At 41.2% G+C, this 72,089-nt stretch overlaps 2 pseudogenes; both read right to left on the bottom strand.

Annotated features, from left to right (window-relative positions):
• Window positions 1-1,561: 1,561 nt before the first annotated feature.
• Window positions 1,562-1,702, bottom strand: LOC147034520 (signal recognition particle RNA; annotated as a pseudogene).
• Window positions 1,703-40,628: 38,926 nt separating this feature from the next.
• Window positions 40,629-42,366, bottom strand: LOC147034519 (uncharacterized; annotated as a pseudogene).
• Between the last annotated feature and the right edge of the window lie 29,723 nt (window positions 42,367-72,089).

Below are 72,089 nucleotides of genomic sequence, written 5' to 3'. Positions count from 1 at the left end.
GTCGAGTCGGTTGGGAGTTCGCGGAGCCAGTGAAGAGTTGGGACGACTCAAGAGAGGAGACGGAGAGGGCGATTGGACGGAACTGCGGAGAGGTGGCGGCGGCGAAGGCGGTCGAGGGGGTGCTCGCGTCGGAGTCGGGGAGCTGTGGAGGGAGAGTCCGGCGGCGCGACGGAGGCCGTGGTGGAGACGCTCGTCGCGGGACCCGAGACAGGGAGGTATCCTCCTTCCCCCGAGCATCAACAACCCCCCCTCCTGTTTCCCCCCACGCTGAGATAGTGCGACAAGGGGGCCCCTTTCCCACCCCCTACCAGACACTGTCCGCGAGGCCCGCGGAGTTGGGGCGCCACCGCCACTTTGCGTCTCATCATCAGACGGGTAGGCCCGACACGGTCTCGGCCCCAGGCCCGCCTACCCCCCTCATCCTGGAGGGTGGTTCTTTTTCTTTTGCTTTGGGTATATGTGTTGTCGGCGCCGTCTGTGAAGTAAAACTGTATAAGTGTTGCCGTGTGCTCGGTAGTCGGATAGCTCTGCATTGTCTTCTTCTTTTACATGTGCTTTTGGTGTAATTGTATATGTGTGCTTTCCGTTCACCGTGAAATAAATGTGATTATTGTTGAACTGTTTTCCTGTTTCGCTTCGTCTTTTCCTTTATTGAATCTCCATCTTACTTCACGTAAAGGGTTGGTAGTGGGCTGAATACGCCCGATAATTAATCGAACCGTCGAGGCCGACGATAACACCGCTCGGTTATCCCGATAGTACGGAACGGGTCGCTTAAAGTGGCCCGTGTCCGAAGTCGACCTGCGGCGAGGTGCGATAGCCCGGTCTACCCTCCGTGTGGGTACTTAGGTAGGTCGAATTTGGCGAGCAACCCTATCCCACGCGGGGGGCCGATTGGCACGATCGTGGTGAGGCCGAAAGGTCCACCCGTGACTGGTTCCCGGCGTTAGTCCGAGAGGGTCACGACTGGATTGTCCGTCCGGTGGGCGACGTGCCGCGATTCGAGTTACGTGGCCGTTCACACGCCGGCGGGCGCGAATCCGCAACAATATATATATATATATATATATATATATATATATATATATATATATATATATATATATATATATATATACACATATACATATAAATAAACATATATATGTATATATATATATATATCTTCTTCTTCTTCTTCTTTCGGCTGCTCCCGTTCGGGGTCGCCACAGCGGATCATCCGTATGATCCGCATCGTGATTTGGCACATGTTTTACGCCGGATGCCCTTCCTGACGCAACCCTGGTCGCCTCTTATGACACAGGGATATGGTATACCTATTTTAACCTGCGTATATATATATATATATATATATATATATATATATATATATATATATATATATATATATATATATATATATATATATATATATATATATATGTTGTTGTTCGTCTTTCGGCTGCTCCCGTTCGGGGTCGCCACAGCGGATCATCCGTATGATCCGCATCGTGATTTTGCACATGTTTTACGCCGGATGCCCTTCCTGACGCAACCCTGGTCACCTCTTACGACACAGGGATAAGGATTGGGTTTCGCCATGATTCCGGGCTGCCCTACACCCTCTGATAGCGCGGCCCAGTGCAGAGCTCCCGTCCTCAAGCGATCCTCCAACCCAAGCCTCCGAGTAGCCGGATTACAGGCGCACGCCACTACGCCCGGTGGATATATATATATATATATATATATATATATATATATATATATATATATATATATATATATATATAATTCCAGCAGTGTGTGTGTGTGTGTGTGTGTGTGTGTGTGTGTGTGTGTGTGTGTGTGTGTGTGTGTGTGTGTGTGTGTGTGTGTGTGTGTGTGTGTGTGTGTGTGTGTGTGTGTGTGTGTGTGTGTGTGTGTGTGTGTGTGTGAGTGTGACCCCTGTTTCTCGACAACTTCTGCAATAAATTGCAAATAATCGTAACTGTGAATAATATCGAACTTCCAGGTCACGCACGTACGGGCACGTGAGAGCGAAGAAACGGCCTGTGTGGTTTATTTATTTTTTATTATTATTATTATTATTATTTTTTTTTTTTTTTTTTTTTTTTTTTACGGAACGTACCAGGATATATAAATGAGGGTCACTCCAAAGGTAATGTCCCACAGTTTTTTTACAACACTTTATTCGACAGCAATGACACTTGTACAGTGAAGAGGTAATTCGCTCTTAACCTGGGTGGGGTGTAAGCAATTTCCAAAGGGGGCACGAGCCCGGAGAAAATACTGGGAATTTCCCTAATTATAAATTTTTGGAATACTCTTCACAAGTGTTTGCATAATGTCGTGATGAACATTTAAAAACCAAAAGTATCGCCTTTAATAATTTTCGTTTTCTATTCACTACAAGGCCGACCATTTTCTGTTTTGAAATTAATTAAAATTAATTATTAAAATTTATGTTATTATAATTTTAATATTAAAAAAATATATTTTACAGATTTGCAGTACCCATTTCAAACTAAATCATTTGCAATGAGTGCGAAAATGTGGAAATATCTTGACGAATATATTCGATTTGGATTTGTGTCTCTCCAAAAGGGTGACACAGAGGTACCCCAGTGCGTGATATGCTACAAGACTCTGAGCAATGAGGGCATGCGGCCCACATGCTTGGAACGCCACTTGAAAACAATGCATCCTGCTCTGGCTGCCAAACACAAGGCATTCTTTGAAAAGAAAAGGCAGTCCTTGAAGCAAGCTAAGATGGACAGCAGTGGAGCATTTAGTCAACAGACTTAAAAGATTGTTGAGGCTTCCTATGAGATCGCCATGTTGATTGCAAAGAGCAAAAAGAGCCATAATATCAGAGAGACTCTCATAAAACCAAGTGTACTGCATGCAGCAGAGCTCGTTCTGGGGAAGGATAGTGCAAACAAGCTTTCCAAATCTCTCTATCAAACGATACCGTCAAGGGAAGTATCGATGAAATGTCTCAAGACATCAAAGATCAAGTTCTCGACCAACTAAGAGCTTCTCCTGTATTTTCCATCCAGTTGGACAAAACGACTGATCTTGCTCAGTGTTCTCAGCTACTGATGTATGCTCGTTTTGTGTCAGGCAATAGTGTCAAAGACGAAATGCTCTTCTGCCATCCCATGGAGAGTTATACAATAGCAATAGATATTTTTCAAATGGAATCAAACTTCTTCCAGGAAAATCAACTTTTGTGGGACTCGCTGGAAGGAGTGTGTACTGCTGGAGCTCCGGTCATGATTGGTTTGCAATCTGGTTTCATAACAATAGTGAAAGAATAAAGTCCATCTGCTATAGGTACGCACTGCATCCTTCATCGTGAAGCCTTAGCATCCAGAACTCTACCTGCTGAAATGAGGGATGTCATGAACCTGGCTATCAAGGTAGTCAACTTCTTCAAAGCTGGAGCCTTAAACAGTCGTCTCTTCAAACAGCCGTGTGTGGATATGGGTTCTGAACATCAAGCCTCACTTTTCCCATAAAACGTACGATGGCTTTCAAAGGGAAACATGCTTGGACGGTTTTATGAACTACGACAAGAAGTGGCAACATTTCTAGATTCACAGCAGAAAGCAGATCTCCATGACAAGTTCCAGTCTGAAGGATTTTTGCTCTCTCCAGCTTACCTGGTGGACATCTTTGAAGCGCTGAATGCCATCAACCTCAAACTCCAAGGGAAAAATATCAACATAATCACGCACCATGACGTCATTCGAGCCTTCATGGCCAAACTCGACCTCTGTAAATGTCGAATTCAGGATGGAAATACAGCCAGTTTTGCTAACTTGGATTCTGCTCTCATTCACAGTTACCTTGATTTTGAGTTGAAGAAACAAATAATTACTCATCTGACTAAATTGAAAGCAAAATTCATCAGATACTTTCCGGATATAGATGAGAAGTGCGAAGCCTGGAAATTCATTAGGAACCCATTTCAATGTGAAGTAGCTGATATTTCAGACGAGGTGCAAGAGGAGTTTCTTGAGTTAAAGTTCAACTCCTCGGCTGAAGAAGACTTAAAAAAACTGGATCTTGAGACGTTTTGGGTCACATACCTTCCTGTTTACCCTTTGATCTCACATCAAGCTCTTCGGATTCTGACAATGTTTGAATCAACGTATCTTTGTGAAGCTCCATTTTCCACGCTCGTTGCTGTCAGGACCAAGTACAGAAACAAACAAGGTGAACGTTGAAGGGAACTTGCGTTGTGCTATCTCTGGCATTCGACCACGCATTCAAGATCTGGGATCTAAGAAGCAATGTCAAGTATCTCATTAAATGTCATCTCATGAGATATGCTGTGTATATGAGTGTTACTTATGCATAATTATTTGTTCAATAAAAAGACTAAAAACACTAATTTTTCCTTTTTGCCTTTTAATTCAGGAGGGATTTTTAATCATTTACTTGAAGATGTGAGTGGGGGGGGGGGGGTGTAGAGGCAAGGACCAACTACTAGAGGGGGCGTGGTGGTAAAACAGTTAAGAACCACTGGTATAGGTACATCCTTCTCACTTCATAATATGATAACTACAGTTTTCCCACATGTAGCGTTGCTGCAGCTGTGGTCAAACATGGCTGCCCACATGGATGTCCATCAGAAGCAATGTGCTGTAAATTGAATCATTGGTCTGTGAGAAGGAGACTATTAGAAACATCTACAAACAACTACAGAAGGCGTTTGTGGATGATCCTGTCGACTGCAGCAAAGTTGGCCAATGGGCTAAGTGGATAACATCTGCAAAAGATATTTTCCTCAAGGTTCTTGGAGTGACAGATGCTGAGGAGTCGCTCCACCTCCAGAGTGGGCTCCAGTCCAATAACGAGAGGGGAGAGGCGAAGCACGTCAGGGCTATGGGTAGGGGCCAGAAACCTTAAAAGCCCAAGCAGCATGGGGGTGTATTGGAGTTTCCAAGACAAATTGCTATGGAAAGCTGTGGCATACTTGTCAGGATTTCCTGCTGCACCACACCCCCATTCAGCCATCCACGCCTCCCCCTTCACCTGTCTGTGTTCTCAAGTGCCCAGGACCTGTGCAGGTACACGATCTGCATCCTTACCAGTTGTCATGCCGGGCACGGCTTGGGTACTTCCTGTCTTGTCTGACTGTATCTGATGTCTATCGCTTGTAGCATGACTGATCGGCCCAGGTAAGGCATAGTTTAATAAAGGAATCCTGTTTGTTCCTTTGATACCGAGGGTGCGTATGCGCAGTAGTGGGTATGGGGATTGTTTATTTATTACGTACTGATAATAAAGGTTGATTGCTTCATATATTTTTGTACATTCCTTCTTTTGTAAATTCCTCCTTGTGCCATTTCTTTTAAATACACATATAAACTTAACTGCCTCCTTGGTGAATTCTGGTGGTTGTGGTTCTCTTCAGGTGGTCAATTAACACCCACCTCGAGGGTAATTGGTTGTGGAAATCTTTGCTGCACCCCCGGATTGTGTTGCGCATCAGGATCGCTCGGCCTCATAGGTGTGACCATAGGTGGATTCGGATTTCCAAATTGTGTGGCAATAGCACATTACCCGTAGGATGATTGTGTCACTCCCCCACAACCCCCCCCCCCCAACCAGTGACACAAAAACACAGACACAATTACATTTTTACTGTGAGTAAACTCACAAATGCAATTCTGAAAACTCCTCAACAAAAGAGCCTCACCCTTCCCCTCCATACCCTAAGGCACTGATCCCCTCCACGCACTCAAGCCTTAAATACTCTCATCCTCCTCCCGCTCATAAATGCAAAAAGGCATTCCCACGTCAAAACAGCAGAATATGTAAAGTTTTATGCTCCCCTATTATGCTATCACCGACTTCACAGAAACCCGTCTGACAATTGTCTGTTCAACTCACAATTTGAGAAAATAGTCTGAAAAAATAACAAACCTGCATGATCTCCACAGTAAAAGTGCCGCTTGAGAGAAAATGTAATTCTAAAGTGTTCTAAAGAGTAATTCTTAGGGGTTCCTAAATTGACAGCGTTGGTATAGAAATTGTGGATGGAGTCAGGAAAACTGTCCAACCAATGGGTGGAACTCACATGCATGCGCACACGGATGGACACATGCACAGCTCTTTTTATAGTATAAGTCGTGGCTTTTAGACAAATGATCCAGCGAGGAAGACCCCAAAGCGATCGAGTGTCAGGGATGCGTTGATTATGACTCGTCACGCTTGTGCTGAGCAACCGGAGTGTCCAACAACCATTGCAATATATACCCCCCTCCCGCCAATCACCCTCACCCCTCACCTCTACCACAATGCTGGCTGCTCAGGACTTGTTCTTTTCTTGTTCATAAAAAAGACAGATTCGGTAGAGTGGACAGGTTGTGTGTGTGAGTGATAGAATGGCACTCGGGAGAACATATACCTCAGTCAGGCTGAACAGTTTGTGTTTTGTATTCCACTGATAAGCCGGATCTAGATCCAGATTTGAACCAAAATTTAATCAGCTTGTTCTTGTCACCTCACCAACTCATCCACCAAGTGTTGTCACAACTGGTCTTGAACTTTTTGAAATATCATGCAATGTATCGTTTTGGCCCCATCGCTCAATGGTGAAGAATCAGGTTCCTCCTGATGACTGCATCTTTGCTCTTTACTTCTTTGGGTTCTTTCTGATGACTCCAATGCAGTATTTGGTTTTCCGTTTGATTAATTTAATTCTCATGAACGTATCCGGATTTGCATCGTCACCAAAATCAAATCAATTCATCATTGTCACACACTCAACCTGTCCACCATGATTCATTTAAATCCATCCATAACTTTTTGATGCATCATGTTATATATTGGTTTTAGCCCTCCCTATCACTCGATGGTGAAGAATCACTAAAAAAATATATTTAAAAAAATTCTCATATCTGGTTCGAGATTCAAATCTTTACCAAAATCGAATCAATTAATCATCGTCACACACCAACCTGTACATCATGCTTCATTAGAATCCGTCCATAACATTTTGAGATGTGTTATATTTCGGTTTTAGCCATATCTCTCAATGGTGAGGAATCACCGAAAAATAATAGTGTCCAGATCCAGATCCAAATCCGAATCTTCAGCAAAATCTAATCAATTTGTCGTCACAGACACAACCTGTCCACTAAATTTCGTCAAAATCCGTCCATAATGTTTTGAGATAACCTGCTCAAAGACAAACACACAAACGAACAAGAATATGTCGTGCAGAGCACAATACTTGCAAAATCCACCCTCCCCTCTCCAAATGTTGCCATGGATACATCAAATTGTCCATTTCCTTCAGATTAAAATTGATTATTTTTCAGATTGAAATTGATGATTTTAGAAGTTTGATCTTGAGTTGACCTCTTGACCTTAAAAATAGTTGCTTCCCAATTCAATGATGCAATATATGAATATTGTTCAAATTTCAAGTCGATCGGATGAAAAATGACAATCTTAGAAATTCAACCTCAAGATGATCTTTGATCTCAAAATCAATAGGCCTCTCAGTTGAGACTACCTCTACAACTTGGTGAAGTTTCTTGAAGATTAGTTTTAATTTGTGACTTGTCGGTAGTTGACAGACAGAATAACAAAATCGACCAACCAATATACTTGAAAAATCTTCGATTTTGCAAGTAACAAATAGACAGACAGACAGACAGACAGGTGTGAAAACATAACTTCTGTCCACCTTTGGTTGTGGAGGGAGAGAGCATCTGCAAATATCAAGTGACATCTTCTGCTACTTTTCAAGTATAAAGTAATATTACCATTAAATCATTTTCACTTTGGAGGGCTCATTGATTAATGACAACATATGTATGAAAAGACAGACAATTTGGAAAAAAAAATAATTCCCTTTGATTAACGACATGAATCACTGCTCCAAGAATGTTATCAAAGAAAAACATGAAAACATTTTAACAGCACTCGGTGGAGAACATACCTCTGCCAGGGTGACCAGTTTTTGTTTTGTAGTCCACTGATAGGCCGGGTCTGCATCCATTCCCTAATCAAAATATAATCAATTCGTCCTTCTCAAACACCAAGCATATCCACTAATTTTCGTCAGAATCCGTGCATAACCTTTTGAGATATCCTGCTCATAAGCAAACAAACAGAGACAAACAGCAGTGAAAACATAACCTGTGTTACGGTGGCAGAGGTAATAACAAGACAAACAACGAGAGGAGGAGCACTCGGTAGAGTGCAAAACCTCCGCCGCCAATACTGCTCGGTCACTCAAGTGAACCTGATATCCTATTCATTCAATTTGACGTCAACAGTGCTCACAGAGTTATAGTTTGCAACTTTCCCTTTTACTTTTAACTTTTACGTACTCAATTCATTCGTCATAACGAGATTTCTTGAGACAGAAATTGATTTTACGTGGGTATATCCACCTGAAGTTCCAAAATCAGCCGCAATTATAATTTTGGCATGTTTTTTGTTGGAAATCACTTATAACATGTAGAAATGCAAAAAAAAAAAATCGAAATTTTGTTGAAAAAAAAGTTGTAAAAAATTTTTTTTCTCTAACAATTTTTTTTTGGGGGGGGGGGGTTGGAAATCACTTAAAATATGTAGAAATGTGCAAAAAAACAAAAATTCAAATATTTTTTCAAAATGGCCGCCATAGCCGCCTAAATCCAAAATCTAATGGCATGATCCTTGGACCAGACCGAATCCCCCCACCAAGTTTCGTCGAAATCCGTCGAGGAGTTTTTCCATAATACTGTTCACAAACAAACAAACAAACAGAAAGGGGTGAAAACAGTAACCTCCGATCTTCGATGGCGGAGGTTAAAAATACACTGGGACTGGCAGAACATCCAACAGGGACGTGCACTCGTTTACATGCTGCATCGCACAGCTTCAAATCCCAAGCAAGCTAAAAGCTGTCACCCTCATGTCTATTTTTTTCTTCTTCTTCTTTTTCCTTCTTCTCTCTAAATATCTATACATATCTCTACATATCTCTACATATCTCTACATATCTCTACATATCTCCACATATCTCTACATATCTCCACATATCTCTACATATCTCCACATATCTCTACATATCTCCACATATCTCTACATATCTCTACATATCTCCACATATCTCCACATATCTCTACATATCTCTACATATCTCTACATATCTCCACATATCTCTACATATCTCCACATATCTCTACATATCTCTACATATCTCTACATATCTCCACATATCTCTACATATCTCTACATATCTCCACATATCTCTACATATCTCCACATATCTCTACATATCTCTACACTAATCCACATATCTCTACATATCTCTACATATCTCTACATATCTCCACATATCTCTACATATCTCTACACTAATCCACATATCTCTACATATCTCTACATATCTCTACATCTCCACATATCTCTACATATCTCCACATATCTCCACATATCTCCACATATCTCTACATATCTCCACATATCTCTACATATCTCTACATATTTCCACATATCTCTACATATCTCCACATATCTCTACATATCTCTACATATCTCTACATATCTCTAAATATGTCTACATATCTCTACATATCTCCACATATCTCTACATATCTCTACATATCTCTACATATCTCAACATATCTCTACATATCTCAACATATCTCTACATCCACATATCTCTACATATTTCCACATATCTCTACATATCTCTACATATCTCTACATATCTCCACATATCTCGAAATATCTCCACATATCTCTATATATCTCTACATATCTCCACATATCTCCACATATCTCTATATATCTCAACATATCTCCACATATCTCTATATATCTCCACATATCTCCACATATCTCTATATATCTCTTCATATCTCTACATATCTCTACATATCTCTACGTATCTCTACGTATCTCCACGTTTCTCCACATATCTCCACATATCTCTACATATTTCCACATATCTCCGCATATCTCGACATATCTCTACATATCTCCACATATCTCAACATATTTCCACATATCTCCACCTTTCTCCACATATCTCTACATATCTCCACATATCTCTACGTTTCTCCACATATCTCCACATATCTCTACATATCTCCACATATTTCCACAAATCTCCACATATCTCCACATATCTCCACATATCTCCACATATCTCCGCATATCTCTACATATCTCCACATATCTCCACAAATCTCCACATATCTCGAAATATCTCCACATATCTCTATATATCTCTACATACCTCCACATATCTCCACATATCTCCACATATCTCTATATATCTCTACATACCTCCACATATCTCCACATATCTCTATCTATCTCCACATATCTCCACATATCTCTACATATCTCCACATATCTCTTCATATCTCCACGTATCTCCACGTTTCTCCACATATCTCTACATATTTCCACATATCTCCGCATATCTCGACATATCTCTACATATCTCTACATATTTCCACATATCTCCGCATATCTCGACATATCTCTACATATCTCTACATATCTCCACATATCTCCACATATCTCAACATATTTCCACATATTTCTACATATCTCCACATATCTCCACCTTTCTCCACATATCTCCACATATCTCCACATATCTCCACGTTTCTCCACATATCTCCACATATCTCTACATATCTCCACATATTTCCACATATCTCTACATATCTCCACATATCTCCACGTTTCTCCACATATCTCCACATATCTCCACATATCTCTACATATCTCCACATATCTCCACATATCTCCACAAATCTCCACATATCTCCACATATCTCCACATATATCTTCATATCCCTATATATCTCTACATATCTCCACATCTCCACATATCTCTACATATCTCCACATATCTCCACATATTTCCACATATCTCTACATATCTCTACATATCTCCACATATCTCTACATATCTCTACATATCTCTACATATCTCCACAAATCTCCACATATCTCGAAATATCTCCACATATCTCTATATATCTCTTCATATCTCTACATATCTCGACATATCTCTACATATCTCTACGTATCTCCACATATCTCCACGTTTCTCCACATATCTCCACATATCTCCGCATATCTCGACATATCTCTACATATCTCTACATATCTCCACATATCTCCACATATCTCCACATATCTCAACATATTTCCACATATTTCTACATATCTCCAACTTTCTCCACATATCTCCACATATCTCTACATATCTCCACATATCTCCACGTTTCTCCACATATCTCCACAAATCTCCACATATCTCGAAATATCTCCACATATCTCTATATATCTCTACATATCTCCACATATCTCCACATATCTCTATATATCTCAACATATCTCCACATATCTCCATATATCTCCACATATCTCCACATATCTCTACATATCTCTACATATCTCTACATATCTCCACATATCTCTATATATCTCCACATATCTCCACATATCTCTACATATCTCTACATATCTCGACATATCTCTATATATCTCCACATATCTCCACATATCTCCACATATCTCTACATATCGCCACATATGTCCACATATCTCTATATATCTCTACATATCTCCACGTATCTCTATATATCTCTACATATCTCTACATATCTCTACATATCTCCACGTATCTCCACATATCTCCACATATCTCCACATATCTCCACATATCTCTACATATCTCCACATATCTCGAAATATCTCCACATATCTCTATATATCTCTACATATCTCCACATATCTCCACATATCTCTATATATCTCAACATATCTCCACATATCTCTATATATCTCCACATATCTCCACATATCTCTATATATCTCTTCATATCTCTACATATCTCTACATATCTCTACGTATCTCTACGTATCTCCACGTTTCTCCACATATCTCCACATATCTCTACATATTTCCACATATCTCCGCATATCTCGACATATCTCTACATATCTCCACATATCTCAACATATTTCCACATATCTCCACCTTTCTCCACATATCTCTACATATCTCCACATATCTCTACGTTTCTCCACATATCTCCACATATCTCTACATATCTCCACATATTTCCACATATCTCCACATATCTCCACATATCTCCACATATCTCCACATATCTCCGCATATCTCGACATATCTCTACATATCTCCACATATCTCCACAAATCTCCACATATCTCTAAAAATCTCTACATACCTCCACATATCTCCACATATCTCCACATATCTCTATATATCTCTACATACCTCCACATATCTCCACATATCTCTATCTATCTCCACATATCTCCACATATCTCTACATATCTCCATATATCTCTTCATATCTCTACATATCTCTACATATCTCTACATATCTCCACGTATCTCCACGTTTCTCCACATATCTCTACATATTTCCACATATCTCCGCATATCTCGACATATCTCTACATATCTCTACATATCTCCACATATCTCCACATATCTCAACATATTTCCACATATTTCTACATATCTCCACATATCTCCACCTTTCTCCACATATCTCCACATATCTCCACATATCTCCACGTTTCTCCACATATCTCCACATATCTCTACATATCTCCACATATTTCCACATATCTCTACATATCTCCACATATCTCCACGTTTCTCCACATATCTCCACATATCTCCACATATCTCCACATATCTCCACATATCTCCACAAATCTCCACATATCTCCACATATCTCCACATATATCTTCATATCCCTATATATCTCTACATATCTCTACATCTCCACATATCTCTACATATCTCCACATATCTCCACATATTTCCACATATCTCTACATATCTCTACATATTTCCACATATCTCTACATATCTCCACATATCTCTACATATCTCCACATATCTCTACATATCTCTACATATCTCTACATATCTCTAAATATGTCTACATATCTCTACATATCTCCACATATCTCTACATATCTCTACATATCTCTACATATCTCAACATATCTCTACATATCTCAACATATCTCTACATCCACATATCTCTACATATTTCCACATATCTCTACATATCTCTACATATCTCTACGTATCTCCACATATCTCGAAATATCTCCACATATCTCTATATATCTCTACATATCTCCACATATCTCCACATATCTCTATATATCTCAACATATCTCCACATATCTCTATATATCTCCACATATCTCAATATATCTCTTCATATCTCTACATATCTCTACATATCTCTACGTATCTCTACGTATCTCCACGTTTCTCCACATATCTCCACATATCTCTACATATTTCCACATATCTCCGCATATCTCGACATATCTCTACATATCTCCACATATCTCAACATATTTCCACATATCTCCACCTTTCTCCACATATCTCTACATATCTCCACATATCTCTACGTTTCTCCACATATCTCCACATATCTCTACATATCTCCACATATTTCCACATATCTCCACATATCTCCACATATCTCCACATATCTCCACATATCTCCGCATATCTCTACATATCTCCACATATCTCCACAAATCTCCACATATCTCGAAATATCTCCACATATCTCTATATATCTCTACATACCTCCACATATCTCCACATATCTCCACATATCTCTATATATCTCTACATACCTCCACATATCTCCACATATCTCTATATATCTCCACATATCTCCACATATCTCTACATATCTCCACATATCTCTTCATATCTCCACGTATCTCCACGTTTCTCCACATATCTCTACATATTTCCACATATCTCCGCATATCTCGACATATCTCTACATATCTCTACATATTTCCACATATCTCCGCATATCTCGACATATCTCTACATATCTCTACATATCTCCACATATCTCCACATATCTCAACATATTTCCACATATTTCTACATATCTCCACATATCTCCACCTTTCTCCACATATCTCCACATATCTCCACATATCTCCACGTTTCTCCACATATCTCCACATATCTCTACATATCTCCACATATTTCCACATATCTCTACATATCTCCACATATCTCCACGTTTCTCCACATATCTCCACATATCTCCACATATCTCCACATATCTCCACATATCTCCACAAATCTCCACATATCTCCACATATCTCCACATATATCTTCATATCCCTATATATCTCTACATATCTCGACATCTCCACATATCTCTACATATCTCCACATATCTCCACATATTTCCACATATCTCTACATATCTCTACATATCTCCACATATCTCCACATATCTCTACATATCTCTACATATCTCTACATATCTCTACATATCTCCACAAATCTCCACATATCTCGAAATATCTCCACATATCTCTATATATCTCTTCATATCTCTACATATCTCGACATATCTCTACATATCTCCACGTATCTCCACGTTTCTCCACATATCTCTACATATTTCCACATATCTCCGCATATCTCGACATATCTCTACATATCTCTACATATCTCCACATATCTCCACATATCTCAACATATTTCCACATATTTCTACATATCTCCACATATCTCCACCTTTCTCCACATATCTCCACATATCTCCACATATCTCCACGTTTCTCCACATATCTCCACATATCTCTACATATCTCCACATATTTCCACATATCTCTACATATCTCCACATATCTCCACGTTTCTCCACATATCTCCACATATCTCCACATATCTCCACATATCTCCACATATCTCCACAAATCTCCACATATCTCCACATATCTCCACATATATCTTCATATCCCTATATATCTCTACATATCTCTACATGTCCACATATCTCTACATATCTCCACATATCTCCACATATTTCCACATATCTCTACATATCTCTACATATTTCCACATATCTCTACATATCTCCACATATCTCTACATATCTCCACATATCTCTACATATCTCTACATATCTCTACATATCTCTAAATATGTCTACATATCTCTACATATCTCCACATATCTCTACATATCTCTACATATCTCAACATATCTCTACATATCTCAACATATCTCTACATCCACATATCTCTACATATTTCCACATATCTCTACATATCTCTACATATCTCTACGTATCTCCACATATCTCGAAATATCTCCACATATCTCTATATATCTCGACATATCTCCACATATCTCCACATATCTCTATATATCTCAACATATCTCCACATATCTCTATATATCTCCACATATCTCAATATATCTCTTCATATCTCTACATATCTCTACATATCTCTACGTATCTCTACGTATCTCCACGTTTCTCCACATATCTCCACATATCTCTACATATTTCCACATATCTCCGCATATCTCGACATATCTCTACATATCTCCACATATCTCAACATATTTCCACATATCTCCACCTTTCTCCACATATCTCTACATATCTCCACATATCTCTACGTTTCTCCACATATCTCCACATATCTCTACATATCTCCACATATTTCCACAAATCTCCACATATCTCCACATATCTCCACATATCTCCACATATCTCCGCATATCTCTACATATCTCCACATATCTCCACAAATCTCCACATATCTCTATATATCTCTACATACCTCCACATATCTCCACATATCTCCACATATCTCTATATATCTCTACATACCTCCACATATCTCCACATATCTCTATCTATCTCCACATATCTCCACATATCTCTACATATCTCCACATATCTCTTCATATCTCTATATATCTCTTCATATCTCTACATATCTCTACATATCTCTACATATCTCCACGTATCTCCACGTTTCTCCACATATCTCTACATATTTCCACATATCTCCGCATATCTCGACATATCTCGACATATCTCTACATATCTCCACATATCTCCACATATCTCAACATATTTCCACATATTTCTACATATCTCCACATATCTCCACCTTTCTCCACATATCTCCACATATCTCCACATATCTCCACATATCTCCACGTTTCTCCACATATCTCCACATATCTCTACATATCTCTACATATCTCCACATATTTCCACATATCTCTACATATCTCCACATATCTCCACGTTTCTCCACATATCTCCACATATCTCTACATATCTCCACATATCTCCACATATCTCCACAAATCTCCACATATCTCCACATATCTCCACATATCTCCACATATATCTTCATATCCCTATATATCTCTACATATCTCTACATATCCACATATCTCTACATATCTCCACATATCTCCACATATTTCCACATATCTCTACATATCTCTACATATTTCCACATATCTCTACATATCTCCACATATCTCTACATATCTCCACATATCTCTACATATCTCTACATACCTCTACATATCTCTAAATATGTCTACATATCTCTACATATCTCTACATATCTCTACATATCTCTACATATCTCAACATATCTCTACATATCTCAACATATCTCTACATCCACATATCTCTACATATTTCCACATATCTCTACATATTTCCACATATCTCTACATATCTCCACATATCTCTATATATCTCCACATATCTCCACATATCTCTACATATCTCTACATATCTCGACATATCTCTATATATCTCCACATATCTCTATATATCTCCACATATCTCCACATATCTCAATATATCTCTTCATATCTCTACATATCTCTACATATCTCTACGTATCTCTACGTATCTCCACGTTTCTCCACATATCTCCACATATCTCTACATATTTCCACATATCTCCGCATATCTCGACATATCTCTACATATCTCCACATATCTCAACATATTTCCACATATCTCCACCTTTCTCCACATATCTCTACATATCTCCACATATCTCTACGTTTCTCCACATATCTCCACATATCTCTACATATCTCCACATATTTCCACATATCTCCACATATCTCCACATATCTCCACATATCTCCACATATCTCCGCATATCTCTACATATCTCCACATATCTCCACAAATCTCCACATATCTCGAAATATCTCCACATATCTCTATATATCTCTACATACCTCCACATATCTCCACATATCTCCACATATCTCTATATATCTCTACATACCTCCACATATCTCCACATATCTCTATCTATCTCCACATATCTCCACATATCTCTACATATCTCCACATATCTCTTCATATCTCTATATATCTCTTCATATCTCTACATATCTCTACATATCTCTACATATCTCCACGTATCTCCACGTTTCTCCACATATCTCTACATATTTCCACATATCTCCGCATATCTCGACATATCTCTACATATCTCTACATATCTCCACATATCTCCACATATCTCAACATATTTCCACATATTTCTACATATCTCCACATATCTCCACCTTTCTCCACATATCTCCACATATCTCCACATATCTCCACATATCTCCACGTTTCTCCACATATCTCCACATATCTCTACATATCTCCACATATTTCCACATATCTCTACATATCTCCACATATCTCCACGTTTCTCCACATATCTCCACATATCTCCACATATCTCTACATATCTCCACATATCTCCACATATCTCCACAAATCTCCACATATCTCCACATATCTCCACATATATCTTCATATCCCTATATATCTCTACATATCTCTACATCTCCACATATCTCTACATATCTCCACATATCTCCACATATTTCCACATATCTCTACATATCTCTACATATCTCCACATATCTCTACATATCTCTACATATCTCTACATATCTCTACATATCTCCACAAATCTCCACATATCTCGAAATATCTCCACATATCTCTATATATCTCTTCATATCTCTACATATCTCGACATATCTCTACATATCTCTACGTATCTCCACATATCTCCACGTTTCTCCACATATCTCCACATATCTCTACATATCTCCACATATCTCCGCATATCTCGACATATCTCTACATATCTCTACATATCTCCACATATCTCCACATATCTCAACATATTTCCACATATTTCTACATATCTCCAACTTTCTCCACATATCTCCACATATCTCTACATATCTCCACATATCTCCACGTTTCTCCACATATCTCCACAAATCTCCACATATCTCGAAATATCTCCACATATCTCTATATATCTCTACATATCTCCACATATCTCCACATATCTCTATATATCTCAACATATCTCCACATATCTCTATATATCTCCACATATCTCCACATATCTCTACATATCTCTACATATCTCCACATATCTCTACATATCTCTACATATCTCCACATATCTCTACATATCTCCACATATCTCTACATATCTCTACATATTTCCACATATCTCCACATATCTCTACATATCTCCACATATCTCCACATATCTCTACATATCTCCACATATCTCTACATATTTCCACATATCTCTACATATCTCTACATATCTCCACATATCTCTACATATCTCCACATATCTCTACATATCTCCACATATCTCCACATATCTCCACATATCTCCACATATCTCCATATATCTCCACATATCTCCACATATCTCTACATATCTCCACATATCTCCACATATCTCTACATATCTCCATATATCTCCACATATCTCCACATATCTCTACATATCTCTACATATCTCTACATATCTCTACATATCTCCACATATCTCTACATATCTCCACATATCTCTACATATCTCTACATATCTCTATATATCTCAACATATCTCCACATATCTCCACATATCTCTACATATCTCCACATATCTCTACATATCTCCATATATCTCCACATATCTCCACATATCTCTACATATCTCTACATATCTCTACATATCTCTACATATCTCCACATATCTCCACATATCTCTATATATCTCTAAATATCTCCACATATCTCCACAAATCTCCACATATCTCTATATATCTCCACATATCTCTATATATCTCGACATATCTCCACATATCTCCACATATCTCTAAATATCTCTACATATCTCCACATATCTCCACATATCTCTATATATCTCAACATATCTCAACATATTTCCACATATCTCCACATATCTCCACATATCTCCACATATCTCTACATATCTCCATGTTTCTCCACATATCTCCACATATTTCCACATATCTCTACATATCTCCACACATCTCCACGTTTCTCCACATATCTCTACATATCTCCACATATTTCCACATATCTCTACATATCTCTAAATATGTCTACATATCTCTACATATCTCTACATATCTCTACATATCTCCACATATCTCTACATATCTCTACATATCTCTACATGTCTCTACATATCTCCACATATCTCTACATATCTCCACATATCTCCACATATCTCCACATATCTCCACATATCTCTACATATCTCTACATATCTCTATATATCTCAACATATCTCCACATATCTCCATATATCTCCACATATCTCCACATATCTCTACATATCTCCACATATCTCCACATATCTCTACATATCTCCATATATCTCCACATATCTCGACATCCACATATCTCTACATATCTCCACATATCTCCACATATCTCTACATATCTCTATATATCTCTACATATCTCCACATATCTCCACAAATCTCCACATATCTCTATATATCTCCACATATCTCTATATATCTCTACATATCTCCACATATCTCCACATATCTCCATATATCTCTACATATCTCCACATATCTCCACATATCTCTATATATCTCAACATATCTCAATATATTTCCACATATTTCTACATATCTCCACATATCTCCACCTTTCTCCACATATCTCTATATCTCTACGTATCTCCACATATCTCCACATATCTCCACATATCTCTACATATCTCTATATATCTCAACATATCTCCACATATCTCCATATATCTCCACATATCTCCACATATCTCTACATATCTCCACATATCTCTACATATCTCTACATATCTCCACATATCTCTACATATCTCCACATATCTCTACATATCTCTACATATCTCTACATATCTCCACATATCTCCACATATCTCTACATATCTCCACATATCTCCACATATCTCTACATATCTCTACATATCTCCACATATCTCTACATATTTCCACATATCTCTACATATCTCTACATATCTCCACATATCTCTACATATCTCCACATATCTCTACATATCTCCACATATCTCCACATATCTCCACATATCTCCACATATCTCCACATATCTCCATATATCTCCACATATCTCCACATATCTCTACATATCTCCACATATCTCCACATATCTCTACATATCTCCATATATCTCCACATATCTCCACATATCTCTACATATCTCTACATATCTCTGCATATCTCTACATATCTCCACATATCTCTACATATCTCCACATATCTCCACATATCTCTACATATCTCTACATATCTCTATATATCTCAACATATCTCCACATATCTCCACATATCTCCACATATCTCTACATATCTCCACATATCTCTACATATCTCCATATATCTCCACATATCTCCACATATCTCTACATATCTCTACATATCTCTACATATCTCTACATATCTCCACATATCTCTACATATCTCCACATATCTCTATATATCTCTATATCTCTACGTATCTCCACATATCTCTACATATCTCTATATATCTCTACATATCTCCACATATCTCCACAAATCTCCACATATCTCTATATATCTCCACATATCTCTATATATCTCGACATATCTCCACATATCTCCACATATCTCTATATATCTCTACATATCTCCACATATCTCCACATATCTCTATATATCTCAACATATCTCAACATATTTCCACATATCTCCACATATCTCCACATATCTCTACATATCTCCATATATCTCTTCATAGCTCCACATATCTCCACATATCTCTACATATCTCTACATATCTCTACGTATCTCCACATATCTCACCATATCTCCACATATCTCCACATATCTCTACATATTTCCACATATCTCCGCATATCTCGACATATCTCTACATATCTCTACATATCTCCACATATCTCAACATATTTCCACATATCTCCACATATCTCCACCTTTCTCCACATATCTCCACATATCTCTACATATCTCCACATATCTCCACGTTTCTCCACATATTTCCACATATCTCTACATATCTCCACATATTTCCACATATCTCCACATATCTCCACATATCTCTACATATCTCCATGTTTCTCCACATATCTCCACATATTTCCACATATCTCTACATATCTCCACACATCTCCACGTTTCTCCACATATCTCTACATATCTCCACATATTTCCACATATCTCTACATATCTCTAAATATGTCTACATATCTCTACATATCTCTACATATCTCTACATATCTCCACATATCTCTACATATCTCTACATATCTCTACATGTCTCTACATATCTCCACATATCTCTACATATCTCCACATATCTCCACATATCTCCACATATCTCCACATATCTCTACATATCTCTACATATCTCTATATATCTCAACATATCTCCACATATCTCCATATATCTCCACATATCTCCACATATCTCTACATATCTCCACATATCTCCACATATCTCTACATATCTCCATATATCTCCACATATCTCGACATCCACATATCTCTACATATCTCCACATATCTCCACATATCTCTACATATCTCTATATATCTCTACATATCTCCACATATCTCCACAAATCTCCACATATCTCTATATATCTCCACATATCTCTATATATCTCTACATATCTCCACATATCTCCACATATCTCCATATATCTCTACATATCTCCACATATCTCCACATATCTCTATATATCTCAACATATCTCAATATATTTCCACATATTTCTACATATCTCCACATATCTCCACCTTTCTCCACATATCTCTATATCTCTACATATCTCCACATATCTCCACATATCTCCACATATCTCTACATATCTCTATATATCTCAACATATCTCCACATATCTCCATATATCTCCACATATCTCCACATATCTCTACATATCTCCACATATCTCTACATATCTCTACATATCTCCACATATCTCTACATATCTCCACATATCTCTACATATCTCTACATATCTCTACATATCTCCACATATCTCCACATATCTCTACATATCTCCACATATCTCCACATATCTCTACATATCTCTACATATCTCCACATATCTCTACATATTTCCACATATCTCTACATATCTCTACATATCTCCACATATCTCTACATATCTCCACATATCTCTACATATCTCCACATATCTCCACATATCTCCACATATCTCCACATATCTCCACATATCTCCATATATCTCCACATATCTCCACATATCTCTACATATCTCCACATATCTCCACATATCTCTACATATCTCCATATATCTCCACATATCTCCACATATCTCTACATATCTCTACATATCTCTACATATCTCTACATATCTCCACATATCTCTACATATCTCCACATATCTCCACATATCTCTACATATCTCTACATATCTCTATATATCTCAACATATCTCCACATATCTCCACATATCTCCACATATCTCTACATATCTCCACATATCTCTACATATCTCCATATATCTCCACATATCTCCACATATCTCTACATATCTCTACATATCTCTACATATCTCTACATATCTCCACATATCTCTACATATCTCCACATATCTCTATATATCTCTATATCTCTACGTATCTCCACATATCTCTACATATCTCTATATATCTCTACATATCTCCACATATCTCCACAAATCTCCACATATCTCTATATATCTCCACATATCTCTATATATCTCGACATATCTCCACATATCTCCACATATCTCTATATATCTCTACATATCTCCACATATCTCCACATATCTCTATATATCTCAACATATCTCAACATATTTCCACATATCTCCACATATCTCCACATATCTCTACATATCTCCATATATCTCTTCATAGCTCCACATATCTCCACATATCTCTACATATCTCTACATATCTCTACGTATCTCCACATATCTCACCATATCTCCACATATCTCCACATATCTCTACATATTTCCACATATCTCCGCATATCTCGACATATCTCTACATATCTCTACATATCTCCACATATCTCAACATATTTCCACATATCTCCACATATCTCCACCTTTCTCCACATATCTCCACATATCTCTACATATCTCCACATATCTCCACGTTTCTCCACATATTTCCACATATCTCTACATATCTCCACATATTTCCACATATCTCTACATATCTCCACATATCTCCACGTTTCTCCACATATTTCCACATATCTCTACATATCTCCACATATTTCCACATATCTCTACATATCTCCACGTTTCTCCACATATCTCCACATATCTCCATATATCTCCACATATCTCCACATATCTCTACATATCTCTACATATCTCCACATATCTCCACATATCTCTACATATCTCTACATATCTCCATATATCTCTTCATATCTCCACATATCTCCACATATCTCTACATATCTCTACATATCTCTACATATCTCTACATATCTCCACATATCTCTACATATCTCCACATATCTCTATATATCTCTACATATCTCTACATATCTCTACATATCTCCACGTATCTCCACATATCTCCACATATCTCCACATATCTCTACATATCTCTATATATCTCTACATATCTCCACATATCTCCACAAATCTCCACATATCTCTATATATCTCCACATATCTCTATATATCTCTACATATCTCCACATATCTCCACATATCTCTATATATCTCTACATATCTCCACATATCTCCACATATCTCTATATATCTCAACATATCTCAACATATTTCCACATATTTCTACATATCTCCACATATCTCCACCTTTCTCCACATATCTCCACATATCTCCACATATCTCTATATATCTCAACATATCTCAACATATTTCCACATATTTCTACATATCTCCACATATCTCCACCTTTCTCCACATATCTCCACATATCTCTACATATCTCCATGTTTCTCCACATATTTCCACATATCTCTACATATCTCCACACATCTCCACGTTTCTCCACATATCTCTACATGTCTCCACATATTTCCACATATCTCTACATATCTCTACATATCTCTAAATATGTCTACATATCTCTACATATCTCTACATATCTCTACATATCTCTACATATCTCAACATATCTCCACATATCTCCAGATATCTCCACATATCTCCACATATCTCTACATATCTCCACATATCTCCACATATCTCCACATATCTCTACATATCTCCATATATCTCTTCATAGCTCCACATATCTCCACATATCTCTACATATCTCTACATATCTCTACGTATCTCCACATATCTCACAATATCTCCACATATCTCCACATATCTCTACATATTTCCACATATCTCCGCATATCTCGACATATCTCTACATATCTCTACATATCTCCACATATCTCAACATATTTCCACATATCTCCACATATCTCCACCTTTCTCCACATATCTCCACATATCTCTACATATCTCCACATATCTCCACGTTTCTCCACATATTTCCACATATCTCTACATATCTCCACATATTTCCACATATCTCTACATATCTCCACATATCTCCACGTTTCTCCACATATCTCTACATATCTCCACATATTTCCACATATCTCTACATATCTCCACGTTTCTCCACATATCTCCATATATCTCCACATATCTCCACATTTCTCCACATATCTCCACATATCTCCACATATCTCTACATATCTCTAAATATGTCTACATATCTCTACATATCTCTACATATCTCTACATATCTCCACATATCTCTACATATCTCCACATATCTCCACATATCTCAACATATTTCCACATATTTCTACATATCTCCACATATCTCCACCTTTCTCCACATATCTCCACATATCTCTACATATCTCCACATATCTCCACGTTTCTCCACATATCTCCACATATCTCAACATATTTCCACATATCTCTACATATCTCCACATATTTCCACATATCTCTACATATCTCCACATATCTCCACGTTTCTCCACATATCTCTACATATCTCTACATATCTCTAAATATGTCTACATATCTCTACATATCTCTACATATCTCCACATATCTCTACATATCTCCACATATCTCCAGATATCTCCACATATCTCCACATATCTCCACATATCTCTACATATCTCCACATATCTCCACATATCTCTTCATGTCTCCACATATCTCCACATATATCTTCATATCTCTATATATCTCTACATATCTCTATATCTCCACATATCTCCACATATCTCTACATATCTCTACATATCTCCACATATCTCCACATATCTCCACATATCTCCACATATCTCTACATATCTCTACATATCTCTACATATCTCTACATATCTCCACATATCTCCACATATCTCCACATATCTCCACATATCTCCACATATCTCCACATATCTCCACATATCTCCACATATATCTTCATATCTCTATATATCTCTACATCTCCACATATCTCTACATATCTCGACATATCTCTATATCTCCACATATCCCTACATATCTCCACATATCTCCACATATCTCTACATATCTCCACATAGCTCTGCATATCTCTACATATCTCCACATATCTCTACATATCTCCACATATCTCTACATGTCTCCACATATCTCCAGATATCTCCACATATCTCCACATATCTCTACATATCTCCACATATCTCCACATATCTCTTCATGTCTCCACATATCTCCACATATATCTTCATATCTCTATATATCTCTACATATCTCCATATCTCTACATATCTCCACATATCTCCACATATCTCCACATATCTCCACATATCTCCACATATCTCAACATATTTCCACATATCTCCACATATCTCCACCTTTCTCCACATATCTCCACGTTTCTCCACATATTTCCACATATCTCTACATATCTCCACATATTTCCACATATCTCTACATATCTCCACATATCTCCACATATTTCCACATATCTCCACGTTTCTCCACATATCTCTACATATCTCTACATATCTCTAAATATGTCTACATATCTCTACATATCTCTACATATCTCCACATATCTCGACATATCTCCACATATCTCTACATATCTCCACATATATCTTCATATCTCTATATATCTCTACATCTCCACATATCTCTACATATCTCTACATATCTCCACATATCTCGACATATCTCCACATATATCTTCATATCTCTATATATCTCTACATCTCCACATATCTCTACATATCTCTACATATCTCCACATATCTCTACATATTTCCACATATCTCTACATATCTCCACATATCTCTACATATCTCCACATATCTCTACATATCTCTACATATTTCCACATATCTCTACATATCTCCACATATCTCTACATATCTCAACATATTTCCACATTTCTCTACATATTTCCACATATCTCCACTTATCTCTACATATTTCCACATATCTCTACATATCTTCACATATCTCTACATATTTCCACATATCTCTACATATCTCCACATATCTCTACATATTTCCACATATCTCTACATATCTCCACATATCTCCACATATCTCTATATATCTCTACATATCTCCACATATCTCCACATATCTCTATATATCTCAACATATCTCAACATATTTCCACATATTTCTACATATCTCCACATATCTCCACCTTTCTCCACATATCTCCACATATCTCCACATATCTCTATATATCTCAACATATCTCAACATATTTCCACATATTTCTACATATCTCCACACATCTCCACGTTTCTCCACATATCTCTACATGTCTCCACATATTTCCACATATCTCTACATATCTCTACATATCTCTAAATATGTCTACATATCTCTACATATCTCTACATATCTCTACATATCTCTACATATCTCTACATATCTCTACATATCTCCACATATCTCCACATATCTCTACATATCTCTATATATCTCAACATATCTCCACATATCTCCAGATATCTCCACATATCTCCACATATCTCTACATATCTCCACATATCTCCACATATCTCCACATATCTCTACATATCTCCATATATCTCTTCATAGCTCCACATATCTCCACATATCTCTACATATCTCTACATATCTCTACGTATCTCCACATATCTCACCATATCTCCACATATCTCCACATATCTCTACATATTTCCACATATCTCCGCATATCTCGACATATCTCTACATATCTCTACATATCTCCACATATCTCAACATATTTCCACATATCTCCACATATCTCCACCTTTCTCCACATATCTCCACATATCTCCACATATCTCCACATATCTCCACGTTTCTCCACATATTTCCACATATCTCTACATATCTCCACATATTTCCACATATCTCAACATATCTCCACATATCTCCACGTTTCTCCACATATCTCTACATATCTCCACATATTTCCACATATCTCTACATATCTCCACGTTTCTCCACATATCTCCACGTTTCTCCACATATCTCCACATATCTCCACATATCTCCACGTTTCTCCACATATCTCCACATATCTCCACATATCTCCACATATCTCTAAATATGTCTACATATCTCTACATATCTCTACATATCTCTACATATCTCCACATATCTCTACATATCTCCACATATCTCAACATATTTCCACATATTTCTACATATCTCCACATATCTCCACCTTTCTCCACATATCTCCACATATCTCTACATATCTCCACATATCTCCACGTTTCTCCACATATCTCCACATATTTCCACATATCTCTACATATCTCCACATATTTCCACATATCTCTACATATCTCCACATATCTCCACGTTTCTCCACATATCTCTACATATCTCTACATATCTCTAAATATGTCTACATATCTCTACATATCTCTACATATCTCCACATATCTCTACATATCTCCACATATCTCCAGATATCTCCACATATCTCCACATATCTCCACATATCTCTACATATCTCCACATATCTCCACATATCTCTTCATGTCTCCACATATCTCCACATATATCTTCATATCTCTATATATCTCTACATATCTCTATATCTCCACATATCTCCACATATCTCTACATATCTCCACATATCTCCACATATCTCCACATATCTCCACATATCTCCACATATCTCTACATATCTCTACATATCTCTACATATCTCTACATATCTCTACATATCTCCACATATCTCCACATATCTCCACATATCTCCACATATCTCCACATATCTCCACATATCTCCACATATCTCTACATATCTCCACATATATCTTCATATCTCTATATATCTCTACATCTCCACATATCTCTACATATCTCGACATATCTCTATATCTCCACATATCCCTACATATCTCCACATATCTCCACATATCTCTACATATCTCCACATAGCTCTGCATATCTCTACATATCTCCACATATCTCTACATGTCTCCACATATCTCCAGATATCTCCACATATCTCCACATATCTCTACATATCTCCACATATCTCCACATATCTCTTCATGTCTCCACATATCTCCACATATATCTTCATATCTCTATATATCTCTACATATCTCCATATCTCTACATATCTCCACATATCTCCACATATCTCCACATATCTCCACATATCTCCACATATCTCAACATATTTCCACATATCTCCACATATCTCCACCTTTCTCCACATATCTCCACGTTTCTCCACATATTTCCACATATCTCTACATATCTCCACATATTTCCACATATCTCTACATATCTCCACATATCTCCACATATTTCCACATATCTCTACATATCTCCACGTTTCTCCACATATCTCCACGTTTCTCCACATATCTCCACATATCTCCACATATCTCCACGTTTCTCCACATATCTCCACATATCTCCACATATCTCTAAATATGTCTACATATCTCTACATATCTCTACATATCTCTACATATCTCCACATATCTCTACATATCTCCACATATCTCCACATATCTCAACATATTTCCACATATTTCTACATATCTCCACATATCTCTACGTATCTCCACATATCTCCACGTTTCTCCACATATCTCCACATATTTCCACATATCTCTACATATCTCCACATATTTCCACATATCTCCACGTTTCTCCACATATCTCTACATATCTCTACATATCTCTAAATATGTCTACATATCTCTACATATCTCCACATATCTCTACATGTCTCCACATATCTCCACATATCTCTACATATCTCCACATATTTCCACATATCTCCACGTTTCTCCACATATCTCTACATATCTCTACATATCTCTAAATATGTCTACATATCTCTACATATCTCTACATATCTCCACATATCTCGACATATCTCCACATATCTCCACATATCTCTACATATCTCCACATATATCTTCATATCTCTATATATCTCTACATCTCCACATATCTCTACATATCTCTACATATCTCCACATATCTCGACATATCTCCACATATATCTTCATATCTCTATATATCTCTACATCTCCACATATCTCTACATATCTCTACATATCTCCACATATCTCTACATATTTCCACATATCTCTACATATCTCCACATATCTCTACATATCTCCACATATCTCTACATATCTCTACATATTTCCACATATCTCTACATATCTCCACATATCTCTACATATCTCAACATATTTCCACATTTCTCTACATATTTCCACATATCTCCACTTATCTCTACATATTTCCACATATCTCTACATATCTTCACATATCTCTACATATTTCCACATATCTCTACATATCTCCACATATCTCTACATATTTCCACATATCTCTACATATCTCCACATATCTCTACATATCTCCACATATCTCTACATATTTCCACATATCTCTACATATTTCCACATATCTCCACATATCTCTACATATCTCTACATATCTCTACGTATCTCCACATATCTCCACGTTTCTCCACATATCTCCACATATCTCTACATATTTCCACATATCTCCGCATATCTCGACATATCTCTACATATCTCTACTTATCTCCACATATCTCCACGTTTCTCCACATATTTCCACATATCTCTACATATCTCCACATATTTCCACATATCTCTAAATATCTCCACATATCTCTACATATCTCCACATATTTCCACATATCTCTACATATCTCCACGTTTCTCCACATATCTCCACATATCTCCACATATCTCCACGTTTCTCCACATATCTCCACATATCTCCACATATCTCTACATATCTCTAAATATGTCTACATATCTCTACATATCTCTACATATCTCTACATATCTCTACATATCTCCACATATCTCCACATATCTCAACATATTTCCACATATTTCTACATATCTCCACATATCTCCACCTTTCTCCACATATCTCCACATATCTCTACATATCTCCACATATCTCCACGTTTCTCCACATATCTCCACATATTTCCACATATCTCTACATATTTCCACATATCTCTACATATCTCCACATATCTCTACATATCTCCACATATCTCCAGATATCTCCACATATCTCTACATATCTCCACATATCTCCACATATCTCTTCATGTCTCCACATATCTCCACATATATCTACATATCTCTACATATCTCCACATATCTCCACATATCTCCACATATCTCCACATATCTCTACATATCTCTACATATCTCCACATATCTCCACATATCTCCACATATCTCCACATATCTCCACATATCTCCACATATATCTTCATATCTCTATATATCTCAACATCTCCACATATCTCTACATATCTCTACATATCTCTATATCTCCACATATCCCTACATATCTCCACATATCTCCACATATCTCTACATATCTCCACATATCTCCACATATCTCCACATATATCTACATATCTCCACATATATCTACATATCTCCACATATCTCGACATATCTCCACATATCTCCACATATCTCTACATATTTCCACATATCTCTACATATCTCCACATATCTCCACATATCTCTACATATTTCCACATATCTCTACATATCTCCACATATCTCCACATATCTCTACATATTTCCACATATCTCTACATATCTCCACATATCTCCACATATCTCTACATATCTCCACATATCTCCACATATCTCCACATATATCTTCATATCTCTATATATCTCCACATATCTCCACATATCTCTACATATCTCCACATATATCTTCATATCTCTATATATCTCTACATCTCCACATATCTCTACATATCTCTACATATCTCTATATCTCCACATATCCCTACATATCTCCACATATCTCCACATATCTCTACATATCTCCACATATCTCTACATATCTCTACATATCTCCACATATCTCTACATATCTCCACATATCTCCACATATCTCCACATATCTCCACATATCTCCACATATATCTTCATATCTCTACATATCTCCACATATCTCCACATATCTCTACATATTTCCACATATCTCCACATATCTCTACATATCTCTACATATCTCTACATATCTCTACATATCTCTACATATCTCCACATATCTCTACATATTTCCACATATCTCCACATATCTCCACATATCTCCACATATCTCCACATATATCTTCATATCTCTACATATCTCCACATATCTCCACATATCTCTACATATCTCCACATATATCTTCATATCTCTATATATCTCTACATCTCCACATATCTCTACATATCTCTACATATCTCTATATCTCCACATATCCCTACATATCTCCACATATCTCCACATATCTCTACATATCTCCACATATCTCTACATATCTCTACATATCTCCACATATCTCTACATATCTCCACATATCTCTACATATCTCTACATATCTCTACATATTTCCACATATCTCTACATATTTCCACATATCTCTACATATCTCCACATATCTCCACATACCTCTACATATTTCCACATATCTCTACATATCTCCACATATCTCTACATATCTCTACATATCTCCACATATCTCCACATATCTCTACATATTTCCACATATCTCTACATATTTCCACATATCTCTACATATCTCTATATATCTCTACATATCACTACATATCTCCACATATCTCTACATATCTCCACATATCTCCACATATCTCCACATATCTCTACATATCTCCACATATCTCCACATATCTCCACATATCTCCACATATCTCTACATATCTCCACATATCTCAACATATTTCCACATATCTCCACATATCTCCACCTTTCTCCACATATCTCCACATATCTCCACATATCTCCACATATCTCCACGTTTCTCCACATATTTCCACATATCTCTACATATCTCCACATATTTCCACATATCTCTACATATCTCCACATATCTCCACGTTTCTCCACATATCTCTACATATCTCCGCATATTTCCACATATCTCTACATATCTCCACGTTTCTCCACATATCTCCACGTTTCTCCACATATCTCCACATATCTCCACATATCTCCATGTTTCTCCACATATCTCCACATATCTCCACATATCTCTAAATATGTCTACATATCTCTACATATCTCTACATATCTCTACATATCTCCACATATCTCCACATATCTCAACATATTTCCACATATTTCTACATATCTCCACATATCTCCACCTTTCTCCACATATCTCCACATATCTCTTCATATCTCCACATATCTCCACGTTTCTCCACATATCTCCACATATTTCCACATATCTCTACATATCTCCACATATTTCCACATATCTCCACGTTTCTCCACATATCTCTACATATCTCTACATATCTCCACATATCTCCAGATATCTCCACATATCTCCACATATCTCTACATATCTCCACATATCTCCACATATCTCTTCATGTCTCCACATATCTCCACATATATCTTCATATCTCTACATATCTCCACATATATCTTCATATCTCTATATATCTCTACATCTCCACATATCTCTACATATTTCCACATATCTCTACATATCTCCACATATCTCTACATATTTCCACATATCTCCACATATCTCTACATATCTCCACATATCTCTACATATTTCCACATATCTCTACATATCTCCACATATCTCTACATATCTCCACATATCTCTACATATCTCTACATATTTCCACATATCTCCACATATCTCTACATATCTCTACATATCTCTACATATATATATATATCTCTCTCTCTCTCTCTCTCTCTCTCTCTCTCTCTCTCTCTCTCTCTCTCTCTCTCTCTCTCTCTCTCTCTCTCTCTCTCTCTCTCTCTCTCTCTCTCTCTCTCTCTCTCGTTTTCTTTTTCTCTCTCCTTTTCTTTTTCATTTTCTCTCTTTCTCTCTCTCTTTCTCTTTCTTTTTCCTTCTCGCTCTCTCTTTCTCTTTCTTTTTCCTTCTCGCTCTCTCTTTCTTTCTTTTTCTTTCTCGCTCTCCCTTTCTCTTTCTTTTTCCTTCTCGCTCTCTCTTTCTTTCTTTTTCCTTCTCGCTCTCCCTTTCTCTTTCTTTTTCCTTCTCGCTCTCTCTCTCTCCCTCTCTTTCTTTTTCCTTCTCGCTCTCCCTCTCTCTTTTTTCCTTCTTGCTCTCCTTCTCTCTCTTTCTTTTTCATTCTCTCTTTTTCTTTTTCCTTCTCTCTTTCTCTCCATTGGTATTCCTGTCAGCGAAGCAATGGGTGGTATTTGCTCATAAATAAATGTTTCACCAGTAACTCCCTTCTGGTGAAACTCCCAAAATCCAAAATCACTGCTCACCTCCACTCATTTGTTCCTCTTTCTTTGCACCTGTGGAACCAACTTACACATCCTCTTCAATCATATTCTTCCCTCCAGGTGCTCAAGACAGCTGTTCACCATCATCTGAGATCATAACCCATTCAAGACCATGATATTTTCAAAACACGTTAAACTACCCCCACCCTCCCCCCAAAATTTACAGATTTTCCAACGTGAGTTTTCTTCTGTATCCATCTTATTCACACCCAACATGCTCCGATAGCACTCACTCATCCTTACCCTGATCCCTTGTTGGCAGTCTCCATCTATTTTGTCCCTCGGCCCTGCTGTTGACATTTCCCCCTTATCTTTCGGCTGTTCATTAACTCCACCACCGAAGGTGAAGGAGGTTATGTTTTTACCCCCTCTCTGTCTGGAAGATCCAGATCTGGATACGACAACTAGAATTTCTTTAGTGATTCTTCACCATTGAGAGATGGGCCAAAAATGATATATATCATGATATCTCAAAAAGTTGTGGACGGATTTGGATTAAACTTGGTGGACAGGTTGGATGTATGGCAAGTAGAAAGCGATTCGATTTTGGTGAAGATCCTAATCCGGATCTGAAAATGAGAGTTATTGAACTTTTAAAGTGATTCTTCACCTTTGAGAGATGGGGACAAAAACTATTTTTTTTGTATACCTTGTCGAGGCTCGTATGAGAGCTAACACACAACGCACATCAAGGGGGGGGGAGGAGGGTGGGAGTGGGAAGGACAAAATAGTGGGGAACAGGGACATTTGGAGATCTGTGGAAGGGAGAGGGATGGGACGGGGAACATGGGTTAAAGAAGATGGACATTACAGGGACTTTCAGGAAGGAAAGCAGGGAATTTGAAGGAGGGGGGCTTGGGTGGATTATCGGGGGTAGAAAATATCGACGATTTGGATGGGGGATGATAAGAGGTGGTGGTGAACAGCTGTTTTGAAGGCCTGGAGGGAAGAATGGGATTGAATAGAGTGAGGGAGTTTATTCCAAAGGCGGGAAAAAAGAGGAATGAAAGAGTGAAGGTGAGCAGTGATTCGTGATTTTGGTAGTTTACCAGAAGAGGGTTGTTGACGGACCTTGAGCGCCCTGCGGAAATGTGGTTGGGACAAATCGCATAGAGAGCAGGGGGGGTGAGGCTGGAGAGGAGACGGTAGAAGACAGAAAGACCACCGACCAACCTGCGGTGATTGAGTGAGAGGCCCAAAGACTCAGCTTCATTGCAGGAGATGCCAATGATCCGAAATGCCTTGGTTTCTACAGCGTGAAGCCGAGAAAGTTGGGAGGCAGGAGCACCAGCCCAGAGGGGAGAGCAATACTCCATCAGGATGCGGACAAAAGCTTTGCTAGTGGTCAGGAGCTCAGGTGGGTCGAGTAAGGACCTTGCACGATGGAGGATTCCCAGTCGGCGACTGGCTTTAGAGGCGAGGTTTGAAATGTGGCTTTTCCAGGAAAGGTCATGGCAGATAGTGAGACCCAGAAGCTTGAAAGAAAGGACTTCTTCCAGAGGATTGTTGAGAAAGTATATGGGGGGGGGTTCTAAAAGGTCCTTTCGAAGAGACATAGTGAGAGTGTGAGATTTGTCCGGATTGAAAGACATGTTCCATGTGTTGGACCAGTTTGTGATTTTATCCAGATGAGCAGTGAGAAAGAAGCTGCTGCTTGCTGGTCTGAGGGATGACCGATGGTACGGCAGAGGGTGGATTCATAGGCAAATAGACATATAGGTTTTTCCAGATAGTCGGAGAAATCATTGATGAAAACCAGAAAAAAGAACAGGGCCCAGAACGCTACCTTGAGGAACTCCAGCCTATACAGGAATAGGGGGGGGGGGGAGGATGAAAGAACTCCATTTAGGGCCACACGTTGACTGTGACAGGAGAGGAAGTCTGCGAGCCATGAGTGGAGATGGCCTTGGATACCATAGGAAGAGAGTTTGGTGAGCAAGGCAGGGTGCCAAACTGTGTCAAAAGCACGTGATATATCCAGGGATACGGCTCTGATTTCCTGTCTGGCATTGAGGACCGCCATCCATTGTTGGGAGAGCAGAAGCAGCATATCCAGGGTAGAGTGACCTGGTGTGAAACCAAATTGATGATCAGAAATCAAGCCATTGGAGAGGATGAAGGATTTGATGTCTGAAGTGATGATGGATTCCATAGCTTTGCTGATGATTGGGAGAAGGCTGATTGGTCTGTAGTTGCAGGGATCTGTTTTTGCACATTTTTGTGCAGGGCAGTGATGTTTGCTGATTTCCAAGCAGATGGCAGATAGCCTTGGACAAATGAGAGGGTGAATAGAACAGAGAGAGGGTGAGCAAGAGTCGAAGAGCAGGCTTTGAGGACACGTGGGCCGATGCCGTCTGGACCGGTTGCAGAATCTGACTCAAGGTTTGAAAGCAAGCTCTCCACCTTGTCAGGAGAAAAGGACACAGAGTCCAGGGACAGCTGGGTGCGACTGGGTAAGGTGAGTAGAGAAAGTGATGGGTTTTTGACACAAGATTTAGCTGCAAACACTGAGTTTAGTTTTCAGCTTTTTCAGGTGCGGTATCAGCAGTGGGGCCATTTGAGGTAAGGGAGGGGATGGAGGGGGAACATACACCAGAAACAGATTTGATTAGACGCCACGAGGATTTTGAGGAGGGAGAGAGGTTTGAGAGTTCAGACTTGAGATGAGAAAGGTGTTGTTTTCTGGCTCTCCTGAGGGTAGATACACACTTGTTCTGAGCTTTATGAAAGGAACAGAGATTACCCTCAGTTGGGTTTGCTTTCCATGAGGCAAAGGCAAGTTGTTTGAGGACAACTGCCTCACCACAAGCTTCAGTAAACCAAGGGCAGGACAACTGAACACGAGAGGGGATAAATCTGTACATGAGGGAGAGCAAGTTTCTTTGAAAGAATTCCCAGGATGAGTTGATGTTGGAGAAAGTAGAGATAGGAGACCAGTCTATAAGTTTGATGGCTGCTTGGAGACCCTGCCAGTCGGCTTGAATGAAATGTCAGACTCGACGGTGGTGAGGTGGTTCTCTGATAACAGCCAGAAAGATGTCCACTTTGACAAGGACGTGGTCAGAAGAACCGATTGGAGTAGTGGAAGAGCAGCAGATATTGTCAGGGAAATTTGTCAAAATCAGATCCAAAAGAGATGGAGTACCATTGATTGAGATCCGGGTAGGGAAGTTGACCAATTGAGTCAGTCCCAATGAGTCGCAGAAAGCTTTTGCTGAGGTGCCATGACAGGTGACAGAGGAACCCACACCTAGCCAACTGGCATGATGACAATTGAAGTCACCACATATGAGGAAGAGAGAGTTTGGATGAGAAGATAGAAGTTCGTCCATGTTTTCAGAGAGTGAGGTGTAGATGGAGTCATCACTGTAAGGTGGACGGTACAGTACACATATAAACATGAGGTGGGAGTTGAGGGGAAGCCGTAGCCAGAGGTATTCTTCGGGGTGTGGGGGAGTGAGGGCAGTGCATGGAGAGTGAGGAATAGAGTCTTTGATGAAGAGAGCAACACCTCCACCAGGACGAGGCTCAGGTCTGTCATACCGGAGGAGGGAGTAACCAGGGAGATATACTTGGGAGTCAGACACGTCTTGGGGGAGGAAAGTTTCTGTTGGGCAGATTATGTCTGGTCTGTCAGTGGCAACCTGTATGGAAAGATCTGAAAGGTTTGAGCGAAGGCCCCGGATATTTGAGGTCCAAACTTTTAATGAAGAGGTCGGGGAGGAGGCTTTGGGTGCAGGGGGTGGGGGAGGGGAGGGTAGGACAAGGAATGAGGGGGAGGTAAGGAGTGTTGTTGAATGAGTGTGGTGGATTGCAGAATAGCTCGGGGAGGGGGCCGAATGAGGAGGAGAAAAGGCTCTGTGGTGCTGCGGAGAGGGGGGACAAGAGAGGGGGAAGACGGCATTGAGGATTAGAGGAGGTGGAGTGAAGAGATGGAGGTGAGAGGGCGGTGGAAGGAGGCCGCTTTGTGGATGGGAGGGAGGGGCAACTTTGGGAAGGTTGAGTGAGGGGGAAGAATGGTGGGAGAAAGGTGAGGGGGGAGTTTTTGAGAGAGGTGAGAGGGAGGCTTGGAGGGAGAGGAGTATGATGGTTGCTTTGAGAGTGAGGGGTGAGAGGGGTGAGTTGGCACTGAAGTTGGAAAAAAAAGAATGGTTGATGGAAAGCGAACATTCATAGCAAACTGGGGTTTTTAAAGTTTAAGGTCAGTTATGCGATTTAACACAATTCTTGATGGATGCAATAAAGGCGAATTCAGAGAATGGAGAGAAGAAATGCTGTAACAGTTGGATTTTTTAGGCAAAGTATGAAGGAAAGGTCGAATTGAGAGCAGTCTGTTTAAATAGCAGAAGAGTAGTGCATTCTGATGCAGTAAAGAGTATCACACGTGTGAACGAGGAAGATGAACCATTATAAGAGATCGTTTTTGTTGCTGTTATTCATGTTTGAGAGAGTTTTCAACAGATTAGGTCATGGAAGTGTTGTAGAAAAAAATCGAGGAAGAAGAAGGGGAGGATGAAGAAGAGGAGATGAATAATAATAATAATAAGAAGAAGAATCGGAGAAAGGTAGCGGTTTTTTTTTAAGATAAGAAATAAAGCGATTACTTGGGATGGGGGACGTTAAGAAAGTGGGAAAGATAGAAATTGAAGATAATGCGGAGAAAAAACAAATAAACACGATCGTACACTGAGGGGAACAAAGGGTAGGCCTCAAGCCTCAAGGATAGGCCTCAAGCACCCAGTCAGACAAGTTTGACGAAATCTCACAAAATAGCACGATTTTTGAAACAAAACCGAACTAGGAACACACAGTAACATGTAGGTGAGAAAATAAACAGTTAAAACGGGACAGATAACGAATGGAAACTTAACTTTGACATCGTCAGCAGGGAGCCCCCAAGGAGACCTGCTAATGCTCCAAACCCAGAACCGGAAGTCAATTGTACTGTATAGCATGATATTTCAAAAATGTATTGGGCCCGATACGTTCTCGTGGATCAGGCATTACGTGGCGGAAGTATGCGCTCGACTGAGTGCCCTTCTCGTTTTGTTCTGTTGCGTGCTGATCCGTTCTGTGTTCTCGCTCTTCCACGAGCCTCGACTCTGCATACAAAGAAAAAAAAAAGTTAGTAATGCAAATCAAACATTTTAGTTATTACTACCCTGGATTGACTTCCTTCAATAGACTTAAACTCACTTATAGTTTTCAGCAATCAGCAATCGAGATAAGGGGTTCACTATGTCTGGTTCACTGTGTCACTATTAGCTGGGTTCACTCTCTCAATAAAAACACTTTCGTTCAAATTTTATGGAGATTAGCAAACCAGTACATTTTTGAGAACCTTCTGGCATCAGGAATATGAAAATCAATGTTTACATTTGCGCAGATGCCTGCATAACCACCATTTTGGATTTTCAAAATGGCTGACATAAAACAAGAATTTCTGAACATCTCAGCTTGTAATTGACATATAAACTTCATTCTAAATGCTAATCCTATGTTTCCATACCCAAATAATCCAAAGCTTATGTCAACTTAGTGATTCTGAATGCCAAAAACCAAGAAAAGAAGAAGTTTGTGTCATCGATGATTTCTGAGCTTCCCACTTCTTCAGCTGTTGAATGACATCTTAGTTGGTCAAGACTTGAAGCAGGTGAGTGTTAGCAATTCTGGTGCATTCTGCTCCATCACTTGTCCCAGAAGCTGTTTCTGCAGGCTTCCTCTAATTAATTTGCTGGTTTCAAGCAGATTTATTTTAGTTGTGGTATCTCTCTGAAGAACTGTTCTCGAGCAAGTTCATACAGAGCCATGTAAGTGTGGACGTGTGCATGGAGTACTCTCTTGTCGTGGCTGCACTTGAGGATCTAACTCGTTGTAGCAGGCCCATATTCATCTGCCTCAATTCATGCAGCTTTTATGCCAGAATTTTCTATTGAGGCTCCGAGTGTCCTCAGTGTAGCCATCACAGCATGCAGCTCCCCAAGTATTGGAACAACTTCTCTTTTCAAGTTGGGTCTTGCATCTAGCAACTGCACTGCCTTCTCTTACAGGACTATGTCAAAGGTTATGACAGTTGGGTGGTTTTCACCAACAGCCAAGCTCTTCAACTGAGACGCTTCCAACATCACAGTCACCATGGTAGACCACTCATGTGCGACCTCTGTAAATAGAGGTAAGGCACTGACTTGAGTCAGTGATTGACTACATGACACGAGTGATTTATAGCCTGCCCAACCTGTGATACTGCTTTGTGATTCACTATCGGTTGATTTAGACAAAGCAGATACAATCATCCAACCAAGATTGGTTAGTTTATCGGATTCAGCGACACCTGTGGAACACGCCTTGAATTCCTTTGCTCTCTTGACTGGGCCAGGTTTTGGTTTGCTGCAAGGCTCAATGGGCACATGATAAGGGACAACCGACAGGTTTTGTTGCCTCACTAACTTCCAAATTGGGTGTGATTGCTTCTCCAGGCACATCTGCCTTCTGATACACTGCGGTGAGTGTGCCATGTGTGGTACCTTTGCCATCTACAGTGTCCTCTGCAAAATCTGTATTATCAACAGCAAAGAAGACAAATGTACCTTTCTTGAGGAAAGGTGGTACATTCAATCCATCAAATTGTTTTGTGTTTTCCACAACAGCGTTGGCAATTGCTGTTTCTAGGAGCAAGGCATGGCTGTGTGATACGCAGTAGTTCTGTATATGGAGGAGGTCCATCAACGCCCTTGTTCCTGGTGTCATGATGTACAGTGATTTCCAACCCGACAATCTGTGGGTTTTCTCGTGTGTGTGGTGTCAAAAATGTGTCAGTAGCTTTCTTGGGCACGTGGTGCAATTGTCTCCTAGTTTTGAAAGCATACATGGTATTGTGACTTATGGTCAATGCTGACATGTCAACTGTCCTGCTCCTCATCTCTGTTTGTAGCTCCTCCTCAGATCCCACCAAATTCACCATATAAGGCTCTACAGCTTGGTCGGGACATCCTCTCTTGTGCTGCATACTGTAATTGTGTGTTTCCTTCTCCTCAATGAAATTAGCAATGCTGTTGCACATTAGATTTGCTGTCTTGTATTTCATCATTGTGTTGTCCATTTCACTTGTGGCATCTTACATCAAGGAAGTGTAGACCATATCTTCTTCGCAGGATTCAGGACAGTAAAGAACAGATGATTTTCTTCTCTCTTTCTGCTTCACTAACTTCACACTTGGTAACTGCAAGAATTTTGTCGTATAGCCACTGTCATGTCAGTGTCAGAGTGCGTTTCTATGCCTCATCACAACCACCAAGCAGAGATATGTTGGTTTTTTTTTTCACTGGCATCCATGGGTAGATGAGCTCATTTTGGGTTTGATATTCATTGAGATTGATCAGCTCAGTCAAGCATGGTACTTGCTTTGGTAGGTCTGTCTTTGTGGACTTGGCCCGGTTGCTGGCATCATCCCTCAAGACGTGGAACACATGTCGTGTCCAGCATGGTTTGTGGTATCTTACCACGACGATACCGATACGATGATACGACGACACCGAAAATTGCTGGGCATCACCTGGTGAGAGTGCATTGCTTGGTCTTGTCACCAATACTGGATCTTGGGAAATTTCCATAGCTCATCTAAGTGCCTTCCCCACGTTTTCAGTTTGTACGGTGAAGAGACGCTGGTCATCATCTTCTTGACATAAGAAGCAGTGATCCCTTGTCAATGGTTCTATCACAGATTTAGTGAAAGGTGCTGAGGTGCCTGAGGTTGTTGATTGCTAGATTTCAGAGCTTGTTCTTTTATGCCCACATTTTTTTTGCAGCATAGGTTTCTGTAGACATGGCTTGCTGTAAGCAGTCTCTCACTCGCTGTATGGATATTTGATTTGTGGCATCAGAATAATCAATATTTCCTTTCAATCAATATTTCTTTGGTAAAGTCTTTGAGGTGTCTTTGTATGTCAACATATTTTCCATCCTGTAAGCTGGATCTTTCGTCCACTACATCAACTTGTTTCTGGTATGATTCTGTTCTGGGATGCTGAACAAGTGTTCCTTTGCTTTGCTTTGCAGTGGACTCCTAACAAAGAATACAGTGCTTCCTGTCTTCAGCGTCTATGGAAGACTTGAACGAGCTCAACTTGCTTCTTCCCGCGTCTTCACTCATAATGACTCAGGCACTGAAAATAAAGAGAGCCATCCCTATATTAACCAAGACCAAGATAATTGTGCACTAGTAGCGTCAACAAAAATTTTTACAGTATAAAATTAAATATTGCAAAACTACTGTAAAAATACTGCAAAATTATTGTAGCATCAGGACTTATAAACACTGTTTCAACTGCTGCCAGAAGAACTATGATTGTGTGGCACAGAATGCAAAGATGATGCAGACTGTAATATTGAATATGACACAGAGAGTGATGATGATGTGTGTAATGATGTGTCAAACTGAAATAGGAAATACATCGATACATATGCTGGTGTCACTACCAACAATTTGAATGTGCATTTTTTTTCATTAAAATACAAATATAATTTCACAAACTTCTTCATTTCTTGGTTTTTGGTGTTCATAATCACTAATTTGACATAAGCTTTGGATTCTTTGGGCCTGGAAATGTAGGGTTAGCATTTAGAATGAAGTTTCTATGTTAATTACAAGCTGACATATTCGGAAATTCTTATTTTATGGCGGCCATTTTGAAAATCCAAAATGGCGGCTATGCAGGATCTGTGCAAATGCAAACATTGATTTTCATATTCCTGATTCCATAAGCTTCTCAAAAATGTACTGGTTTGCTAATCTCCATAGAATTTGTCCAAAAATACAGAGTGAACCTGACTATTTGCTGGACCTCATTGTTATCCACAGAATTTGGGATCATAAACCTCATATATGGTCATTTGTACGATTTAATTAATGATTGTAGGTGGTGGAAAATGTGGGAAGTTTATCCCTGTTGGATTTCTATCCGTTTAATTTAATTAATGAAGACAATTGAATTTAGGCTTCCAAGACCTCAAAAGACCATCCTGACAGTTGCTTCCAAGAGAAATACTGGGATGTTTTATTGTCACTATATATTAGGATTTTTCCACGTTTTGGCAAACATTATCTGGCACCGCCTGTGGTCGGAAAACATGTGGACAATTACCTCTTTGTTCTGACACACCAGTTGTAAATGCATGGGTTAAGCTGCTTCCCCTTTCCTCATCCCCATAAAGTGTGAGTGTTACCTGCCAGATATTTCGTTTGGCACCGCATGTGAGCACGTCTACATTCATTCAAAAATTCTCTGGCACTCGGTGCCTTACACAGCTGCACAATGGCCTTCTTATGATGCTGCCTTTAAATTTTTCTCAGCCATGCCTCGTTATCGTGCAGCCACCTGCCTATTTTTTCCAATAAAATGCAGGTCTGCCTCTCACTGAATGGGCTGAAAATTCTGGAAAAGTAAAACAAAACCATCTTAGAGAAAATTATCAGAAAAAATTGTGAGTATCCAACTTAATTGAGGCTCAGCGAATATGCCATTCTGAGCCCAACCCCAGCTTATGTTGGACTCATAATATTATCCTGGTGCCTTGTTTATGATATCGGGTACATTGAATGTAGTAGTTTTTGCATCATCTAACGTTCTAAACCAGATCATTAACTGATATCATTATAGAGGTGTCTGATTCCTGAAATGAGTGACCTTCTTTGAGAAAGTTATAACAATGCTATTGTAGGCTTCATGGAAGTCTGTTTGATTGCGAAAACCCTACAGCTGGGGCTATGCTTACCCATTCTCACACAACTGAAGGTTATTCTGGCACCATTACCTTGTCGTTTTTTGCTCTGTGTTGCAGCATTCTTACTAATAAACCTGACTAAAAAAGTGATAGCTTGAGAAGCTGAGTCTGACAGAGGAGGGTCAAGAGAGGTTGGATGGAAAGTTACTCATTACCAGGTCCATGAGGGATGATGTACCAGTTGCACAATTTGGGTTGGACAGTTTACAGATTGCATCAGACCCACATCGTCACAGGACTTTACTGCAATGCCATCACTGGTTGTTGCAGAGCCAACGTCCAGCCAGCTGGCATGGTGGCAGTTGAAATCGTTGCAGAGGTGGAACAGATGGATGATTCCAAGTTGATTAATGTTCGCAGAAATAGAGGTATATATGGAATGATGATCAAGAGATTGAGAGTACATTAACACAGACAAACATTGTGTTTGTGGAGAAAAATGTAGTCAGAGATATTTGAGGTGTTCATGAGGAGTTAGCATGGAACATTAAATGTGCAAGATGGATTTCTTTGCATAAACTCCAACACTACCCCTGGGGCATGGTTTTGTTGGCCTCCGAAATGAGAAGAAAATAACTAGGGAAGTACACATATGAGTCAGGGAGAGCCTGACAGGGACGATTCTGTTACACAACCAAGAAACAGCAATTTTGAGGGAGAGACCTCGAATAGTGGAGGTCCGTACGTTTTGAGGAAGAGGGAGGAATAGGAGTTGGAGTGCAGAATTGGAATGTAGAGTGTAGGTAGTGAATGTCAGCTGTATGGGATAGAGGCTTTTGGTAAGGAGAGAAAAGAGAGATAAATATCTTATTGTGTTATTTAAAATAGGTTTTGAGAATAACGAGAGAGAAGGATGAAAATAACGAGTGAAGGAAGGAGTAATGGGGAAAGAATGATCGATGAAGGAGTTTGACAGGTTGTAGGCATGAATGTAATTTTTATAACTACTTTTTATATTTTTGGAGAAGTCTTCAGTTGTGAAAAGGAGAATGATTCTAAAGGATGAGCATGAGAGGAGAGGAGAGGAAAGCTGAGAATAAAAAGAAAGGAAGAAAAGTTTTCCCTCCTGAGAGTTTCCCTCTGCATCCATCTTGTCCACCTCATGCATCCTCTCCTGCCCCCCTCTCCCCCATTCCTGCCCACATCCATTGTTTGTCCAAGTCTGCCTCGATCTTGACTTTCAACCCTGCTGTTGGTATTTCCTCCCTCTCTCCACTGTTTCCTTTGTCCTGTTGTGTCCTGATCCATTCTGTGTACTGGAGGCCTCAACAAATTAAAACTCAAAAATCTATGCAGCAGCACCAAGTCAGTACGTACAAGAAGACATGTAAATGGATTCGCGATACCGGGAATAAATGAAAAGGGCTAAATCTGGTGCAATTTAGGCATACTTCGCTTTTGAAGATGTTCGTACGGAGCCCAAAGAACCGCATGCACTTGGGAAGAAACTGCAACTAGAGGCCAACTGTTTTTACAACTTGTCTCATTGGATTCAAAAAAATAATCTCCCCATCTCATTGCTGATCTTGTCATTCTTCCTGTTCTGAATTTTTGGAATGGAGCCATAAAAGCTTTCATCATCCTCAAGTCTGCGGCACAATTGCTTTGGATTTCTCTCCTGTCATTTTCCTTACATTTTCATTGCCACCTTCATTCAGAGTGCAGTAGAGCAGTTGTGTTTTATTCAATTCTATTGTGCTAAATTTTTCCTCTGCCGCCAAAGGTGGACAAGCTTATGTTATAAACACTGTTTTTCTGGCTGTGAGCAGGATATTTCAAAAAGTTATGGATGGATTCGGACGAAACTTGGGGGGAAAGTTAGGTGTTTGACAAGGACGAATTTATTCAATGAAGACAAAACTTGGTGTATGATTTGGGTAGGTGACAAGAACAAGCCAATTCTCTTTTAGTTCAGGTCCGGATGCATATCAGTGGGGATCAGGCCTATCAGTGGGGTACAAAACGTAGACTGTTCAACCTGGCGGAGGTGTGCGCACTACTGAGCATTTTTCTAGTTTATCACCGTTTTTCTCCAAAATTGAAATGCAAAATTGGAGATAATTACATTTGGCTGAGAAAATTAGCTCTCTCCCCCAAAAAGCTGTCATCATTTGAAAGTCATTCACTACTGCAAAACTACAGAAAAAGTAGCTCACGACAGCAATGTCACCACTGTTAGTGAGCTACCTCCACACCCCACACCCCCCCTCCCCCTCTCAGTTCTCATGTGAGCAATGTTTCCTGAGATAGCCCATATTATCACTTTGCTAAAAATGACTCCACCTCGTGCAATACAGTTTCTCACACTTGAACAGAGGGACTTCAACCCAATACTTGTCTTCTGACCTTCAGAACGTTAGAGCTTAGTCAAACACAAGCAAAAGTCCTTCCACCCAGACAAATCGTGTCTTCAATGTATCTCTCATGAAGGATCACACATCCTTAATCATCTTCTATGGCCACCCACTTGGAGAGGATTAATCTTTGACTTTTTTTGCCTCACCATCAGCTATGGCCTGTGCTCGGGAGACAATATTTCAAAGCTTGCCTCAGTGGGAAGACAGACAGTCAAGTTGTTCAGACAGGCAGACAGACATAATCCAACAGAGTCAAGTTGTTCCTTTGACATCATTCGCAACTCACAGCAGACAAGGCATCTGGAAGAAATAAGAAATATGGCCTCCCATTTTGGGCCAAAGCTCCTGCATCACATTTGGCACTTGGTCAAGCTTTCACAAGGAATCACAAGGAAATTAGATGCAGATGGAGGCCATTCAGCTCATCATGCCTGCGCTCCCGGTGCACCCTTACCACTGCCTGCTCCCGGTGCACCCTCACCACTGCCTTCTCCCGGTGCACCCTTACCACTGCCTGCTCCCGTGCACCTTTACCACTCCCTTCTCCCGGTGCACCCTTACCACTGCCTGCTCCCGGTGCACCCTCACCACTGCCTTCTCCCGGTGCACCCTTACCACTGCCTGCTCCCATGCACCTTTACCACTGCCTGCTCCCATGCACCTTTACCACTGCCTGCTCCTGGTGCACGCTCACCACTGCCTGCTCCCGGTGCACCCTCACCACTGCCTGCTCCCGGTGCACCCTCACCACTGCCTGCTCCCGGTGCACCCTCACCACTGCCTTCTCCCGGTGCACCCTCACCACTGCCTTCTCCCGGTGCACCCTCACCACTGCCTGCTCCCGGTGCACCATCACCACTGCCTGCTCCCAGTGCACCCTCACCACTGCCTGTTCCCGGTGCACCATCACCACTGCCTGCTCCCAGTGCACCATCACCACTGCCTGCTCCCGGTGCACCCTCACCACTGCCGCTCCCGCTTTTGAGGCCAAAGCTTTGAATATCATCGACTTATCTTCAGATGATATTGCGACTCAGGGTATATGTCTCTCCTCCTTGCTGGCAGATTGAGGGACTCAGTTCCAATCTTGCACCATCAGCCCTTTCTGGCATTCATCCCAGTCCAGCACTGCTTGCCTTACATGCCAATCATCCAAACTTCTCTTTATTTCATCTCTATGAATCGAGGTTGATAATTATTCACCTCCATTCCTTCCTGTTCCTTTTATTTATTCTATGGAACCATATCCCAGCTTGTATTCAGTTCCAATAGTCGCTTTAATATATAATTTAAGGTTTTAGCTCATCATAACCTTCTAACAAACTCATCTACTCCTTCTCGTTGCTCTTCTCTTCCAAACACTTGATTTTTGTTTTTCTCTTTATGCTGTCAGAGTACATGTTCCTCCACCCTCCAGCTATTCCATTTAGCTTAAATATGTGAATAAACAGATTTGAATTCTCCTCTTAAATACAATTTTGGCCTCATTTATGTTTCTGATAAACCAGAAGCCTCAGCAAAGTAATGACATTGTGATGAAATTATTACTTTTCAGTGCAAATAATTTTATCCATGATTTAATCTGCCAACCGATTTCATGAAAACCACATTTGAATTGGACTTTAATCACTACTTTTCAGCAAAGTTGAATATAAATGAAATTACAGAAACATGAAAGTATGAAGAAAAAAGATCGTATTACCCATCTTTTACGAACATTATCAAGCTGCAATACAATTTAACCATGGGCAGGTGGGATTCGTTGGGGTTCTAACACTGATTAGAATTCAACACTTTTGCTCTCAGACCAAGATTATGTTGTTTTGGGGGAAAAAAATCATGAGTATTCTACTTGAAAGCAGATCCTGCTGCTCCTATAAAAAATATAATAAAAGGCACTTTTTGTTTTTTAATTACATAATGAGCAAGGAAATTTCTTTTCTTAATAGTTATCAATCAATCAAACAAATTTACCATAATCTTGATCATATCAGTGCTCCAAAAACAGTTCCTGAGCAAAGGTTTTGCTGGTGGTTTTGTCGTTGCTTTTCCAGCAGTCAGTCAGGGCAGCAATTTGGAATAATTTGGCAAGGTCGCCCACAATAAATAGCCTACTCTTTGTGACAGACACAGGAGGATATTTAATGTCCACCATCGACAAGAGTTGGTGGACAGATCCTCTGGCTTATTGTCCCCCTGATTGAGGGCACACACATTGATGTATCAATCTGCATGCAAAACACCAGGGCAACAGCTTATCGACGGTGAGAGATTCAAATCCAACCGAGACAGCTCAACACACACACACACACACAAACACACACACACACACACACACACACACACACACACACACACAAACACACACACGCACACAAACACACGTACACAAACACACGTACACAAACACACACACAAACACACACGCACACACAAACACACACACGCACACAAACACACGTACACAAACACACACACAAACACACACGCACACACAAACACACACACGCACACACACAAACGCACACACGCACACACGCAAACACACAGACACACACGCACACAAACACACACACACAAACACACACACACACAAACACACACACGCACACAAACACACGTACACAAACACACACACAAACACACACGCACACACAAACACACACACGCACACACACAAACGCACACACGCACACACGCAAACACACAGACACACACGCACACAAACACACACACACAAACACACACACACACAAACACACACACGCACACAAACACACGTACACAAACACACACACAAACACACACGCACACACAAACACACACACGCACACACACAAACGCACACACGCACACACGCAAACACACAGACACACACGCACACAAACACACACACAAACACACACACAAACACACAGACACACACGCACACAAACACACACACAAACATACACACACGCACACACACACACAAACACACACACAAACACACACACGCACACAAACACACACACACACAAACACACACACAAACACACACGCACACACAAACACACACGCACACACAAACACACACGCACACACAAACACACACACAAACACACACGCACACACAAACACACACACGCACACAAACACACGTACACAAACACACACACAAACACACACGCACACACAAACACACACACGCACACACACAAACGCACACATGCACACACGCAAACACACAGACACACACGCACACAAACACACACACAAACACACACACACAAACACACACACGCACACAAACACACACACAAACACACACGCACACACAAACGCACACACACAAACGCACACACGCACACACGCAAACACACAGACACACACGCACACAAACACACACACAAACACACACACACACACACACAAACACACACACGCACACAAACACACGTACACAAACACACACACAAACACACACGCACACACAAACACACACACGCACACACACAAACGCACACACGCACACACGCAAACACACAGACACACACGCACACAAACACACACACAAACACACAGACACACACGCACACAAACACACACAAACATACACACACGCACACACACACACACAAACACACACACAAACACACACAAACACACACACGCACACAAACACACACACACACAAACACACACACAAACACACACGCACACACAAACACACACGCACACCCAAACACACACGCACACACAAACACACACACAAACACACACAAACACACACACGCACACAAACACACGTACACAAACACACACACACAAACACACACGCACACACAAACACACACACGCACACACACAAACGCACACATGCACACACACAAACACACAGACACACACGAACACACACACACACACACACAAACACACACACGCACACAAACACACACACACACACACAAACACACACACGCACACACACAAACGCACACACGCAAACACACAGACACACACGCACACAAACACACACACAAACACACACACACACAAACACACAGACACACACGCACAAACATACACACACGCACACACACACACAAACACACACACAAACACACACACACAAACGCACACACGCAAACACACACACACACGCACACAAACACACACGCACACAAACACACACACACACACACAAACACACAAACATACTCACACACACACACACACACACACACACACACACACACACACACACACACACACACACACACACACACACACCTCCAGACCATACTGACAGTCATTAATGATATATACTTGTATGTTTTTAAATAGTATGGGATTGTATATTTATCCGATGTACTGTGCCCTCAGAAAGTATTCACACCCCTTGACTTTTGTCACATTTTGTTGTGTTGCAGCCTGAATTTAAAATGGACTATATTGAGACTTTTTTGTCACTGATCTACACAAAATACCCCATAATGACAAAGGAAAAACATGTTTTTAGAAATTCTTACAAATTCATTAAAAATGAAAGGCTGAAATGTCTTGCGTCAATTAGTATTCAACCCCTTTGCTATGACCCTCCAAATTGAGCTCAGATGTATCCAATTTCCTTTTATCATCCTTTAGACGTCTCTACAACTTAATTGGAGTCCACCTGTGGCCAACTCAATTGATTGGACATGATTTAGAATCACACCTTTCTGTACAAGGTCTCACAATTGACAGTGCATGTCAGAGCAGAAACTCCACCATGAAGTCCAAGGAACTGTCAGTAGAACTCTGAGATAGAATTATGAGGCATAGATCTGGGGAAGGGTATAAAACAATTTCGAGAGTGTTGAAAGTTCCCAAGAGCACAGTGACCTCCATCATCAGGAAATTAAAAGAATATGGAACTACCCAGACTCTTCCTAGAGCTGGCCATCCGACCAAACTGAGCAACTGCACAAGATGGACCTTGGTCAGGTAGGTGACCAAGAACCCAATGACCACTGACAGAACTACAGAGTTCCTTGACAGAATGGGAGAACCTGCCAGACGGACAATAGTCTCTGCAGCACTTCACCAAACGAAGCTTTATGGGAGAGTGGCCAGACGGAGGCCACTCTTGAGAAAAAGGCACACGACAACATGCCTGGAGTTTGCAAGTAGGCGTGTGAAAGACTCAGAGCATGAGGCAAAAGATTCTGTGGTCTGATGAGAAGAAAATTAAACTCGAAATGCGAAGTGTTACATCTGGTGGAAACTGAGCACAGCTCAACAACTGTTTAACGCCAACCCTACTGTGGTGAAGCATGGTGGTAACAGCATCGTGCTCTGGGGATGCTTTTCAGTGGCAGGGACTGGGGCACTTGCAAGGATAGAGGGAACAGTGAATGGAGCCAAATAGAGGCAAATCCTTGAGGAAAAACTGCTTCAGAGTGTAAAATACCTTGGACTGCAGCGAAGATTTATGTTCCAACAGGACAATGACCCCAAGCATAAAGCCAAAGCAACACTGGAATGTCTTCAGAACAAGGATGTGAAAGTCCTTGAGTGGTCCAGCCAAAGCCCAGACTTTAATCCCATTGAGAATCTGTGGAAATACTTCAAGATTGCTGTTCACTGACACTCCCTATCCAACTTACAAATCTGCAAAGAAGAAGAAAGAAAATACACAAATACAGATGTGTAGACCTGCAGCAAACATACCCAAGAAGACTTGAAGCTGTAATTGCTGCTAAATGCGCTTCCACAAAGTATTGACTCAGGAGGTAGAAGACTTATTGACGCAAGACATTTCAGCTTTACATTTTTAATTAATTTGTAAAAATGTCTAAAAACACATTTTCACTTTGTCATTATGGAGTGTTTTGTGCATATCGATGACAAAAAATTTAAATTTAATTCATTTTAAATTAAGGCTGGAATACAACAAAATGTGACAAAAGTCGAGCGGTACGAATGAATACCTTGTGAAAGGCACTGAATATTGAAATCACTGTCCGTCCTTTAAAAAGGATGGTACTGAGCACTAAATGAATCTACTTATTAAAAACATTTTTGAAACTCAATTGTAATTCACAGAGGAGATTTTCAGTGACAGACGATATGTTTGATCGGAGTGTTCATTGTGTGAAGTGGTCAGAAGAGAGAGGGACCACGATGATCAGTCTCAGGTCATTAGGGCCTACATGGTAATGAGCAGAGTTCACTGCAAATGCCAACATACACCATAAACCCAAACATCATACATCATAAACCCAATCATCATACATCATAAACCCAATCATCATACACCATAAACCCAAACATCATACACCATAAACCCAATCATCATACACCATAAACCCAATCATCATACACCATAAACCCAATCATCATACACCATAAACCCAATCATCATACACCATAAACCCAAACATCATACATCATAAACCCAATCATCATACACCATAAACCCAATCATCATACATCATAAACCCAGTCATCATACACCATAAACCCAAACATCATACACCATAAACCCAATCATCATACACCATAAACCCAATCATCATACACCATAAACCCAATCATCATACACCATAAACCCAATCATCATACACCATAAACCCAAACATCATACATCATAAACCCAATCATCATACACCATAAACCCAATCATCATACACCATAGACCCAATCATCATACACCATAAACCCAATCATCATACACCATAAACCCAAACATCATACACCATAAACCCAATCATCATACACCATAAACCCAAACATCATACACCATAAACCCAATCATCATACACCATAAACCCAATCATCACACACCATAAACCCAATCATCATACACCATAAACCCAATCATCATACACCATAAACCCAAACATGCACTGAAGCATACATGGTCTCACATCTTATATGGGCTCACAAAACACTTCAACACCGATATTATATTTTAATGTCACACATGAGTAATCAATCCCGAATCCCTGCCTTCTGTGATGCAAATCTCAACTCTGTGATGCATTAGTCCATATCCAAACAACCCTGCAAGGTCAGATCAGTGACTTGCTACAGGTACCATGTAAACCTGTACTAACCTGTTCCATGGTCGGGTTGTCGGCGACTAAACCGTCTCCCCCACCAGGTTTTTTGGCGAGGAGGGTGTTTGGATATGGACACCCAGCAGGATTAAAAACAAAACCTGTCAAAGGGCGGAGGAGCTCCTTGTGAGCCAACAGCCATCCATATTGAGTGCCCAACTGTGTCTGCGAACGTCCTCCTGCAATTGGGTTACTTTTTATTAGGAGGTTGGTGGCAGGATTTGCACTCCGGCCACCGTAAAACCCTTCATTCCGCAAAACACAAAAACGCTAAAAAAAAAATCTGAAAACCCACTCCGTGGGAGTACCTCCTGTGCAGCTTCCCTTCGCAGGGCAGCTCACCGGATGACGGGATTGGGTAAAGCTTTCGGGACCCCCAATCTTTGATGATCGGAGGGAAACCACGGGGTAACATCCCTGGGTCAGATAGCGGGAAAGTGTGTCGAAAGTGTGTCTGATGGTTACCATACTCAGGGAGTTGCTGTAGGTGTGTCCAATAAGCTGACCCCAATGATAATTGAGGTAACACCGGTCAACGAGCGTATTATGAGATTAAGGATTCGTCACTCCTTGAGTGTCATTTCCCTGGTCTCTGTCTATGCTCTGACTGAGGCGAGTGATCTCACCGTGAAGGATGCATTCTACGCCACGCTCGAGTCTGTGGTTGATCAGTGCCCCAGACGAGATACACTTCTAGTCTTGGGGGATTTCAATGCATCGACTGGAACTGATAGGGATGGTTATGAGGGGTGTGTTGGTCCCCATGGGTCAGGAACTATGAACCAGAATACCACTAAGTTCCTTGACATTGCAAGAAGTCATAGACTTAGGGTGGCTGGTTCATGGTTTCAGCACCCACAAGCTCATCGCTGGACTTGGTATTCCAACGCTGGCGGTGTGGCAAAGGAGATTGACCATGTCCTCGTAGATGGTCGTTGGAGGATGATCCAGAACTGCAGGGTCTACCCGAGTGCTCAGTTTCTCAATACTGACCACAAGCTTGTTGTAGCAACTCTAAAGCTGCACCTTAAATCCTGGAGAATGGTACCATCCCAGCCGAGGCTGGATGTTGGCAAGCTCAGGGACGAGAGGGTAGCTGAGGAGTTTGCGAATGGGCTGAGTGGATATTTGGGTGGTCTGCATGCTTTGCGGGTCCTGAAGAGTTGTGGGGTGCCTTCAAGACCACCGTCCTTGATGTTGCCGGTGGATGTCTTGGAACTCAACGCAGGGTAAAGAAGAATTTTGACTCTCAAGGGACACTGGATACCATTGACCAGAGTCGCAGGGCCAGGCTGAATGGCAGAGCTGAGCTGTTCAGGGAGCTGAGGCGTAAAACTGTACGTGCACTGAGGGTGGACAAGGACGCCTCTGGGCGAGGAATCTGTGAGGGTGTAGAGCATCACCTGTGGACAGGTGATTCTCGTCCCGCTTACAGGGGAATTCGCACATTGCGTTCATCCAAACCCATCCCTCGGTGTACTGCAGTTAGAGCAGAGAGTGGTTGGCTCTTGACAGAGGAGTCTGAAGTGAAGGCCGCTGGGCCGGTTACTTTGAGCGGTTGTATCAGGCTGATCCACCAGCTGTTGAGTTGGACGTCAAGGGTGTTACAATCCCTGTTGCTGACCCTCCAATCAACTGTGGTCCACCTTCGCTTGTGGAAACACGGGCTGCGGTGAACCGGTTGAAATGGAGAAAAGCTCCAGGGATCTGTGGCATCCATGCCGAACTTCTCAAGGCTGGTGGAAATGCTGCACTCGCGTCGTTGCATGCAGTTTTGTGCTCTGCCTGGAACACAGGCATCATCCCAACTGATTGGAAAAGGGGCCTTGTTGTCCCTCTCTGGAAAGGGAAGGGTGATCGCCAAGACTGCAACAACGACCGAGGGGTGACGCTGCTCTCAGTGCCGGGCAAGGTCTTTGCTCGGATAATTCTTGATAGGGTTCGCCACCATCTGCTTGAGCACCAGCGTCCAGAGCAGTCAGGCTTTACACCAAAGAGGTCTACAATTGACCGTATCATTGCTCTTCGGGTCCTCACCGAACGCAGACGAGAGTTTCGGCAGGGGCTGCTTGCAGCCTATGTTGATCTATGTAAAGCGTTCGATTCAGTGAATCGGGATGTCCTCTGGACGATTCTTGGTCTTCGTGGGGTGCCACCAAAACTGATCGATCTGATTTCTGAACTCTACTCTGGTACTGAGAGTGCGGTGAGATGTGGTGGTACCATCTCTGACTTGTTTCCAGTTGTTACTGGAGTTCGTCAGGGGTGTGTACTGGCCCCCACACTTTTCAGCACTTTATGGGCTGGATTCTAGTGAGGATGTCGGAGAGATCAAGTTGCGGTGCATCGTTTGGGAATGTCAAGATCTCGGACCTTGATTTCGCAGATGATGCAGTCATCTTTGCAGAGACTTTAGATATCCTTTTGGGGGCCCTCGAGGTGCTGAATGAGGAGTTGGAGCCGCTTAGATTACGGGTTTCTTGGGTCAAAACTAAGATCCAGGCTTTCAATGACATCTTGGATGCTGCTGTCCTGTCTGTTTGTGGTGAGGATGTTGAGGTCGTGGAGAGATTAACTTACCGTGGCAGTAATTCACTGTGATTCACTCACTTATGTGAGTCAGAGGTCAATAGACATCTGGGTCGGGCCTGGGGAGTCATGGATTCACTGGATCATGGGGTGTGGTGCTGCCGGTACCTGTGTGGGAGGACAAAAGTCTGAGTCTTCAGGTCCTTGGTGCTTCCAGTCTTGCTCTATGGATACGAGACTTGGACTCTGACCAAGGATCTGAGATGGAGACTTAATTCCTTTGGTACCAGGTCTCTTCGGAGAATCCTTGGCTATCGCTGGTCGGATTTTGTGTCCACGAGCAGTTGCTGAGAGAGATTCGGATAAGATTTGTTACCTGCATAGTCCGTGAGCGTCAGTTGCGGCTGTATGGACATGTGGTTCGTTTTTCTGACACTGATCCTGCTCACCAGATTCTCTCAGCGAGGGAGTCCCGTGAGTGGGAGGCCAATGAGCCGACCACGTGCCTCGTGGTTGCAGCAGGTTGACCATCATCTCAAGGAGATGGGGATGGGCCTGGCATCTGCCTGGGGGATGGCCAGACGGAGGCCCCTGGAGTACCAGTGGAAAGTGGATGCAGTGACGCGCTGTTCTGGCACATACTCCCATACCTGACCTCAATGCCATTGGCCTTGAGGTATTGTGTGAATTCCTCAGATGTACATTGAGGTCTGTTGTCTGTCGTAATTGACTCAGGAAGCCCCCATCTTGTAAACATCTTGTCCAGGATGCTGATAATGGATGAAGTTGTCATCAAACTAGTCACCACGATCTCAGGCCATTTGCTGTGAAGATCATGGACTACGAGTAAGTACTTCTGGTTGTGAGGTGCAACTCGAACCTCACCGAAGATGCCCACCTGTAGCTGTTGCCATGGTTTCTCCGGTCATAATCTAGACTGAAGAGGAGCAGGATGTGGATCTCCTGTTTTCTCGCTGAGGAAGCATGCTTCACAATTCTTCACAAACTGGCCACCAAACTGAATCGCGACATTTCTGTTTCATTTTGACGATCCCGGGATGTCCCTCATGAGCGTGATGCATCACTCGCTACTGTAGTTCTTTTGAGATCACCGTATGGGTTCCACGGGCGAGACAACCTTCATCAAAGATGGATAGCTCATGTCAAATCTTGTAGTAGGGTAGGAGCCCCTCTGCAATTTTGTTGAGGCCAGTCCATTTGGAGGAATTTGCACAGTTATTGCAGAATTTCATCCTGTTGAGAGTTTGATTTGAGCTCATCGCGAGTGACTAAATTTGCGGTTGCATTTGCAATAACTGTATTTACAAAGGCATCAACTTCACTAATAACCACATTCTTGGTGTTCACTGGTGGAGCTGTATGACTGAACATGTCCGCCACTTGATTATGGGACTCCACCAAGTATTCTATGTCAAAGTCATACTGGTAGAGATGGTCTGACCACCTGTAAATTCGAACTGGTCGATGTCCAGATCCCGACGTAACAAGTAGTGTTGTCAGTGCTTGATGATCTGTGCGGAGTGTGAACTTTCTACCATACAGACAGACGTGCAGTAGAGTAGACATACACAGTAGAGTACTCATAAGTCGTCACCATCGGGACCGAGAAAAAAGTGACGACTTAGACGTTTGATGACTTGCGCGTATGCAAACATTCATGATGACTGTGGGGTGAAGGATGAAGTCGCTCGTGGCCTGGACACGTACGTGTGAGAGGACGCAACAATCTCTAAGCCGGCTATTGTACCAAAAGGGAAACACAATCCTCGGGGCATAGGTGGGGGTTCATTGGTGAGTTGGAAAGTGATCAAGCAAAGATGGAATTCATGAATCAGTTTATCAAAAGTAAAGATAATGAACAACTGTAAGACAACTCACATACCATCGGTGATGGTATGTCGACAAATTACAAGACACAGTCATCGTGGTGATGACTACCACTCAATGCCTATGTGTGAGTGCGGTGATGTACAAAACATGCCAATATAAAACCATGATCGGACTTCAACACTAAGCTCGATCGATCCTTTACTCCTTCGCGAAGTAATCCGTTATGTTTGACTGCCTCAAACTCTTGGGCATCTGGTACATGAGAAAGGACTCAAACCGGTCATTGTATTCCGTGATGTTGTCTGGGCAATCCTCTACCGAAAGACAGTATCGGCGCATCACATCCAGGGCACTGAATGCCTCCCGAATAGTTGGATGCGCGTTTGGAATGTACGTCTCCCCTGAGTCCTCGAGATCAACAATGTCCACATCATCCACGTCACCCGTATCATCGGAGACGTTCTTCACAGAATCCACAATTTCTGCATCAGTCATTTGTTGGGTGCTGCCGAACTCAGCGTCCATGTTGATGTATTTTTCCAATGAGGGCATCGCGTCTGAACCAAAGATTTCAGCGAGTCTTTCCCAGACGTTGCGGAACCGGTTTCCATGGTCGTCATCGCTCTCCGACAGTGTACACCAATTAGCATGCATCACGATTCCATGAAATTGGGCTTCTCACGAGGCAGCAGTTCCATGTGACGAGTTAGGCGTGGTAATTTACTTGAGTTTCCATGACGCGGGAACGGACAACATCTGACGACTTAGACGACGACTTGGAGATGACGACTTACAGACTTTATTCAAAGTGATTTAATATTAGATAAATTCGGGACTTTTTGATGCTGCCGATTTTGGCGAGGTGACGAGTTACACGCTGCCGACTTACGCATAGTCCACTGTATATACATACATATATATATATATATATATATACTCGTGAAATTTTCACGAAATATACATACATATGCTCGTGAAATATATATATATATATATATATATATATATATATATATATATATATATATATATATATATATATATATATATATATGTATATATACATCGTCCCAGAAGACTTCGTCAAATAATATTTCATGTTTTAATGAAGAAAACACGTATTTTAGCAAAAAGAATGCTTACTTTTCTGATTTATTGTTGCGAATAATTAAAGTGACCATAGTTGACATCTATGCACTGATGACAGTGGCGAACACTGAGAGGCAAACTTCAGCAAAAAATTTCTGCTGAGATAGATGCAAAGGATTTTTTATTCCATACCTGAGTTCTCCGAATGCAGCTCATTTCCTGCTGTAAGCCACATCCTTCAGGGAGCCCCATGGACAGGAGAATAAAACTGAACATAACAATTGGTTGTGACTCATGCAAGCAGACAAGCTGTCGGGCGAATGGACGAACTGTGTGAACAACAACCCATGCGTGCACCTGTCACTCTCTTCCTCCATCAAATTCATGCATATGCTCGGACCAAATGCACAGTCAGTTAATGCCATCTGTTACCCATTGTGAACACCACTTTGAGCCATCACAGCTCAAATAATGTTGTTATTTACATACAAAATAGTACTCGATGAAGTGTGTCCACATTATTGTGAGACACCTTGCATATATTGCTTCAGTTATGGGAACGGAGACCCCAAGGCAATTGCACGCTAAATGTTGTGGTTCCCAGGTTAGTTATTTTCTTACTCACGTTCCAGGTGGAGTCCCACCTTGTGTCTAATGTGTTTCAAAGGGAATATGCATTGTTGGGGATTAGTTAGGTTTTCTCCACTTCTCCCCCATCTTCTTATAGTTGCAGACGCTCTCTACAGGTGCCATCATTGTATGAATGTGCCAGGAATAAAATGCCACTCTGCACCACAATAGTGCAGACCACAAACTGCCATCCACTTCTCCAACATTCCTTCACCACCTGCCATAACTCCTTGCTTAGTTCAACTCAAACACACAGCCTTTATTCCCATATCATCGGTACACCATCCAAGCTCATCATTCCAGTACCTGCTCGCTACTCAGACACGTGCTCGCCATTGACCAGGCAATGCCGCCTCACCATGAAGACACAAGCACAACAACCACAACAACCTTCCTATGGATTACCACTTCAACCACCTTCCAAAGCCTCACTCCAACCATCACCATCTCACCCTGTTAAAAAGACACAATTAGTGACAAGCTCACAGCTCGAGCCCAGCTCCTCCACCAATGAGTTTTGGTACCAACAAGCGCACCCCGTACCAATATGTTTTCCTGTCCACCATGACCACCATGCTGTCCAGCCTACTGTCAGTGCCTTTGCCAGGCGTTTGTGCAGCAATTAAGGAGCACCATGCCTGCCCCCACGTTAATTCAGCAGAAGGTGTGCATGGCTTGTCCCAGGGGCTGCTGAGTCCATCTTACAGATAGAGGTTTGGAGGGAGTGTAACATCACGAAGAGGCAACTCCAGACCAAAGGGCACACCACACTCAGGACAAAAGAGGAGAAGTGTGACCATTGCTCTCACAAACCGTGCCTACAACAGCCACCAGACTCCACCCCTCCCAGGATTATAAAAGGGCGGAGGACCACAGCATTTGGGTTAGTTGGTTTTTTTTCTTGCAGAATGGAGCAGAATGCTGATAAAGTGATCGGAGACCGGAGTGGGACAAGCGCTCAGGCAGGGCAGGAAAACAGACCATCAATACCCAAGGGGATAGTTTGTTCCACACAGCGACGCTCATTAGTTCCCATTTACCTTCCCTTACCTTCCTCACGCTTGGGATCAGCCCAGGCTTTCAAGTCTGTGCTGAGTGAGAGAGGCCGCCAATACACCTCAAACCTCTCTCTCTCTCTCTCTCTCTCTCTCTCTCTCTCTCTCTCTCTCTCTCTCTCTCTCTCTCTCTCTCTCTCTCTCTCTCTCTCTCTCTCTCTCTCTCTCTCTCTCTCTCTCTCTCTCTCTCTCTCTCTCTCTCTCTCTCTCTCTCTCTCTCTCTCTCTCTCTCTCTCTCTCTCTCTCTCTCTCTCTCTCTCTCTCTCTCTCTCTCTCTTTCTTTCTCTCGTCTCACCTTCCACAAAATGAATCTGATGGGCACCTTGTTATGTAAAATTAAGTAACATGCACAAGAGAGATAGTTTGGTATAAATCTGCTCTTTGTCCTTTTGCTATCGCATGACCCACTGTGTGTCTTTTGCCACACCACACGAATATTGTATGTCCCTGCTGTACAGATACCCCTGTAAATGAAACTTCTGCCTTCACTGTGCTACATGCTTTTCCACGCTATCCTCTTTATCAATAAATTCCTGGTGATTATTCATATAAACCTGTTTGTGGCATCCTTTCCTTCATTGGTCCAGCACAGTCGGCATTATTGTTAGACGGGAAGTTTCACCCCACGTGATTTGCTCTCATTAGCCAGTTCGTACCCACGGTTCCCGCTCAGCCGTCCTTAAATCGATAGACGGGTACATACTGAGGGTACCAACCTCAATTAGTAAATCTAACTCAACGGACAGGTGAACGTAACAGAATGGTGGACGCTGCCAACTTGACCATGCGAATCAACATTCATGGTTTTTATCCGCGAGATGTCAGCCGAGAGAGCATGAATGGGTTGGACAAGATCGATACAGAAGGAAACTCTCACAAGAGAAAACTGGAAATTTGGAAGGAGGGCTTGGGTTGGGGTAAGTGGGAGGGATTAACAAGGGTAGAAAAGATCATGGTTTCAGATTGGGGACGATCTGAAATGCTGATGAACTGCTGTTAGGAAGAGCCAGAGGGAAGAATTACATTGAAGAGAATGTGTAAGTTGGTTCCACAGGTGGGAAAAACGAGGACCAAATGAATGGAGGTGAGCAGTGATTCTGGATTTTGGGAGTTTTACCAGAAGGGATTTGATGGTGGACCATGTGTGTCTTGCAGAAACCTGGACGGATGGTGGGGGAGGGGGGGAGGCACGGAAAGAGTAGAGGGTGCAAGACCACAAAGGAGGTGGGAGAAGTCTGCTGACCTGTCTACCATAGCGAAGTGCTCGACCCATAGACTCAGCATCATCGTGGGAAATTCCAATAATCTTGAAGGCCTTGGTATCCAAGACATCAATCTGAGCAAGATGTGAGACAGGGGAGCAGCCCAGAAGGGAGAGCAGTACTCCATCAAGCTGCAGATGAAGACCTTGTAGGTGGATAGTTCAGGTGTGCCTTGTACAAAGGAAGGACTTTGTACAACAGAGGATGCCCAGTCAGCTGGCCTTGGAGGTTAGCTTTGAAATGTGATTTGTCCAGGGGTGGGGGGTGGGGGGGGCGGTTGCCAGATGGAGTGTGAGATTTGTCAGGATCGAAAGACATAATCTCAGTATTTCACCAGCTTTTGATTTTGTCAAGGTCTGAAGAGATGACAGAGGCTGTAGCCTGCCTGTCTGAAGGGTGAGGGATGTCATGGCAGAGGGTGGAGTCATCAGCAAATAGATAAAGGAGATTTTCCAGAGAGTCAAAGAGATCATTTATGAAGATCAAGAATACGACTGGGCCAAGAACACTGCCTTGGGGGCACTCCAGCCTTGACAGGGAGAGGAGATTAAAGGACTCCGTTGAGAGCGACATGTTGGCTACAAGAGCAGAAGAAATCAGTAAGCCATGTGTGGAGTTGGCCTTGGATGGCATAAGCAACGAGTTTGCAGGATAAGTCAGGATGCCAGACTGTATCAAAAGCACAAAATCTGTCTCGAGAGACGGCCCTGATCTCATGTCTGACATTGAGGGCCTCCATCCATTGTTGGGTGAATCGAAGCAGCATGTCCAAAGTGGAGTGACCTGGTCTTAAACCAAATTGGTGATCTGAGATGAGGTTGTTGGAGAAAAGGAAGGATATCATATCAACTGCGATGACTAATTACATAACCTTGCTGGTGATTGGAAGTAAACTAATAGGTCTATCATTAAGGGATCAATTTTTCTCCCTTTTTATGTAGTGCAGTGATGTTGGATTTCCAAGCAGATGCAAGATAACCTCGGGTAAATAATATGGTGAAAAGGGCAGAGGGAGGATGTGCAAGAACAGCAGAGCAGGTTTTTAGGACACATGAGCTGATGTCATCCAGTCCAGTCGCAGAGTCAGAGTCGAGGGTTGAAATAACCTTTTCAGATGCAAAAACACACAGACTCCAGGAGCAGTTGGGTAGGACATGGATGGATGGGTACTGAGGGTGAGATGTTGGAGATACAAGATTTGGAAGCAAACACATAATTGAGGTATTCAGCCTTCTCACCAGCAGAGCTGGCAGTGCCATTTGAAGAGAAAGAAGGAATGGAGGGGGAGCATACACCAGAGATAGGCTTAACCTGGCACCACCAAGTTTTAGAGGCGGGAGACAAGTTTGAAAATTCACTCAAGGTTGGAGAGGTATTGTTTTCTGGCTCTTCTGAGAGTGGACACACAGTGTTGCGGACATTTTGGAATGCACTGAGATTGTCTTCGATCAGATTAGCCTTCCAGAAAGAGAAGGCAAGTTGTTTCAGAGCAACTACCTCACCATAGAATTTAGTGTACCGTGAGCTGTAAGAAGGGTAGAGTAATTGCAGATGAGATGGGATGAATCTGTGCATGAAAGAGAGAGAGAGAGAGAGAGAGAGAGAGAGAGAGAGAGAGAGAGAGAGAGAGAGAGAGAGAGAGAGAGAGAGAGAGAGAGAGAGAGAGAGAGAGAGAGAGAGAGAGAGCAGGTTTTTGTGGAAGAATTCCCAGGCTGCGTTAACATCAGAGGGTGCAGGAATGGGAGACCAGTCCTGAAGAGAGATGGCGACTTGCAGTCCTTGATAATCTGCCTGAGTTAAATGCCAGACTTGCCAGCATTGAGGCAGATCTCGCAGAATATCCAGAGATGTTGACTTTCACAATCATGTGATCAGATGAACTAATTGTAGCAGGGGAAGAGTAGGAAACATTTGTGGGAAAATTAGTAATCACCAAGTCCAGAAGTTAAATGATTTTCAATGCTTTTAAAGGAAGAAGAAGCATTTATATTTAATGTAGATTCAGTTTGGAGAAAAGAAGGAGGGGCTGGAGAACCAGAAGCAGAAGGAAATTCAAGTTGAAATGAGAATCGTTGTCGGGTGAAAAAATTTTTTTGTTCGTTTCTTGATTTTTTTTGAAGCGAGGAAAGGAAATAGGATATAGAAGCAAAATACCCTGGGAATATACCCAGCATAGAAGCAAGATACACTTTCTATCTGAGGAAAGGCATTGTCAGGTTTTGAACATTATGAAACGAACGAAACAAATAGCACAAACAATGAACAAACTAACATGAAATATTGCACTGTATACAACTGAAGCACCAAGACGAAGACCCAACAATATAAAAACATGACAAATCTGGTTCAGAAAACTGAGCTTTATGAGGTGGAAATGAGGAGCTCAGATTTTCACCAACACGTGCAAAAATCCCCAAACCGGAATTCTATTTGGACTGTGACAGTTACTTGTCAGGGCAAGCCAAGCAACAACTCTGGAAGGAAACGGCCTCCTTTGAGGTGTCATTCCATGGACACAACTAAAAAGGCTGAAGTCGTGTGTGAACACATTCCGTAGCGGCTACAGGTATAGTTTCAATGAACTGATTTCAATGGATATGCTCATTCGGTTTCAATGGATATGCTCATTCCAATCCTCTTGTTGCAGAGAAGACAAGGTCAAACCATAAAGTGAAACGGTTTTTTTTTTTGGTTTGGAATGGTGTAATCGGCAGACATTTCCTGGTCTTCCTCTTCATTCGTATGTCGAACAAAGCTGTGGGGCAGCATCATTGGCTGAGGGCATGGCTGTGCCGAGTCGACTTGAGCAGCCTTCTGCTGGTAAGGGCAGAAATTTAGAATCTGTTCCTCATGCCAGCGATAGCTCCCTTACTCTTTAAGAAGGACACCATGGGATCTTTAGCGTCTATCTACAAATGCTGGCAGACACGACACCCAGTTTAACGTCCATCCAAGAGATGACACACACATTGATGAATCACCCTGCCTGTTAAACAACTAAATGACAGTTTATAGCTGAGTCCAGATTCATGAACCCAGATAAGACAGCTTGGAGGTAAGTGTGTGTCTACTCTTGACCATCTTGTCAGCCCTATTTCCTGGTAATTGTTATGTATACATGTGCTAAATGAACATATGCATGTTGTGCCGATTTCTGCAGTCCAATGAAACCTTTATTTTTGATTAAAAAGGTCAGGTCAGGTCAGGTATGGGAGCATGCACCAGAGCAGTGCATCGCTGCGTCCAATTTCTGCCGGTACTCCAGGGGCCTCCATCTGGCCATCCGCCAGGCAGATGCCTGGCCCATCCCCATCTCCTTGAGATGCAGATCAACCTGCTGCAACCACGAGGCATGTGGTCGGCCCATTGGCCTCCTCCACTCACAAGGCTCCCTTACTGAGAGAATCTAGTGAGCAGGGTCAGCGTCAGGAAAACGAGCCACATGTCTATGCAGCTACTGCTGACATGCACAGACTATGCAGGTAACAAATCTCATTTGAGTCTCTTTCAGAAACCGCTCCTTGGACACAACGTCCAACCAGGGATAGGTAAAGATTCTCCGAAGAGACCGAGTACCAAAGGAATTAGGTCTCCGTCTCAGATGCCTGGTCAGAGCCCAAGTTTCACATCCATCAAGCAAGACTAGAAGCACCAAGGACCTGAAAACTCAGACTTTCATCCTCCTGCACAGGTACAAACAGCACCACACCCTATGATCCAGTGAATCCATGACTCCCCAGGCCCGACTCAGACATCTATGGACCTCTGGCTCACAGCCAGCAGAGACATGAATATCACTGCCAAGGCAAGTGAATCTCTCCATGACCTCAACATCCTCACCACAAACAGGTACAGACAGGACAGCACCATCCAAGATGTCAGTGAAAGCCTGGATCTTAGTTTTGACCCAAGAAACCCGTAATCTCAGTGGCTCTGACTCCTCATTTAGCACCTCGAGGGCCCCCAAAAGGATATCCAGAGAGTTCTCAAAGATGGCTGCATCATCTGCGAAATCAAGATCAGAAATTTTGATATTCCCAAACGATGCACCACAGCTTGATCTCTCCAACATCATCTGGAAACCTCGTCCATATAGGCACTGAAAAGTGTGGGGGCCAGTACACAATACACATCCCTGACAAACTCCAGTAACAACTGGAATTAAGTTGGAAATGGTACCACCAGATCTCACAGCACTCTCAGTTCCAGAGTATAGTTCAGACATCAGAATGATTCAATTTGGTGTCACCCCACGAAGACCAAGAATCCTCCAGAGGGAATCCCGATTCACTGAATAAAACACTTTACAGAGATCAACATAGGCAGCAAGCAGCCTCTGACGAAACTCTCATCCGCATTCAGTGAGGACCCGAAGAGCAAAGATACGGTCAATCGTTGACCTCTTTGGTGTAAAGCCTGACTGCTCTGGGCGCTGGTGCTCAAGCAGATGGTGGCGAACCCTATCAAGAATTATCTGAGCAAAGACCTTGCCCGGCACTGAGAGCAGCATCACCCCTCGGTAGTTGTTGCAGTCCTGGTGATCACCCTTCCCTTTCCAGAGAGGGACAAGAAGGCCCTTCTTCCAGTCAGTTAGGATTATGCCTGTGTTCCAGGCAGAGCACAGAACTGAATGCAACGACACGAGTACAGCATTTCCATCAGCCTTGAGAAGTTCAGTTTGGATGCCACAGATCCCAGGAGCTTTACCCCATTTCAACCGGCTCACCACAACCCGTGTTTCCACAAACAAGGTGGACCACAGTTGATTGGAGAGTCAGCAAAAGGGATAGTCACTACCCTGACATCCAACTCAAAAAGCTGGTGGATCAAAGTAACCAGCCCAGCAGGCCTTCACTTCAGACTCCTCTGTCAAGAGCCCACCACCCTCCACTCTAACTGCAGTACACCGAGGGACAGGCTTGGAGGAATGCAATGTGCGAATTCCCCTGTAAGCAGAATGAGAATCACTTGACCACAGGTGATGCTCTACCACCTCTCAGATCCTTGCACATAGGCCTCCTTGTCCACCCTCAGCGCACGTACAGTTTTACAGCTCAACTTCCTGAACATCTCAGCTCTGAATTTAAGCCGAGCCCTGTGAATCTGGTCAATGGTATCCAGTGTCCCTTGAGAGATAAAATTCTTCTTCCTCAGATGGTGACATCCACCAGCCATGGTGACATCCCGATGGTGACAGTTTCAAGACATCCACCGGCAACATCAAGGATGGTGGTCTTGAAGGCACTCCACAACTCTTCAGGATTCCCCAAAGCACCCAGATCCCACCCCCTCAATCCCCAATCAGCCTGTTTGCAAACTCTTCAGCAACCCTCTCATCCTTGAGCTTGCCAACATCCAGCCTCGGCTGGGATGGTACCATTCTCCCGGATTTAAGCTGCAACTTCAGAGATGCTACCTCAAGCCTGTGGTCGGTATTGAGGAACTGAGCACTCAGGTCGACTCTGCAGTTCTGGATCATCCTCCAGCGACCATAAACAAGCACATGGTCAAATGATCTGGTTTTCATGAAAGTTCCATCAGCTTCAGTCTGATGAATGTCTGAGAGGAGTACTGGGACTTCTGAAGGATCGAGTCTCGATTCTTGAGCTCCATAAAGCAGACATACCATGAATCAGAAATAGAGTGGAGGTCAAAAGGGTTGAGTCTCATCATCAAGGTCAAGTCTCCACAGGTCAGTGTCGCTGTCAAGGCTGAATAATTACTCTTTTTCAACTTTTCCATAAACCTCAACCTCTATAAAATAAATAAGAGTGATGCTGTGGAACGTTGGCACAGATTATCTCCTCCTGATATTTTTTCTCGGGGGGGGGGGGGTGAGGAGTGGATCTGTGACAGTCCATTTCATGGTGTGACTGGTGTGTCATCTTGTTCACCATCCCCATCTATAGTATTCTCATAATCCTGAAAAACACCAGGGATTCATTTTCACTGTATGTTGGCTTTTCCAGCAAATGTCACGTGATTGTCTTATTTGCTCAAGGATAATTGCCTGTCATTTTCAAGGAGGAATCAACTGAGTACATTGCAGTCTTCGGCTGTAATTCACCCCTATTTTCATCCAAATGGGCATTACTGGCATCACGGTCAAACCCCACCATGCTCTCCTGCAGTTAAAAATCCTCTAAGGACATCGATGAACGAGAAGTTGATATGAAGAATAATTCCAGCAAGATCTTTGCATCCTTTGCTCTCTTCATTCACACAACCTGCATCATGTATATCAGGTAAGCAGGACTTGAGCCCTCACCCGATGTGAGGTCATTGCTTATGGTGGTCCTTCAAGACCATCATGAAAAACAGAATGAACATTCCATGAGCTACTGCTCTTTGTTATTTGTAATGATGGTAGTTTGAATTCCATAAAAAATATCTTTGGTATTGTTAAATTTAGTCTGCAAACCTTTAGATGTAAAAAAACAAACAAAACAAAAAAAAACAATATTCACTTGAAACGAAGCACATTACAACATTCACACTACACAAAATTTGGAACACGAGCCATTAACAAGTAATCCTCACTTTGAAAATTAATAAAATATATGCATCAGCACGTTCATTTCAAATATGCATTTACAAAACCGTGATTTCAGCAATCCCAATTTGTTTTGAATGCATATTTTGCCGATGGCACTATGCACCGTGAATTCAAAAACGAAATTTCGTCCAACCATTAATAAACCACAGTCGCACGCAGTGGTTGTGTTATCTCATTAAAACAAATCAAACAAATCCATCTTCATGTTGCTCCATTCACCTCCCCCCCCACCCCACGCAGACATGGCAGCCGTGTATTCGTGAGGCGGTGAAAAGATGAACAAAGTCAAGATGCATTGTGGAATGGTGGCGTGACCCAGCACACCAAGTAGGCTCGGTGCTGCGGCTTCGCTGCAGCTTGGCAGATGGAGCAAATGATGCGTGAATATGGTGAAATCTTTACAATTTTTAATTTTATTTTGTGGCAAATCAGATCTTTCCAGGAATGTAAAACAGCATCGTTGATCTTGAAATAATGGAAAAAAAAGAGCATTCTATCCTACACACATATGGTGAAGCTAAACAAACGTCCGCATCAAAATCAATGGGAAAACATCCAGATAAGTAATGTGGCTTGAAGGTGAAAAATAAATGACTCATTATACTCACCAAAAACACTCACCTTGCTTCCCCGATGCCCCGAGCCACACCCGAGCACATCAGTACTTTTTTTTTTAAACTGATGATACCCACTCCAGGTTGCTACGATGGCCTCGAGGTACAAACACTCACCTCCAAGCCATCTAACCTGAGTTTGAATCTCGACCAAGCGAAAAACTGTATTCCTGGTGTTTCACAGGCAGGTTGATTCATCAGTGTGTGTGCCGTCCTCTCGGATGGACGTTAAACTGTGCGTCCACTCTGTCAGCATTAGTTGGTGGATGTTAAAGTTCCCACGGTGCCCTTTGCGAAAAGTAGATGACATATCGCCGGCACCATGGCCAAATTCCAAATTCCGGCCATAACTACTGCTGGGACGGTAACAGCAAACCACCCAGTGTAACCCTTGCCAAGAAACTGTTTCGGGAGTACTCAACCTGCCTCCGAGCAGAAAACCAGAATACCAGTACGAACACTCACTCACTCCAAGAGCGAGAGGATTTGTTTTCAGAATTGGCATCGTTTCCTACCCACAATTCCCCCTCTCTCCAGCAGGGATCAGTGGTTCAACCTATTGCACTGTTCCATGTGGCGAGGCAAAAATCGTAGGCCATTCCCCAGTCACGGGGGTGGGGGGGGGGAGGAGGTAGAGGTGGTGAATTCTTAAATGGCCATGACCTACCACTGCATATCCCAGTGCAAAATTTGGTGGAGGTCCATCAGAACGTTTTTGACTATATAAGGAACAGACATGCAGATACTCAGATATTGCCTTTTTTTAGTTGGATTAATTCCACACACTTTTTGCATTGCATGTGTTGTCACTATGTTCGAAGTCTCAACAATGCACAATTTAGACTTTCGACCTTGTGACCCTAACCACCATAAAAATGACCTTATGAAACACAATATCATCATAATAATTATAAAGCTTCAAGTGAAATTGCAATGTCACCTTTTCCACCTTTAAATCATTAAAATAAAACCATTTTCATCAGTTCCATTTCAAGAAAATACAGTATCTTGCAATTCTACAACTACAAAGATCACACGGAAGTGGTCAACTGTGAAAGTGATACACCAACCCAACCTTCCCCTAAAAATGTAGGAATGAGGCATGAAACCTCAACGATGTTGACACAAGGAGTTACAAAGTATGGATGCTTTGAACCACAATGAGGTTGAAGTGCCGAATTATGAAAAGATAGAGGTGTCAGACTTTAGAGCTATTGGACTTCAGATGTTGGCCCTGAAAGTGTTTAATTATAGTGGTGTTCATCCATTAAAGTGTTCATATGTAGATGTTCGACTGTCAACGTGTTTCATCAAGATATTCAAGCAAAAAATTTTGACTGTGAATTGTCATTTGCAGAGGTTTATAAATGTGAAGATGTTTAAAGACGGAGGTTCTGGAGCACAGAGGTAAATAAAAGAAAAAAAAAAATTAACCAGTGAAGAGTTTCACATGACATCGTTGCACTGACAGAGGCTGTTGCACCAAATAATTGATAGCAAAAATTGCCATAGGAGCTGCAGGCTCCCAGCCTGTCTGATTACGCTGAGAAGTGTCAGAGCCATCATGTAAGCTTCAAATTTATGGCTGCAATTTTCTGGCCACTGTACAAAAAGCATTGCGAGACCAACGTGGGAGTATTGTGTCGAACAAGGCATCTTGGCAACATTTTTCTGCTCTCTGCCTTTATTTATTATTTAAGAGCAATTCTAATTCCAAACATTTGCATAATTATATTTATACATTCAAAGAACTAAAACGTCAGGTAAGTCTACTTACTGCATCATGCCAATCATATGACTGCAAACTGAAGTGGTGAGTATCCTGAAATGACCAACATTTCCAGATTCTTTGAATAAAGAATGTTCCAGGCAGTTTACCAACACTTCCAGGTTTAAATCACTTTTTTCTTCAATTTAAAACACTCCAAATGTGATGGTAAAAACCGTGCCTTTTCCAGATACAACCACACGTCCCGCCAGACAGGGCCACGCCAGTCTTCCCGCACCCAGCAGAGATGACGCGACATATAGGCGGATCATAAATATGCATGAGGCAAAATATGGGCAGAGCATGAATATACATTTTACATTCAAACTTGGTTACATCACACCCCTCACCTGGTTTTTATATAAACCACGACAATTGATTGAGCAAAGAGAATTATGTGAACACGAGAACTGGGGTTGCCACCTTGGCTCGAAACATTGTCAAATTGTTATTGGACATGATCAAAAATGTTGAACATTTGTCAAAAATTAAATACTGACAATGTAATACATCATATACAGTCACTAAATTCTTGGACCACACTATGGCTGATAGATCAGGACATAGGGGAAACTAACATTAGAATATAAAATTAACAATCAATAGAACACAATGAAGGAATTCACTCTCCCTATGCTGGTATAAGCAGTACGACCTGCTACGTGTCACAGGTAGAAATGGGGTTTGCTGTCCTTCATGGTGTGGATTCACACCTTTCTAACCCAACCATCTGCGCTGGGCAATATCTCAATCACACGTCCAGGGGGCCAGTCGTTACTGTGCACCTCCGCCTTCAGCAGAATGGTATCACTGACACAACGGATGCTTTTCTTGACTTTCCACCATGTATGGGGCTGCAGGATTGGAAGATATTCTTTGCGCTATCTTAACCAGAAGGTATTCCCCAAATGCTGTACATGTCTCCATTGATAGCCAAAGATGGCTGTAGCATGACTGAAATTTCCTGGTGGTGCATGAAGAGGAATCGTCTTCATGGTAAGTTATGTTGCTGGGGTCAATATTTCTGGCACGTCTGGATCTGTAAACACTGGTACAAGTGGATGAGTGTTGATAATAGCACATACCTATGCCAGAAAGATAGTGAGGAGTTTGTGGGGTCGAGAAGCTTTTGTCTCCAAGAAAATCGCATCGAGGCTTCCATGACAAGCACCGATCATTGGTTCCCACACTCCACCCATATGTGAAGTGTGGTGGGGTTTGAACTTCCACTTCGACAAATGTGTGAAACGTTGTGTTCCCAATGAATGTTCATACTTGGCAGCTGCTATGGCTACAGAACAAAAGTCGGGATCAGTAACCAACTCTTCAGCAGGCAAAGCGGGATTAATGGGCAGTTCAGAATCCCAGAGAAATCTTGTCCCAGATAGCCATAATGACTCCATCAGGTTATAGGCTTTTATGGAGCTAGTGGCCAGGTCTGCCCTGTTAATGTTGATTGCCACGTAGTTTAATTGAGAAGGTGATGTACTCATATGGATCCTTTGCC

The sequence above is a fragment of the Eptatretus burgeri genome, chromosome 1, assembly GCF_056783735.1.
Source record: "Eptatretus burgeri isolate ZD-2024b chromosome 1, Ebu_testis_v1, whole genome shotgun sequence".
Lineage (NCBI taxonomy): Eukaryota > Metazoa > Chordata > Myxini > Myxiniformes > Myxinidae > Eptatretus > Eptatretus burgeri.
This window is presented reverse-complemented; position numbering and strand designations above follow the sequence as displayed.